General features: G+C 32.1%; 6 protein-coding genes and 2 long non-coding RNA genes across 8 annotated transcripts; 3 read left to right on the forward strand and 5 right to left on the reverse strand.

Moving 5' to 3' along the window:
• The first annotated feature begins 3,124 nt into the window (after window positions 1–3,124).
• Window positions 3,125–6,287, forward strand: LOC108464364 (glycerate dehydrogenase). The gene is made up of 13 exons (XM_017764643.2): window positions 3,125–3,440; window positions 3,550–3,633; window positions 3,743–3,883; window positions 4,159–4,280; window positions 4,388–4,469; window positions 4,726–4,798; window positions 4,878–4,969; window positions 5,069–5,143; window positions 5,227–5,334; window positions 5,425–5,502; window positions 5,580–5,624; window positions 5,766–5,880; window positions 5,992–6,287. Exons 1-13 carry the CDS (start codon window positions 3,318–3,320, stop codon window positions 6,012–6,014), a joined length of 1,161 nt encoding a protein of 386 aa, XP_017620132.1. The 5' UTR covers window positions 3,125–3,317; the 3' UTR covers window positions 6,015–6,287.
• Window positions 6,288–11,736: 5,449 nt separating this feature from the next.
• LOC108460734 (SKP1-like protein 1A) lies at window positions 11,737–12,905 on the forward strand. The gene is made up of 2 exons (XM_017760356.2): window positions 11,737–12,157; window positions 12,527–12,905. The coding sequence occupies exons 1-2, from the start codon at window positions 11,861–11,863 to the stop codon at window positions 12,698–12,700; spliced, it is 471 nt and encodes a 156-aa protein (XP_017615845.1). The 5' UTR covers window positions 11,737–11,860; the 3' UTR covers window positions 12,701–12,905.
• Window positions 12,906–13,645: 740 nt separating this feature from the next.
• LOC108460730 (uncharacterized) lies at window positions 13,646–14,532 on the reverse strand. The gene is made up of 2 exons (XM_017760342.2): window positions 14,211–14,532; window positions 13,646–14,124 (listed from the first exon to the last, which is right to left on the reverse strand). Exons 1-2 carry the CDS (start codon window positions 14,430–14,432, stop codon window positions 13,798–13,800), a joined length of 549 nt encoding a protein of 182 aa, XP_017615831.1. The 5' UTR covers window positions 14,433–14,532; the 3' UTR covers window positions 13,646–13,797.
• A 15,002-nt stretch (window positions 14,533–29,534) lies between these two features.
• Window positions 29,535–39,400, reverse strand: LOC128283889 (uncharacterized). Its single transcript, XR_008274257.1, has 3 exons — window positions 39,015–39,400; window positions 31,470–31,521; window positions 29,535–29,591 (listed from the first exon to the last, which is right to left on the reverse strand). It is a non-coding gene; the product is annotated as an uncharacterized LOC128283889 (long non-coding RNA).
• An 18,212-nt stretch (window positions 39,401–57,612) lies between these two features.
• On the forward strand, window positions 57,613–59,292 carry LOC108467071 (probable aquaporin PIP2-8). The gene is made up of 4 exons (XM_017767557.2): window positions 57,613–58,185; window positions 58,304–58,599; window positions 58,688–58,828; window positions 58,911–59,292. The coding sequence occupies exons 1-4, from the start codon at window positions 57,906–57,908 to the stop codon at window positions 59,028–59,030; spliced, it is 837 nt and encodes a 278-aa protein (XP_017623046.1). The 5' UTR covers window positions 57,613–57,905; the 3' UTR covers window positions 59,031–59,292.
• Window positions 59,293–60,654: 1,362 nt separating this feature from the next.
• On the reverse strand, window positions 60,655–61,903 carry LOC108466584 (uncharacterized). The gene is made up of 2 exons (XR_008278974.1): window positions 61,602–61,903; window positions 60,655–60,924 (listed from the first exon to the last, which is right to left on the reverse strand). It is a non-coding gene; the product is annotated as an uncharacterized LOC108466584 (long non-coding RNA).
• Window positions 61,904–64,727: 2,824 nt separating this feature from the next.
• On the reverse strand, window positions 64,728–67,033 carry LOC108462170 (uncharacterized). The gene is made up of 6 exons (XM_017762155.2): window positions 66,883–67,033; window positions 66,345–66,489; window positions 66,034–66,227; window positions 65,704–65,944; window positions 65,262–65,398; window positions 64,728–65,162 (listed from the first exon to the last, which is right to left on the reverse strand). The coding sequence occupies exons 2-6, from the start codon at window positions 66,466–66,468 to the stop codon at window positions 64,935–64,937; spliced, it is 924 nt and encodes a 307-aa protein (XP_017617644.1). The 5' UTR covers window positions 66,469–66,489; window positions 66,883–67,033; the 3' UTR covers window positions 64,728–64,934.
• Window positions 67,034–68,596: 1,563 nt separating this feature from the next.
• On the reverse strand, window positions 68,597–70,438 carry LOC108466660 (basic blue protein-like). Its single transcript, XM_017767040.2, has 2 exons — window positions 70,089–70,438; window positions 68,597–69,049 (listed from the first exon to the last, which is right to left on the reverse strand). The coding sequence occupies exons 1-2, from the start codon at window positions 70,252–70,254 to the stop codon at window positions 68,721–68,723; spliced, it is 495 nt and encodes a 164-aa protein (XP_017622529.1). The 5' UTR covers window positions 70,255–70,438; the 3' UTR covers window positions 68,597–68,720.
• Window positions 70,439–72,089: the final 1,651 nt, after the last annotated feature.

Here is a 72,089-nt window from a genome sequence, read left to right on the forward strand (position 1 = left end):
TGAAAATTTTCAATTCATTGTCCCCTGTCTAATTGTCCTTTAAAGGCCCTCAATATTTATTCCCTAGCTATTTGACACATTTAGCTATCAATTCAGGACTTTTGCACTTTATGCGATTTAGTCCTTTTTCGCAATTGGGCTCACAAATGTTAAAATTACTTCACCAAATATTCCATGCATTCATATAATCATGCTATAACATCAAAATAATAATGGAATAATTTATTTGACTCCAGATTTGTGATCCCAAGACCACTATTTTGACTAGGCCCAAAATCGAGTTGTTACAATTTCATTGTTGTGATTTGGTGCCAAATGTGGCATATTGGTTTTGTGAATTGTTTAGATGAATATATGTTATGGTTTGGCATGGAATTGCTATGTTTTAAACAGGTTTAAATGAAGTCAAAAGAATTCTTTAGCCTATTTGATTGGTTGGTATAAATAAGTGTCAAATGGCCTTAATGTACAAAAAACAGGATTCACATTGCAACGTCATATAATGGTCGTCCCGACAAGAAAAAGCTTGTAATGTCACATTGAGACGAGGATTCCCGTCATCTCAACAAGGTCGAAATAGTGAGTGACATTGTGACGTCGAACGGACTGACATCGTGACACGACAAACTATTTTGGTGGCGTCATGAAAAGGAACTCCCTCACGCCACGACGTTGCTCTGAACTTTTGAAATCTTTGTAGTTTGGTCCTTATTCAATCTCGAGTCAACTTTTGAGCTTACAAAAGCTCGTATAAAGCTCGGGGAAAAGTTTAATTTGTACTAAATGACTTATATGATGGTAGTTAATGATTTTTGGATTCAAATTATTCATTAAATGTCTATAATTGTTCTATTTTGCATTGTAGCATTCTGTAGCTCAATCCCAACAATAGGGACAGGCAAGGGGTGTTACAACAATTGTCCTACGTCTACGAAGCATTACCTAATGAATGATATTCAACAATCATCTGGATCACCTATTGGCATTTACCCTTACACAAAAAAGTAATTGCAGCCCTAATATCGACCCCAATTGTCACAGATCACTCACCCAAATACATAACAATACAATCAATAAACTCGTCAAATAATATCTAAAAGAGTGTCACGAAATTACCACAAGAAAACACAATAAAGTTGCCGACAAAGACATTCCAAAATTGCTCTTGATGTATGACACAAAACAATCTATTTATAAGCCTCTTCAAGTAGTTAATCAACAGTGTTTTGATAGGCTTTAAACCCAAGCTTAAATTGCTTAAAATATTGGTTGGAAAATTTGGTCTCATTTTTTTATACCATCTCCCTTAACTTTACTTGCAATCACCTGCAAAGGAGTTTCAAATTTACTAACATGAATTACAAACCTTTGCCATTGTTTTCTCAAGGTTAAGTTATAACCCCTGTAGCTTTCAAAAGTAAACTAGAAACCTCTAAAAAAAAAACTTGTTTTAAAGTGTAATAAAAAAGGCCTCTCCAAAATAAAGGTATGGTGTTTACAAAGTTTAAGCACAAGATAACCTTAAAACTTGTAAAAGATTTTCAATAAAAAACAAATATATGTGTACAAGAAAAGATAAAAAAAATAAAGCTCTTTTATAATTACTTGTTAATTTACTTCATATGTTGCTTGGATATGCATCTCTTGTCCTTGAAGTATTGTTGATACATATTTATATTAAAGAAGTAAATTTTAACCATTTAGAGTTGTTGGAGGTGAAAAACTTGTATTTGGCAAGTGCAAAAAAATGTTTGTTAGACAAAAGGGACACAACCTTTAGATTGGAGATCAATCAGAAGTTCAATGATTGGTGATCAATCAGAAGTTCAATCCTCTATAGGGGTAGATATTTGGTTAAAATCCATGAAATACAAATTTAAAAAGAAAATTAAAAAAATGGATTTTGATCCACTTAAAAACGTTAGAAACTTATTGTACTATTTTACGCAAGTGCTTTTAAGATTTTGAAAGCTTGAAAATATTTTATGAGATTTTCAATTAATTTTCATAGAATTATTTAGAATTTTATTCTTAAATGTTGTTATATTAAAATATTACAAAATCAAAGTTAATGATTTGGAATCAAAATAAAAGAATTCTTAAATGTTGTTATATCAAAATGTTACAAAATCAAAGTTAATGATTTGGAATTGAAAATAAAAGAAAGAAAAAAGTGAAAAAAGAGAAGGAAAAAAAAAAGGAGAGAGAGAGGCATCAAGGCAAAAGATAGGCAATGAAAGTGGGTGGTGAGCAGTGATCAGCTCGAAAGCAAGCCTTACTACCACAACTATTAGAATTAGATCGGATTAGTTTATCGGATCGATTGAACCGATATCAATTGGTAGAACTAATTTAATCGGCGTCAAATATTTTTTTCTTTATTTTTATTTTTTTAAATAATTTATTTAATTAAATTGGATGAACCATTAGACTCGAGAATTGATGATCTAACCGATTTAATCATCAATCCGAATCTGAAAATCTTAATTATAGCCAAATTTTGTTAATGTTTCAGCATTAATTTTAGAGAAAAATATAGAAGATTCTTTTAACAATTATAGTCATTAAGAAATTTTAAAGAGATAAAATTATTAAATTGAGTAAAAGTTTAAATGTATAAATGAATAAAATTATTAAATTGAGTGAAAGTTTAAATGTATAAATGAACATTTCAATCGTAAAATAAATTTAAATATTCAAATTATTTCAGCCAAAATAAAAATAAATTTTTATATCAAATTTCCAGAAAAAATCTAAAATTATTAAAAATAACACCAAAATACATTGAAATCCAACGAAGTTTCTTAGATTCATCCTAGTATCTTTTGTCATCTCAAATTTTGTCCACTAAATTAAAGGATATTTCCGTAATTTGAGAAAAAGGATAAATGCTTCTCTTACGTGTCATCTATGAACAAAAGACATGTCATCAGTTAACTTATACCACAAAACCCAAGCATCATCCCAGACTCACCACAGCCCTCAACCCTCTCCATCCCTCTATCCAAATGGGTCAAAATCACATGTTCTACGGAACAGACACTGCTATCCTATTCCTCATCATTCTCAACCAACATCAACCATATACAATGATTTTATCAAAATTTTCAATTTTAATATTCGATAATCATAAGGTCAAAACTTTACTAAAAAGCACATCGAACTACTTACAACTCGAGTCTTTGGTAGCGATATTACAGACCGCTGTGAAGCAGTGTTCTTTACCACACCAAAGCATTGCTATAAAAAGCAAGAAACAGAGTAACTGAATTTTAAAAAGCTCAGTTTTCTGCTCTGTTTTTCAGTGACAAGTTTCAATGGCAAAACCAGTTTCAATTGAAGTGTGGAACCCAAATGGGAAATACAGAGTTATTAGCACCAAACCTATGCCTGGAACTCGATGGATCAACCTCTTAATCGAGCAAGATTGCCGTGTCGAAGTAAATTATATGTTTTTTTTCACTTCTCTAAACCCTCTGTTTTCGTTCTCCTCTTCTTCTATTAAATCCCAGTTTTTAAAGAAGTTTTTTTTTTCATCATCCTGTTCAGATATGTACTGAGAAGAAAACAATTTTGTCCGTTGAGGATATCATTTCTTTGATTGGCAATAAGTGCGATGGGGTGATTGGACAGGTGATTTTCTTCTTGGGATTATTTGTTTCAGTTAGAAAATAAAAATATGAGTTCTTTTTTGTTTCCCTTTTTTTTTGTGAGTTTTTTATGTTATGAATTTGTGTTACAGTTGACTGAAGACTGGGGGGAGACTTTATTTGCAGCTTTAAGCAGAGCAGGAGGCAAAGCATTTAGTAACATGGCTGTTGGTTACAACAATGTTGATGTTAATGCTGCCAACAAGTATGGTGTTGCTGTTGGTAACACTCCTGTAAGTTTCACTTTCCCACTTAGTTACAAATAGTTTTACCCTCTAACCTTTGAAGCTTTTTAATAGGGTAGTTTAATCATATTTGGGTATGTTTCCATAACATGGATAAGTGCCAAGCTCCATGTGTTCGATTATATGTCTTCTACAATGGATTGTAATGATAAAACAATAAATAAACTTGCAAAGATTTGAGTAGTGATAAAATGGTTACGATGTTGGTTCAGTAATTTTGGGGTAGAAACAGTAGAGCTAATGTTGGTGATAATTTGGTGTAGGGTGTACTCACAGAAACAACGGCAGAGCTAGCGGCTTCTCTTTCTTTGGCAGCTGCTAGAAGAATTGTTGAAGCAGATGAGTTCATGAGGGCTGGCTTATATGATGGATGGCTCCCTCATCTGTATGTCCACGAAATATTACTTATATTTCATTTTTTGTTTATGTCGATGATAAACTCGAAAACTCACTTACATCATGCTTGTACAATTCCACTTGTCTCTCTTACAGGTTTGTGGGAAACTTGCTTAAAGGACAAACAGTTGGTGTAATTGGAGCTGGTCGTATTGGATCTGCATACGCCAGAATGATGGTAATCTCTTACTAGCTAATTTATTCGACATTGTTTGAGGACACTTGATCATAGTAACCTTCAATATAAATAGAAATTGTCTGGGTTGGTGAGGTTTTTGAAGTAGATTTTAAAGTTGTGTAAAATCCTGGCTCCTGAGATATGAAACATACCATATAATATTGCTGCAAAGAGCATATTTTCCAAGGCTTATTCTACTTTTGGTCCTACTTTGCTGCATTAATGGGAGTCATTTCGTTTTCCTATCTTATAACAGGTTGAAGGGTTCAAAATGAACTTAATTTACTATGATCTTTACCAATCAACACGGCTAGAGAAGTTTGTCACAGGTATGTCTTGAGACATTTTCTGCAAGTTAACGAGTTGTCAATTCTTATTTTATGGTGCTTTTATGTTTCCTCATCCCAGCTTATGGTGAGTTCTTGAAAAGCAATGGAGAGCAACCTGTTCACTGGAAAAGAGCATCAAGTATGGATGAGGTGCTCCGGGAGGCAGATGTGGTAGGATTTTCTTTGCTCAGAACTTTTAGTGTAATTTCTAGATCCAAGTTTTGAATTATAATGCCGATTGAGAGGGATTGCTACCTGTTCTTTTTGTAGATAAGTCTTCACCCGGTCTTGGATAAAACCACCTATCATCTGATCAACAAAGAAAGCCTTGCAACAATGAAGAAGGTGATTGAGAACTTCTCTTTGTCTTTAACATTTGGAAAGTATGTCTTGCTCAAGGAAATATGAAGTGGATTTTATTTTTGCAGGAAGCAATACTTGTAAACTGTAGCAGGGGCCCGGTGATTGATGAAGTAGCTCTTGTTGAGCATCTGAAGCAAAATCCTATGTTCCGAGTTGGTCTTGATGTCTTTGAGGTGACTTTACGAACTTTCAAATCTCGAGTCAACCACATGAAAACCATCCTCAATTTAGTACATAATTGTTGATTAATGGTGTTGCTTTAGGATGAACCTTTCATGAAACCTGGGCTTGCTGAGATGAAGAATGCTGTCATCGTACCACACATTGCTTCTGCTTCCAAGGTAAGGTTTACTAGGATTCACATATCATGTTGAAGTGACTTACCGGAGTGTAATTTTTTTTCCTCGTGCTTATGCAGTGGACTCGTGAGGGAATGGCAACGTTAGCTGCTCTAAACGTCTTGGTACTAGTTTTGCTTCTCGCTTTCTTTAAGTTCAGATATGTTTGGCATTAATTCGGGGAAAGGATCGAAAATATATCTTGTTTTTCGTCTGTGATAGCCAATGTTCTAAGCATTGCTACACTTTCTCAATCCGCATTACAGGGCAAGATCAAAGGATATCCAATTTGGGGTGATTCAAATCGCGTCGAACCATTCTTGAATGAGAGTGTTCCACCTCCTGCTGCATGTCCAAGCATCGTTAATGCGAAAGCGTTAGGTAATATTCATGTATCGAAACATTATTCACTCCCTTTCTCAAAATTGCAGGAGCCATGATATATGTGTCTATAACTTCACATTCATCAATCAATCATGTTTTCTCCCTCAGGTTTACCTGTTTCAAAGCTATAAGCACCAACGGTCAGTCCGGGTTGCGGTCCGAGTAGTTTCTCCTATGAATGTGAAGTTTGGGGTTGTGCTGAGTTTAGTTTATGCTAGACTGAAAATGGCAATTACCATGTATATGTTGCATGGGGAAAGTACTCCTTTTATTTACTTACATTTTGCTGTCTTGTATGTAATAGAGAACAGCTTTATAATTTCATCAAACAAATGAATTTGCACTCATGGATTCATCGATCACTGTTCAATGTTCATCATACTATTTAAATTTGTATACATAAATCAGCAGTTGCATTGACCATCCTATAGATATTTCTATAGACCGGTGAAATAGTTGACTTTTTACTTTTATTCAAATAATTTTGCTGTGTTATTTTTTCCAAACCTCCTTAAATTGTAATTTTTTTAAACACTTTGTACGTCCGTTTTACGGTTTATGTTCAAGGTTCATAATTGTCCCTCCTAATAATGTTGTCTCCAAAATTCGAACTTCTTGAGAGTACAATATGTCTTATCAAGATACCGTACACCCAAACATCGATATTTTCTTAAATTGTAAATTGATAAAAGTTGTTATAGTAAAATGTTTTGTTTATGATTAAAATTAAAATTTTTACCTCAATCATATCAAATTAAGTTGATTATTATTATTTATCAAATTAAATTTTAATTAAATTATTAAAGAAAATTATCAATTATTGAATTTAATTCAAATCATTGTAGAAATTCTAGATTAAAAGTGTACTTCTATTAGAGAAAACTACTAACAATTTTATGATTATTTCGGTTTGAAATCAATTTATTTATACTATATATTAAATAAATTAGTATCATGAATCAACAAAGCACTAACTGAATTGAGTAATGATTAAAATACTCTTTATAAAATAAATCATATTATTTGAGAGTACTTTTATCATTTTATATATTTTATATTAAAATAAAAAATACTAATATAATAATATCTAAACCCAGGCTTTTATTGTTTCCAAACTTAATACTTGAATCAAAGCTTCATTTGCTACTCTTACTTATATAATTTTATTTTTTTATAAATATATTTGTTATATAATTTTGAATTTCACCTATATAGTGGATGGGTGCAACTAGAATATCAAGCAATGGTTTGAGTAAGGGTGTAATCGAGTCCAATTATTGTTAAGTTTGAGTGCGACTCAAAATTCGAAACTCAATATTTGGCTTCAACTCGATCGAAAATCTATTTTCAAGCTCGAGCTCGTTTATACTCTTCTACTAATTTTGTATTAAAGCTCAAACTTAAACTCAAGTTTGGCTCTATAATTAAGCTTAGGGTTAATAACATATATTAAGGGTAATAATATAATTTAATAATATAAAAATATAAAAAAAATTCAATAAAGCTAACGGGTCATTCGAGTTGAGTATTATTAAAGTTGAGATCAACTCAATCAATAACTCGAATTGCTTGAGCTCAAACTTGACTTAATAATTACTAAATCTAATGTAAATCTTTTCAAATGAAAAGTAAAGTAAGTTATAAGTGTTAATTTTTTATTTACTTTTGAGTCAAAAGTTAAAAATAAAAATAAAACATGTTTGAATGATGTTTTATTTTGAAATTGACTATTGCTTAAGTGAGTGCAATAGACACCCAAAAGTACGGTCATCATAACTATCTTGTCTACAATTATGGAATCAGCAATTTGCTCTACTGCCTCATTGACCATTCCCTTTCATTTGACCTCAATTTGCGTACACGTTAAACAACGAATTATATAACAATTTTTAAAGTTCGGTTTTACTACAAGCATACAGTATCAGTTGTAATATTTATAGTTTCAATGGAACACGAAGTATTTCAAGGGATTAAACCCAAAAAAAAAGGTGATTAAGCAATAACTAGCATACACAATAGAGTCTAAGTGGCTACTAATACGATTTTATAGTACGACAATTCATAACAAGATAAGTTTGCAAGAAAATTAAATATTCTATTCTAGGGACTAAATTGCAAAAAGTGTAAAACTAAAGAGCTATCAAGCAAATAACTAATGGGGGTTGGTTGACTTCAATGTGGTTCACCGAACCTCAAACAATGGACATAAATCGCGTAAATTACCAAGTGACTCCATTTTATCTTTCGATCTCAATTTCACTAACTTAGACAAATTAGATCCGATTTATCTTTCGATCTCACTGGTTAATCCGGGACTAATGAATAGGTGCACAAAAAGATTACCTTTCGGTCTCACTTTATCTTGATATTTTCCTTAGGGGTGTCACTATCTAAGTTCTTAGTTCTATTTGATTTAGTCCAATTTATTACGATTTAGTCCTTTGTCCAAAAGTTTTAGTTTACCCACATCTCCATCAACCAACCTCCTTAAAGGTTTAGTTACACATGCTCAAGGTAAAAGAAATAAATATGAAAATGTAAAATAAGGTAGCCATAAAAGTAAAAGCTAAGAAAAATGTAAAAGTTGAGATTTTTGTGCAAGAAAACTTAAATAGCATGAAACCAAAAGCATTTAACAGGAAAATCTAAAGCAAGAAACATAAAATGAACAAGCTTTAACAAATTGAAAGTAAAATAAACTAAAACGCATTAAAGTAAAGCTTAAAAGGTCTTGAAATCAAGGTACATGGACTATAAATGCACATAAACCTTAGCTACAATACTAACTAACTTAACTAACACTAAGAATAACAAGAATAAGAAGTAAATGCAGAAAAATAAACTTTAATCTAAGGTAGAAAAAGAGAAAAATAAAAACCCTGGAAAAATGCAGAGGAAAACTAAAAAAAACCTAAAGAAAACTAAACCTAAATCTAAGCTAATGTGTGTCTCTCTCCTCTTCAGCAATTTTTAGCTATTTTAAAGTGTATTCTAATGACTTTTCATTTCCAAAAATGCCCTTGCACGGGCCTTGTGTGGTTGGTGAACCAGGTAGACAAAGACTGCCCTTTTTGTCTAAGTTTGTCCCCCTAACGAAGGTGGATATCGCGATACCACTGAAATGAGTCTTCACTCTCCTATACTATTGGAGGTATCGCGATTCCAAGGTGTGGATATCACGATACCCTTTGCCTTACTATCGTTCTCACTCATTTGCGACCTCCAACACGTCCTTACATCATTCAAACACACGTTAGGCCTCCCAATAGCACTATCGGCCAATTTGGGTTACAAAATAGAAAAAAATGAGACATTTTCACTTATTAACCAAAAATAGAAAAATAACAAAAAAAACTATGCTAAAAATGCTATTTTGCTTGAAAAAAAAGCTCCTTAAATGCATTAGAGAAGCCTAATTTCCCATATCCTTTTTGTGGCAGATCACCACCCCATCAACTCTGTATGCATAATAACTCGATACGCCTCTTCTTTGGCGTAGTCCTGGCTTTGTCCCTCCAAGCACAGTTTATTAACATTGAAACCTGAAACATATATGCAACAAAAATAAATACAATAGTACTTAATGAGCTTTATTACTAAAATGTACTGACGGATACTTTATATTCTTAAAAGAACATCTTTGCATCAACCATCTTTCTAAACCACTTATATTTGGCGAATATCACTATAGTTGTAATACATGCATATATGCCAATTGTATACTCTTCAAGTACACATTCTTTCTTTTTTAATTAACTGAAGATTTTTTTCAGGCATTTCTTAATTCTCTCGTTCACATATGCACTTCTGAACAAAACATACCTTCAAAATCCAACTAATACAACGTATTTTCTAATACTTGTTCTTGACTTAAAACAGTTGTTCATTATCATTATTCGAAGGTAAACACATACACATATGGAAAATACTTACGTAGGTTTGAGTACCATCAAACCATTAAGTAAATCATACCCTGATTCGATACCACACAACCCATACTAACAATAAACTTCATAGATCAATCTATTAACATTCACAACATTATTCCAGACGCTCAAAATAATTGATATTCAGTTTTCATAAGATTTCAGGCGAAGTCATTATGCAACTTAGATATGACAGGTTCCAAATAACTTTGATTCAATTATATCACCATGGCGAATACCTTATTAACATCCAGATACACGGTTCTTTTCAAAATTACCCTTTAAACTTATTTATTTCACAGGTCGTACTCAACTCTTAATCCTAAGCATATCAATACCCTAAACTTATTACAGAGCTAACAGAATTTATCCATATCTTACCATAAAGACAAAACTTACAAGGCATACATGACAGACCATGCCATAAGGGCCAAACAGAATGTGCCATAAAGGCATCATACAACTTACCATCATCCCAAGCACTTACAACCCCCATGTAAAGCCTGTACTTAAAGCTTTATTGTTCATAGAACTCTTATAGTCTTACCATTTCAGAACTTAACAAGCAAAGCTAAAACACTTACCCGAAGATGGAATAACCAATGATTAAACCTAGAATTGAAGCTTCTAGCTTAATAAGAAAGAGATACATATATATATTTAAAGAAAGAATTAGAGAATAATATTTTTAAGGAGGAAAAAGAACTTTCTTCAAAACCTTTATCTCATATATATAATCCATTCCCCCTTATAGACATTCAACAAGTGCCATTTAAATTCAGAGCTTGTCTCTCTTATTGGCCTACAGGTTTCAAAAGAAACATAAATGAAAATCCTGTATAATAAATATTAAGACAATCATTTCAGTTGGTTCCTGACCAAGCACTTTACAACCCAATGAGAGCAATATTAAGACAAACTGGACGTATTATACATTTGGCGATAAATCATATTATAATTTGCCTTTTTGCCAACTAAAACCTTTACTCTTTGGCTAATCAGAATAATATAAAATAAAATTTCTACTTAATTACTTGGTGTATACTATGCATCCACAAGTATACGTCAAAAGAAACAAATGGGCGAATTACAACCTACCAAACACATATTCTTTCACTACTATACGCTTTATCCTTGAACCCGCTCGAACTGGGATGTGACACTAAGTACAAAAGATGACTTAGAAATTAATTTATTTTTTCAAATTATTATTTAATTTATTGTAATTAAATAATTGAGTTTCAAGTGAGAATTAAATTAATTAGTCATCATAGATTTGTTGAATAAGGCAATTAAATTAATTTCCTCATACATTCTACTACAATAAAGTTGACATAACTTTAATAAAGATTAGAATTGAGTTTGGAAAATAATTTAATTGAGAAATTACTTTAGTTGAGTTAAGTTAATTAATTAATATTTATTTTTTAGTTTAGTTAATTAATAAATTAATTACTTTAGTTAAGTGTATTCTTGAATTAATATAATGAGTCAATCAAACACCAATTCAATTATGAATCCACTAAAATAATTTATATTTTATGAAAGTGTTATTATCTATTTCTATGTAATAAAAGAATAAAAATTAACTATTACTTCAAACATCATACATAATAAACATTTAACTTTACAATCATCATTTAGATTTTATATGGATTTTTAATAAATGCATTTCTCACATAAATCTAATTATTTATGATTGTTTTAATATTTATACCTAAAAAGTAAAATGTGTAATTGTAATTTCATAAAATAAAAATAAATAAATAAAAAGAAAAAGAAAAAAGTTTGATTTGAAAAGTAAAAAGCTAGAAAGGGGTGGCGACGGTAAAAAGGTAAACGGACAGAAACATCCAGAACCATTTCCAATAGATATAATAAACGACAGCGTATAGCTCCAAACATGAATTTTTCTATAAATACCTACAGTTACAATCAGAGTTAAATTATTATTATATTTAGTTTTTTCTCGGTTGGCTCTTTCTTTTTTGTTTCTGTTTCCTCTCTTTTTATTGAAAAATTAGGGTTTCCGTCTGCGGTGGTGAGAATCAATGGCGTCGACTTCGAGGAAGATAATGTTGAGGAGCTCCGACGGAGAGACTTTTGAGGTGGAGGAAGCGGTGGCGGTTGAGTCGCAGACGATCAAGCACATGATCGAGGACGATTGCGCCGACAACGAGATCCCTCTCCCAAACGTCACCAGCAAGATCTTGTCCAAGGTCCTTGAGTACTGCAAGAAGCATGTCGATGCTGCTGCCGACAAGGAAAAGACTCCTGATGACGAACTCAAGGTTTGGGATGCTGATTTTGTCAAGGTTGACCAAAATACCCTCTTTGATCTCATCCTGGTCAGTTTCCCCTCTTTTTCCCTAATTCCTTTTCCGTTCACAATGCTGTTACTTTTAGAGCTGTTTGGGTTAATTGAAATCGTCTGCTCATCTGTTTATTGCTCTACTGTTACCGGACATCGTTTTTTTTCCCTAGCGTTTTTTGAATCAGTTCGCACGATCCCAATCAGGAGGCGTATGGTGAATAAATTCCCCTTGATTCATTAAGACACATAATTTACAAGCTTCAAATTTTTTTCATTACCTGGAAATACCGTTGTATTGGTCTTGATAATGGGAATTGAAGTATTAAACGTATAGATTGTTGCTTATTTTGTTCGTGCTTATTTTCTATTCGTATGGTAAACCTTTTGATATTGGGATTTGCAGGCAGCGAACTATCTGAATATCAAGAGCTTGCTGGACTTGACCTGCCAAACTGTGGCTGATATGATAAAGGGAAAGACACCCGAGGAGATTCGCAAGACCTTCAACATCAAGAACGATTTCACCCCCGAGGAAGAAGAGGAGGTTAGGAGGGAGAATCAATGGGCATTCGAGTGATAGGAAAGCCTTTAAATTTAATGTTGATATTATTATAGTTTATATGCTTTTCTGGTTAGGTTTTCAAGTTGGGGAAAAAAAATTAAGAACATTGGCTTTCTTTTGGCTTATTTTGTTATATGCATTAGTGTCTTCTATTCTAGAGGATATTTAATATGAACCTCTCCCCTCCTCTATTATCATAATATAAATTAGAATTTCTTAATATGCATTGCTATTCTTTAGTAAATTTTGTTGTTTCTGTTCTTCTCACTTTTATTTAACTTCTACTTGGCTAAGTGATGTGCAATGCATACATACATATTTACGATATATAATTGAACCAGATGCTTATTTACATACATTATACAATCCGAGTTCTATGAATCTTGTGTGCTCAAGTTTTTTTTTATTATTTTTGGACAATCCTTTACCACCTTTAATGGAAGCATAGAAATCCAATTTTAGGGGGATTCAGTTTAAGGGTATATTTAGCCTGACTATCCAAAAGCCCTTTGACAGCAAAAGCAGCTTTAGAATGTGCTTTTCAACCAAGAAAATGACTGATCGGTGTTTTCCAAAAGGACTTTGCAATGCTAAACTAGCTCCAGATTGAAATATAAAGAATTTTTGTGGTTAGCTCATTGGATTTTAGATGTACTTCTCATGGGACCTACTGGCCCTAATCTGTAACTTCACATGGTAACACTGTTTCATTGGTTGGATTTACAATATTGTACTTGCATGTATAAAAAGTTATGAAATTAATAGCAGCTAAATCGAATCCTCCCCATGTTCTCAAGTGTCTTGGTTTTAATGTAAACTTGATGAACAAGTCTTGCAAACATGCCTGATGGAGATTTCATTTGATGATATGATTTTGCAGTTCTGAGTAATCCTCTCTTGAGTAAAGCTTTGAAGAGTGCTTAAGATTATCCTCTCTCAAGTAAACATTAAACTTGAATGTTTTTCTTCAACAGGAATAAACATTGATATATCAATATACCCATAAATTTAAAAAGCATCAGAACTAGTAGTATTCGTTAATATGCCCTCTTAAGGCGTCATCTATCAATATAACATTAATAACTAAGTAATTAAAGGGTTTTTTGTTTGGTTTATGTCCATCGCATCTCTTCATACTTTATCTTGAGCAACTTTCCCTCTTCTTCCCACTTGTCTCTATCTTCATTATATTTATCTTTCAAAGTGCTTTTAACTCTATCAAAATTCTCCTCCTTTTGCAGCAACTTTTTCTTGTACTTATCCTTGTATTTCCCTTTGGCTTTCTTTGCTTCTTCCTCTTTGAACATCCCGCAAGTCTCACATGCAACTTGCACCTGCATGCTTCCCTCTTCACCTTCTTTTTCATTCTTCACTGTTGTCCTTATTTCTACTTCCTCCTTTTCTCTCATGCTGTTGTAATTTCCTCCCTTAATGGTATCCTGAAACAATACATTCATGAATGTCAGATCATGCATGCAAATTCAATCCACCATAATGATAACAATAATAATAATAAGGCACTTACGCTTTTGTTTAAAGATCTTAACTTCAAGTTGTGTAACAGAGTGGAGAAAAGAGCATAAATATCCTGGAGAAGGAGCTTGACCATGTAAACTACGAAATCATGCAATATCAATGCGACGAGCGTGGCAATAAAGTGCTGTTTATTACCATCGACAGCAAAGTAAAGCAAACACATTAACAAGGTTCGGTCGAGCCAAAACCAAGTCTTCTTTTCTGCATCCATCACTGAGATATCACTCTCCAAAGAACCCTCTATTCAAAGAATAAACACAGAAGGGAATATCACAGCGTTTCGAATTGGACAGTGCGTTTGTTATTTCTTATATATATGTGAATAAAGTTAAAAGGGAATAAAAAGTTAACCCTAAACCTAGCTTGGAACTTACGATATTCTTTACAAGGTGACCTCAATTGAAGAGAAGCCAGAGGCTAACACCTAATGGTGGATTGGACCTTCGTGAAATAATGGGTTTTCTAATTACATACTTATGTCCAACTTCATTACTTTTTCTTTCGCCTTTTAGGCCCAAATGTTCTCTCACTCCATTTCTTTAACAAAAAGGTTTAGGCAGACACCATGAACAAATTTAAAGGTTACAATAAAATTAGGGATTTAGTATTTACAATAAAATAAAATTTAAGTGAAATAATTAATACCATTAGTGTTTCTTAACATGATAATTAAGCTACTCTCATTTAATAGAAAAATTTTGATAAAAAATACTAATAAAATCTTTAAATAAAAAATTAAAAATCCAAGTAGATAAATTAGTAGCAAAATTTGGCCATATTTAAATCTTATCTTTTAAAGCTTTCAATTGCCGTGTTCTAGTGTAACACCAAAATTGAGTTCAAACCCAAGATAACCTCTACTTCCTGCCGCTGTGAAAAAATAATTGAAGCAAATGTGAGTTCATAATATTTATGAAAAACAGTGAAATATATAATTAAAAATTTGATGTCAATAAAGCTATCACTATAATAGAGTTTAAAAACTTCAAAAGTGATAATTGAAAATCTAACATGCGATAGAGATATGATAAAATTTTTAATCTATGCACAGCATGGTTAAAACAAAATCTATACATTTCAATCACCCAAAAGAATGCCAAATATATTCTTATTGTTCAAGATTTGTCAAATCCCTAAAGCTAAAATTTAAAAAAAAAATCATAAATTCAATTTAAAAATCAACCGAAGATAATAAACTAACGACTCATAATTTTATTAAAAAAAAAAAAAAGTAAACGAAGAAGACAAAACACATGAAAAACACAGAGCTTTTGGCTTATATCACCTTTTATTTTTTTTTTCTTTTTTCTTTTTTCATCAATAAAACAAAAATGGCAGCTTCCATCAGAAAAATTTATACAATAAAACAAGATATCAGTATTCAGTAGTCATGTTCTGAAAACGAATAAATTAGAACTCATTGCCAAAACAGAGTATTTGGGTCAGATTTTCACAAGCCTTTTTAAAATTATTATTAATTTTATGATTATGATTATATATGTTATATGTTGTATACATTCAATTATCAGAGAATTGCTTTTGTAATTTAATATGTAGAGTATGGTATTCGGTTTGCCATTTGCCAAGACAACTGTTGCCATCATTTTTGTTACTTTTTTTTTTCTTTTTAGTCTTTAATGAATGATTTAAGGGACCACTAACTTCATTTCCACCATCTTTTTTTTTTTTAAGGGAAAGGGAACATTCCTGGTTTATATATATATATATATATATATATATATATATATTATTTAATTGCATTAAGCTTTTTAAATTTATCAGTTATTTTTTATTTTTGGTATGTAAACTTTTCTAACTAAGTACTCAAAATTAATGTTATATCAGTGAAGTTGGTTTGTCAATCCAATAAGTCAATTAGATGTAAAACATAATTTAAATATATATTTGTTGTATGAATAATTTGGATATAATGTGATAATGAAAATAAATCATGTCGATAAGATTTATGAAAGCTATATATATACATATATATTAACATGATATGTTCAAACTCTTTATGTAATAGATACACATGTTTATAATATGATTGACATGTAAATATGATTCATGTTAGATTTAAGTTGATATTTAGTGTCTAAACTAAACAAAATGAGCTAAGTGGTATAATTCTTATACTTTTAGAATTCAATTGGAGGATAGATAATATTTTCTGAATTAACCCTATGTATATATTTTAAACTCACTTCAGCTACACAAGTTTAAAAAGAAATTTGAATACGAAATTATATTGATCATTTGGGAGATAAAATTAATTTTATTAAGAGAAAATGAAAGACAATTTTTTTGGAGTCAAAATGAAAAAAAAATCGAGTTTGAAGAGGAAAAGGTTTGTTATGATATTTAGTAATATTAACCTACAACTCGAATGGATTCGAGTCAGACTTTACACAGTTCGTATATTGAGCTCGAGAATGGCAAAGATGATGATTGCAACTTTTTACATTAAGATTAAATTTCTTACAATAGCAGGGATAGGCTTTATGTAGTATGATCAACGAATAGTAAGACAATGTCCCATGTTATCGATCAAACATACACACGAACAGGTATAGCAAGGACAATGCTCATTGCAGACAGGAATGGATGGTCAAGTTTTGGATTTGGACGTGAGGGATGAAGACAGAATTAAAAAGACAAAAGAGACAGAAGTCACGAAAACCTTGCAGTTGTTCTATGATGATGTGAATAAAGTGGTGAAAATTTCATAGGCATTGGCAGAGGAGGAAATAAAAGATTTGATCCACTATTTAAGGCTGAATTCTAATGTTTTTATATGGTCGGCTGCAGACATGCCTGGGGTGGATCCTTAAGTAATTGTTCACAGGTTAAATGTGTTCTATGAAGTTAAATCAAATAAGCAAAAGAAAAGAAAGCGTGCTCCGTAGGTCATAGAGGCAGTAAGGCAAGAAGTAGGGAAACTGTCGTCAGCAGGATTTATGAAGGAGATGGAGTACCCTTGTAACACCCCCTAACCTGTATCCGTCACCGAAATAGGGGTAGGAGGCATTACCAAACTTATACAGTATCATTTATACAAAACCAGATCATAAATTTGCATTCCAAACCAAAACTTTTCAAATTTCACCATAAAGTCCCTATTATGGGCCTACGGGGCCCATTTCATGCTTTAGAAATAATTTGGAACTAAAACAGCAACTTTGGAAGACTTTTGAAAATTTTTCTTGAAGTTAGGGGCACATGCCCGTATGGCCATCCCGTGGGCAATTCCGACTTGCAATTTCTTAAGCATCAAAGGGGCACACGCCCATGTGGCTGGGCCCTGTGGTAAACTGATTTTTCACCATTTTTAAGCCATTTTTACACCATTTTGACATACGACCATGCTTGAAACCCGTGTCCTTTACACGACCAAGACACACGGCCCAGTCTTTTGCCCGTGTACTATCCTGACTTCACATTTAAGGATGGAGGAGACACACGGCCTTACAACATGCCTGTGTGCAAGTCGTGTATCTCACACGGTCTTATCACACGCCCGTGTGACATGCCGTGTGGACTCAAATGAACCTTATAGTTCAAATTTACCAACTCTGCAAGCCTTGAATAACAAGCAAATTTAAAATCCAATCTTTCAATCAATCCAAACATGATTAAACACATCTAATACACACTAATTCTACTAGTATAATAATCTAACATATGTATTTTAACAACCATTAAACGAAAGAACTCCAAAATTTATACTTAAGAACCATTCGAATTAATTCAAAATGAACTATATTATATCATACACTTTACATTTATGAGCCAGCTATTAACATTCTTCACTAACATCTCTTATATATAAAAATAACATTAAAACAACCTAGGTACATGCCATTCCTTAAGATAAGATACATCACCAAGTTTTTGAGTTCGGGAGTTGGCTTGGATGCTGAGACGTTAGTTACGTTTGTACCTAACCTGTACACGAAAACAACCGTACGCTGAGTATACAGTCAGTGGTATTTCTATAAACCAATACTTAACATGCATTTAAAACATAACATAAATTTTGTCAATAAGAACTTTATAATCTTTCATTCAATTATCGTTATATTATAGTAGCATTTATCAATAGAATTATAATCAGTAAGAAAATGCAATTTCAGTCAATATCTTTTAGTGTTCAGTACAGTAGTTTACCCCTATTAACATAACTCAGACTTGAACGGATACGCGAATCTAACCTACACACCGGTAAAGCACATAGTGCTTCATCGGCCGAAGCCGAAAAATAACAGTAACAGTACGGTACACAGAGTACCTCATTAGAACAGATCTGGAATAGTAACAGTAACAGTAATAGTATCGCACACAAAGTGCTTTGTCGACACAAATTCGAATATCCCTGAACACTTCCAATCCTATAGCATGCCAATTATATCCGACTAGCTCAACACTGTTAATAGGGATTTCAGTTTCTTTTAAATTTAAACATTCACATTTCAAAACAGTATAGTAAGATAACAATACTTATCTCATTTTCATTTTTCACACAATTTAAATGATAAATACAATAAATAATTACTAAGTTCGGTTTATAAATATACAAATCGTAGTTCTCGAGTTTATTCGTTATTTTCGCTCACTTTCTCTTTTCCCTTCTTTGATGACGTTCCCGATGCTACGTTAGCTACGAAAAAATTAATATTTAAAATCATCAATACATATCATTTAATAACACACTCTTCTATTTTCCATGTAACTTTTACATAAATTCCAATTTAGTCCTTCCACCATAACCAATCTTTCTCTTTAAAACCAATCCCATATTTTCATTCTAATCCAGCTTTTACAAGTCTTAACACTTAACTTCCTCCATAAAACATCAATTTTAAAATTTAGTCAATTTAGTCCTTACTATAACAAAACTTATATCTGTTTTTACAATTCAATCATTCTCTCACTTCTAACTTGAAATTCTATCATTTTATCTCATAATTCATCTATTTGTTCAACTTAATTAACATCTAAAAATTCACTAACTTTCTAAATTTCAACATAATTCAAGTAGGGCTTTGTTTTAGGATTCCAAAAACATCAAAATTACAAGAAAAAGAGCTAAATTGACTTACCACTTAAACCTTTAAATCCTTAAACCTCAATTTCCATTTTTCTTTTTCTTTCCCATTCTTTCCTTTCTATTTCGTTTTCATTCTCTGTTCTTTTATTTAAATTTTGTTTCTTTTTTATTTTCTTTATTTACTTAATATATTATAATATTAATATAATTATAATATAATATTATTTACTTATTATATAAGTAAATACTAATAATTATCAATATATGTTTTATACATACTCACATGTATTTCACTATTACCATACACTTGGAACTCATTTTGGCTTATTTACTTATTTAGTCCCTTAAATTTTCTTTATTCTATAATTAAACTTTCACACTTTATTCAATCTAGTCTTTTCACTAAATTAGCCTTAATTCAAGCTAATTCATTTAACCAAAATCTAATTAACCACACTACTAACTTTGTAAATATTTCTAATAAATATTTATGAATTCATTTTGCGAAAATAATGACCCAAAAATTTAATTTTTTGATACCCGTAAACTTTGGGTCGTTACATTTCTCCCCCTTAATAAATTTCGTCCTCGAAATTTACTTGAAAAGAGATGGGGGTATTGTGATCTCATTGTATTCTCTGGTTCCCACGTTGCTTCTTCAATATTATGACTTATCCACAACACTTTTACTAAGGGAACTCGTTTATTCCATAACTCATTTACCTCACATGCCAGTATTTTAACCGGTTCTTCTTCAAATGACAAATCAGGTCGAATATCTATATCTTCAGTTGAAATCACATGAGAAGGATCAAATCGGTATCTTTTTAACATAAAAACATGGAAAACATCATGAATCTTCTGTAATTCAGGAGGCAAAGCTAAACGGTATGCTACATGTCCAATTCTTTCTATAATCTCATATGGTCCAATATATCATGGACTCAATTTACCCTTCCAACCAAATCTCAAGATTTTCTTCCAAGAAGAGACTTTAAGAAATACTTTGTCTCCAACTGAGTACTCAATATCCTGTCGTTTCAGATCTGCATGTGATTTCTACTTGTCAAAAGCTGCTTTCAATTTTTCTGGAATCTTTTTAATAGTACTTTTCGTTCCTTGAATTAACTCTGTACCAATAACTTTTCTTTCATTTAATTCCGTCCAACACACTAGTGATCGACATCTCCGACCATATAGAGCTTCATACGGTGCCATTTGAATATTTGATTGATAACTATTATTTTATACAAACTCAGTTAACGGTTAATAACATTCCCAACCTGATTCAAAATAAATGATACAAGCTCAGAGCATGTCTTCTAAAATCTGAATGACTCGTTCTGACTATCCATCAGTTTGTGGATGAAAAGCTGTACAAAAATGAAGTCGAGTACCAAGAGACTCATGCAACTGTTTTCAGAACCTCGATGTAAACCGTGGATCCCTGTCATAAATTATTGATACAAGAATACCATGTAGTCTCACAATTTCTCCGATATAAGTTTCTGCTAACTTTTGAAGTGACCAATCCGTTCTGACTGCTATAAAATGAACTGACTTTGTGACCGATCAACAATCACCCAAATAGTATTTTTCTTACTTGCTGACAATGGTAACCCGGTTACAAAGTCCATTGTGATACAGTCTCATTTCCATTCAGGAATATTAATAGACTGAAGTAATCCAGTCAGAACCTGATGCTCAATTTGATTCGCTGACATATCAAACATTTAGCTACGTATTCCACTATATCTTTCTTCATACCTAGCCACCAATACAGTTCCCGTTAATCACGGTACATCTTTATTTATCTGGGATGTAATGCAAAAGAACTATCATGTACTTCTCGGAGTATTAACTCTTTCAATTCTAAAGTAGTTAGAATGCAAAACCGATTCTGATATCTTAAATAATCGTGTTCATCAATGCTAAAATTTTCTATCATACCATCATGCATTATATACCTCTTCTTCATTAGCTTTTCATCTTCTAACTGTGCCATTATGATTTGATCAAGCATTACTAGTTTTACTCTCAATTCAGCCAAAAGACTTCCATCATTAACAATACTGAGCTGTGCAAACATTGCTCTCAATTTAGTTGCAGCCTTCCTACTTAATGCGTTCGCTACCACATTAGCTTTATCCGAATGATAGTCAATAACACAATCATAATCTTTTAAAAGCTCTATCCATCAACGTTGTCTCAAATTCAATTCTTTCTATGTCAGAAGATACTTGAGACTTTTATGATCAGTGTAGATATAACACTTCTCACCATACAGATAATATCTTCAAATCTTTAGAGCAAAAATCACCGTTGCTAATTCCAGATCATGAGTTAGATAGTTACGTTTATGTGGTTTTAATTATCTTGAAGCATAAGCAATTACCTTTCCACTTTGCATCAATACACATCCAAGACTATTTAAATAAGCATCGCTATACACAACGAAATCTTTTCTCGACTCCAGTAAAGTCAATACTGGTGCTTCTGTTAACATTTGCTTCAACATTTCAAAACTTTTTTGACATTGTCCACTCCAAATAAACAGAACATTCTTTTGTAGCAACTTTGTCATCGGTAAAGCTATCTTTGAAAATCCATTCACAAACCTTCGATAATATCTAGCCAACCCAAGGAAACTACGTACCTCTGACATATTTTTGGGAATTTTCCACTGAATTATAGCTTCAATATTCTTTGAATCTACTCTAATCCCATCTGCTAATACAGCATGACCAAGAAATACAACCTCTGTTAACCAAAACTCGCACTTACTCAATTTCGTATACAATTGCTTCTCTCGCAATATTTGCAAAACAATTCGAAGATGTTGTTCATTTTCAGTTTCAGACTTCAAATATACTAAAATATCATCTATAAAAACCACTACGAATTGATCCAAGTATGGCTAAAAAATTCAGTTCATAAGATCCATAAAAGCAGTCGGAGCATTTGTTAACCCAAATGGCATCACCAAAAATCCATGATGTCCATACTGTGTATGAAATGTTGTCTTCAGTACATCACTCTCATTTACCTTTAGTTGATAATATCCCGACCTCAAATCAATTTTTGAAAACACAGAAGCTTCCTTTAATTGATCAAATAAATTTTCAATACGAGGTAACGGGTATTTATTTTTAACAATCACATTGTTCAACTATCGATTATTAATACACAACCGTATCGAACCATCTTTCTTTTTAACGAAAAACATTAAAGCTCCCAACGGTGATGTACTAGGTCGTATAAAACCTCGGTCCAATAAATCTTGTAATTGTATCTTCAACTCCTTTAATTCAATAGGTGACATACGATATGAATGTATTGACACTGGATCTGTACCCGGGTATACTTCAATCACAAATTCAACTTCCCGATCAAGAGGTAATCCAGGCAATTCTTCAGGAAACACATCAGGAAATTCACGTCATTCAGATTTTCTTTGCCGGCTCTCAAGCGAATCGAATTAATAACATATGCTAAGAAAGCAGCACATTCTTGATTAAGAAGCTTACTAGCTTTAATTGCTGAAATAACACGAACTATCCCACTGGTCCGAATACCATTTACTTCAATCCGATCACCACCTTCATTCTGAACAGTGAATTTCTTTTTATAATAGCCTAAAATTACTTCATGTTCTGATAGTCAATCCATACCTAGTATAATATCAAAGTCGTCGAATGGCATAATCAACAGATCAACAGAAAAGATTTTATCCTGAATCATTAATAGACATCTTCGACATATCTGATTCACTAACATAGTTTACCCCACTGAACTAGACACTTCTATCGTTACTCTAGATAATTCAGGTTTTAAATTTCCCGTCTCAACCAGTTTTGTATTAACATAGGAATGTGACGATCCTGGATCTATTAAAACATAAACAGGTTCTGAATGTAATAAGAATATACCTGTCACTACATCATGAACATCTCCTTCATCTCGAGTTCTTACAACATATGCTCGGGCCGGAGCTCTTATTTCAGATTGTTGTATAGCATTTTCACTGGTTCTTCTCATACCTCCTCTAGCAATTGGACCACTTCTGCCTGACCTTTGACTTCTAGAAGCAGATTCAGATCTTTGTGATACTGTTGGTGCTGCCTTACTAATCTTCGGACAATCTTTTACAAAATGATCAGTGGATCCACATTGGACATAACCTCTAGTTAATCTTCTACACTCATCTCTATGTCTGTTCCTATAGTGTTCACATTATGGAATTTCAGTATTCTGATTTGGACTTTTAACACTAACAATGGATCCAGTTATCTGTTTTCTTCGACTTCTATCACCTCCTTCTGATCTAGTGCTCAATCTCCAATTACCTCGAGATTCCTTTGACTGTTTAGGTTGTAGACTTGAACTAGTAGTTCTAGGACATTTTTCAGTTGAATGAGTAGCTTCAGACTTCTTATTTTTCCCCCAGCACCTGTTCAATCATCTTAGCTCTTTCTATTAGAACTGCAAATTCAATAATTCGAAATGGCATCAACTGTAGTCTAAATTCATCATGCAACCCTCTTAAAAATCGCTTGCATCTGTCAGCTTCAGTTGGTACAAATTCAATTGCATATCGGTTTAGTTTCAAAAATTCACGTTCATAATCTACTACAAACATTTCACCTTGCTTCAGTGTTAAAAACTCCTGTTTTCTATCTTCCATGTACATTTCCCCCAAATACTTTTTCTGAAATTCTCTTTGAAAGAATTCCCAACTTATTTGTTTTTCTGATACACTTTGAATTACTATCTCCCACCATACATATGCTTCTTCTTGCAGTAAAGAAATGACACACGTTAGACTTTCCTGTGGGGTATATTCGAGTTGTTTCAAAATTCTCTTTGTAGTTTCCAACCAGTTTTTAGCTTTTGACGGATCATCTCCCTTCGAACCCAAAAATTCAGTAGCTCCATATTTTCGCAATTCATTAATTCGGGGCTCGTCGGGCAGTAGAAGTAGTAGTTGTTGCAGGTATATTTCCCACTGTTCTTTGAAGAGCATCAGCTATTACTTTGAGTAATTTTGTATTATGTCTTTCTATAATACCACCCCTTCCAGTATTTGACAGTTGATTACTTACTGAGTTTGCACTTGGAGTTACAAACTCTGATTCATTCATATCGTACAGTTCATTATCTTCACTATAAATTTCTTGATCAGTTTCTTCAATCCTTTCGTCAGACATCCTTAACACTATAAAACAGAAACAATTCAATCAATATATAATTCAGCATCCAATCCTGACTCAAATTTAATTCAATAATGGCATGTACCTCTAGACTCAATTCCGAGCTCGATTTAGTCCTAGAATCGACTAAACCTGAGTAGTTTTGATACCACTAATTATAACACCCCTTAACCCGTATCTGTCACCGAAATAGGGTTACGAGGTATTACCGAACTTATACAGTATCATTTGTACAAAATCGAATTATAAATTTGCATTCCAAATTAAAAATTTTCAAATTTTACCATAAAGTCCCTATTATGGGCCTACAGGGCCCATTTCATACTTTAGAAATGATTTGGAACTAAACCAGTAACTTTGGAAGACTTTTGAAAATTTTTCTTGAAGTAAGGGGCACATGCCCGTGTGGCCAGCCCATGTGGCTCCCATGGCCGTGTGGCCAGCCTGTGGGGAATTCTGACTTGCAATTTTTTAAGCATCAAAGGGGCACACTACCTGGGCACACGCCCATGTGGCTAGGTCGTGTGGTAAACAATTTTTCACCATTTTTAAGCCATTTTCACACGATTTTCACACACGACCATACTTGAAACCCGTGTCCTTCACACGACCAAGAACACAACCGTGTTTTTTACCCGTGTACTATCCTGACTTCACGTTTAAGGATGCAGGAGACACACGGCCTAACAACATACCCGTATGCAAGCTGTGTATCTCACACGGTCTGATCACATGCCCGTGTGACATGCCGTGTGGACTCAAAATGAACCTTATAGTTCAAATTTACCAACCCTACAAGCCTTGAATAACAAGCAAATTTAAAGTCCTATCTTTCAATCAATCCAAACATGATTAAACACATCTAATACACATTAATTCTACTATTATAATAATCTAACAAATGTATTTTAACAACCATTAAACGAAACAACTCCAAAATTTATACTTAAGAACCATTCAAATTAGTTCAAAATGAACTATATTATATCATACACTTTACATTTATGAGCCAGCTATTAACATTCTTCACTAACATCTCTTATATATAAAAATAACATCAAAACAACCTAGGTACATGTCATTCCTTAAGATAAGATACATCACCAAGTTTTTGAGTTCGGGAGTTGGTTTGGATGCTGAGACGTTAGTTACATTTGTACCTAATTTGTGCACGGAAACAACCGTACACTGAGTATACACTCAGTGGTATTGCTATAAATCAATACTTAACATGCATTTAAAACATAACATAAATTCTATCAATAAGAACTTTATAATCTTTCATTCAATTATCTTTATATTATAGTAGCATTTATCAATAGAATCATAATAAGTAAGAAAATGCAATTTCAGTCAGTATCTTTCAGTGTTCATGTAACAACCTAAATTTTACTGTTACCGAAAAAGTGTGTTTTCGGGTCTCCATTTTTGAAAAATAGATTCGTAAATATTTATTAAAAAATATTTACGAAGTTAATCGAGTGGTTGATTAGGCTTTAATTATGTGAATTTAGTTTAATTAAGGATAATTGGATAAAAGGATTAAATTGAATATAATGTAAAAGTTTAATTATAGAATAAATAAAATTAAAAGGGACTAAATAAGTGAATAAGCCAAAATGAGTGCCAAGTGTGTGATAAAAATAAAATAATGTGTAATAAATATTGTACATATATTTGTAATACATGTATGTACTTACTTATTATTTAAGTAAATATTAATGTTATTATTATTAAATTGATATTATATTATTAAATAAATTAAATAAAACAAGTGTATAGTAATGATTTGGTACAAATATATTATTAAAATACATATATTTGTAATACATATATTTGATATTAAATAGATATTTATTATTTAGTAAAAGATATTTATTAATTAAATAATTATATTATAAGATATTTATATGATAAATAAATTATAGAAATACAAGTGTAAGGTGATGATATAGTAAATGTGTAAATATAAGTAATATTACACTTGTAATAAAGATATTGATTATTAAATAGATATTTATTAAGTTATTATACAATATATATAAAGTAAATAAAAAAGAAAAACAAAGAAAAGAAACAGAATGCTCAAACGAAAATGGGGGAAAGAAAGGAGAAAAAAAGAAAAAGGGAAAAATTGAAGTTTTGAAGTTTTAAACTTTAATAGGTAAGTCAATTTAGCCCTTTTTACTTAATTTTGATGTTTTAGAAGCCTTGGAATAAGGTTTTGATGGAATTAAGTTGATATAAAAGTGATTAGATTTCTAGATAATGTTCATGTTGAATAAATTAAAGAATTAAGGGTTAAATTGATAGAATTTCAAGTTAGAAGTGAAATAAGGATTGATTTGTAAAGTAAATCATAAATTTTGAATAGTAGGGACTAAATTGAAAGAATTTTGAAATTATGGTCCTATGGTGAAATTAGAGAATTGAAATTAGTTTAAAGTGAAAATTTAACGAAAATAATGAGTTAAATGTGAAGAATAAAAGCTAGTCTCGGTTTAGGGACTAAATTGGAATCTAGGCAAAAGTTGAATAAAAATTGAAATATTCAATGTGAAATTGAATGGTAGTGTATTGATAATATTTAATTGATTTCTGTAGCTAACATTGTGCCGAAAAACCTCAACTAAGAAAGGACAAGGCAAAGTCGACAAGGGATAGCTCGGAAATTACGTTTTGTGTTTCTATAATCCGAACTTAATATTTAATTGTTGAATTTATTATTTAATGTGTAGGGTAATGCATTGAAAGGTGAAATTGATTGTTAATTATTGTATTTTCATTGAATATTATGGTAAGTAATTAAAGTATGAATTATTGTACTTTATAATTGAAATGGATTGATTTGGAATGTGTTAAATTTATTGAATTGATGATGAATAATGTGAAAGTGGTGTTGAATTAAGAAAGTGAACCGAAAACCCTATTAACAGTATCGGGCTAAGTCAGATATAGTTGGCATGCTATAGGATTGGAAGTGTTCAGCGATATTCCGACTGTGTGTCGATAAGACATTATAAGTGTCGCTTTACTGTTACTGTTCCAGATTCGTTCCTAAGAGGTACTTTGTACCTTCTTTATTCTTATTCTTGTCGGATTTATGCTTGTGAGGTACTCTGTGTACCGTCTCGCTATCATTATTCTTATTACTATTACCATTACTAACACAGTGTATTCCAGCTTTGGTCGATGAAACACTGTGTGCTATCCCGGTGTGTGGGTTGGATCCGTGTATCCGTCCAGGTTTGAGTCATGTTAATAGGGGTAAATAAAGGTACTGAATAATTGGTGCTCTTGAATAATTAAGCATTCTTGAATAAATGACATTCTTGAATAAATGATTATTCTTGATTAAGCGATTATTCTTTTGACTAAGCGATCTTGAACAATAAAGATTAACTGATTGTTACTGAATATTGGACTACTACTGAATGTTTGGATAATACTGAATATTGGTTATTACTGTATGATAATGAAAAATCGACTGATATTGAATCAACACTGAAACTGTATATATATATTTCATTGAAATTGATTAACAAGATCTTAGTATTATAAAATGAAAATAAATGATTGAACTATTAAGATTATTAGATTGAAATCTCAAAGTTCATTGTTATATGATTTACTATTTATTTAGGTATCGGTTTATAGAAATACCACTGAGTTCATACTCAGCGTACGGTTTGTTTCCGTGCGCAGGTTAAATAAAGCTAGACCGTTGAATCAGCATCCCAGGCCGATCCCGAATTCAATGAGGTAATGCATGTATATTACTCGTAATGGCATGTACCTAGGATGTCAAAAGTGGTCATTTTGGAATGTTATTGTAAATGTTGTTATAAATGGTAATGGTTGAGCATATAACTTAATTAAGTCTAATATGAAGATGTAAATTTAAATATAAATATAAATAAGCTTGGTTTAGTATTGGTATTTGTATTGGTTGTGGTTTGAAATTTACAGGGTTGGCTAGTAAAGTGTGAAGGGTTCATTATTGAGTCCACACGACTTGGTACACTGGCGTTTGACCAGACCGTGTGAGACACACGGCTTGCATACGAGCATGTTGTTAAGCCGTGTGTCCTCTGCATCTTGAGTTTTAGCTTCAAATTAAGCACACGGGCAGAGACAATGCCATGTGTCTCAGCCATGTGGAAAAAACGGTATTGAACACGGGCGTGAGGTACGGCCGTGTAAAAACTGCACCTAAAATGCTACAAAATAAATCCACATGAGCTAAAGACACGGGCATGTGACTTGGCCGTGTGAAATTAATTTGTTCATAAGTTACAAGTCAAAAAGCCCCACGGATAGAGGACACGGGCATGTCCCATATGCAACACGGGCGTGTGGTACTGTTCATTTAAGGAAAATTTGAAATTTTACAAAATATTTTATAAGTTTCCGATTAAGTCCCGAATTGATTTTACTGTTCATATTGGACTTCGAGGGCCCATAAAGGGACAATATGACTAATTTCTGATTTGTTTAATAAAATGTTTTTGCATTACTCGTAACTAAACTGTACTGACTGGTAATGTCTCGTAATCCTGATCCGGGGACGGATAAGGGTTAAGGGACGTTACAGTTCAGTACAGTAGTTTACCCCTATTAACATAACTTAACCTAAACGGATACGCAGATCCAACCCACACACCAGTAAAGCACATAGTGCTTCATCGGCCGAAGCCGAAAAATAACAGTAACAATATTAGTAACAGTACGGTACACAGAGTATCTCATCGGAATAAATTCGGAACAGTAACAGTAACAGTAATAGTATGGCACACAAAGTGCTTTGTCGACACAAATTCGAATATCTTTGAACACTTCCAATCCTATGGCATGCCAATTATATCTAACTAGCCCGGCACTATTAATAGGGATTTCAGTTTCTTTTAAATTTAAACTTTCACATTTCAAAACAGTACAGTAAGATAACAATACTTACCTCATTTTCATTTTTCATACAATTTAAATAATAAATACAATAAACAATTACTAAGTTCAGTTTATAGAAATACAAATCATAGTTCTCGAGTTTATTCGTTATCTTCGCTCACTTCCTCTTTTCCGTTCTTTGATGACGTTTCTGGTGCTACGTTAGCTACGAAAAAATTAATATTTAAAATCATCAATACATATCATTTAATAACACACTCTTCTATTTTCCATGTAACTTTTACATAAATTCCAATTTAGTCCTTCCATTATAACCAATCTTTCTCTTTAAAACCAATCCCATATTTTCATTCTAATCCAGCTTTTACAAGTCTTAACATTTAACTTCCTCCATAAAACATCAATTCTACAATTCATTCAATTTAGTCCTTACTATAACAAAACTTATCTCTTTTTACAATTCAATCCTTCTCCCACTTCTAACTTGAAATTCTATCATTTTATCTCATAATTCATCTATTTGTTCAACTTAATTAACATCTAAAAATTCACTAACTTTCTAAATTTCAACATAATTCAAGTAGGGCTTTGTTCTAGGATTCCAAAAACATCAAAATTACAAGAAAATGAGCTAAATTGACTTACCACTTAAAGCTTTAAATCCTTAAACCTCAATTTCCCCTTTTCTTTTTCTTTCCCTTTCTTTCCTTTCTATTTCGTTTTCATTCTTTGTTCTTTCTTTTAAAATTTTTCTTTTTATTTTCTTTATTTACTTAATATATTATAATATTAATATAATTATAATATAATATTATTTACTTATTATATAAGTAAATACTAATAATTATCAATATATGTTTTATACAAACTCCACATGTATTTCACTATTACCATACACTTGGCACTTATTTTGTCTTATTTACTTATTTAGTCCCTTAATTTTTCTTTATTCTATAATTAAACTTTCACACTTTATTCAATCTAGCCTTTTCACTAAATTAGCCTTAATTCAAGCTAATTCACTTAACCAAAATCTAATTAAGCACACTACTAACTTCGTAAATATTTCTAATAAATATTTACGAATTCATTTTGTAAAAATAATGACTCAAAAATTGAATTTTTTGATACCCGTAAACTTTGGGTCGTTACAACCCTGATTGGGTTTTGAATGTTGTAATAGTGAAGAAGGCTAGTGGAAAGTGGAGAATGTGTATTGATTTCACCAACCTCAATAAAGCATGCCCTAAAGACAGCTTTCATTTGCCCTCGATTGATAGATTGGTGGATGCGTGCTCGGGGCATAGATTCTTGAGTTTTATGGATGCATTTTCTAGTTACAACCAGATATCAATGGCTCCAGAAGATCAGGATAATAAAGCCTTTATTAAAGACGATGGTTTATTCTACTATCGAGTTATGCCCTTTGGTTTGAATAACGAGGGTACAACTTACCAGAGGATGGTTAACAAAATTTTTAAAAAGTAAATTGAGCATAGTGTCAAAATTTTTGTTGGTGAAGAGTTCTACTTTAGTGAAGAGTTCTACTCTACGGGGGTATGTTCAAGATTTTTTGGAGGCTTTCGCCATTCTGTGAGCTCACAATATGTAGTTGAATTCAGAGAAGTGTGTTTTGGTGTAAGAGCAAGCAAAGTTCTAGGCTTCCTAGTTTCAGAGAGGGGAATAGAGGTACACTCAAGGAAGATTTAAGTTCTTTTGGATATGCCTCCCCCAAGGACTATCAAGGATATCTAGAGTCTAATGGGGAGGGTGGCTGCACTTAACAGGTTAGTCTCTAGAATGGTAAAAAAATGTTTACCCTTCTTTAAAGCTTTGAGAACTTCTTTTACTTGGATTGAAGAATGTCAGGTTGCTTTCGAGAAGTTTAAGTTGTATATTACGTCTTCACCACTTTTGATGCCGCCTCGCATGGAAAAATTATGTATCTTTATTTACCAACCTCAGATAAGACAGTAGTAGCAGTTTTAATCAGGGTAGAAGGAGTTCGCCAGTTCCCAGTGTATTATGTCAGCAAAGTGATGCAGAATGGTAAGTAAAGGTATTCAAAAACAGAAAAACTCACTTTTTCTCTAATTGTGGCAGCTCGCAAGTTGCATCCTTATTTTAAGCTCATCCTGTAAGGGTCATGATGAATCAACTTATTAAGGATATTCTGTCTAGAGTAGATACTTTAGAAAGAATGACGAAATGAAGAATTGAATTAGCTGAATTTAGTATAGAATATGTTCCAAGGACGACAATAAAAGGGTTAGATCCTAGTTGATTTTATAGTAGAGTGATCTTTTGGTAAGTCATCAAATCTTTCAAATGCAGTAGTTAACTCGTCACAAGATGAAACAAGGTTAGTTATGAAGTCAAAGTGTTGGGCAGTCTATGTCAATAGCTCCACAGCAAGGACAGGGTCAGGATTAGGAGTTCTTCTAATTGATCTCGATAAAAATAAATGGCATTATAGACTATCTTTTGGCTTTCAAATGTCTAACAATGCTGCGGAGTACAACCTATTAATATCGGGATTACAATTAGCTTAGTAACTAGGAACAAAAGAACTAACCATACTTATAGATTCTTAGCTTGTAGCAGAACAGATGAGTGGGGAATATAAAGTGAAAGAACCATTATTGAAGAAATACCATTCCATGTCTACTTAGTTACTCACAAAGTTTGAAAAAGAGCAAGTCAAAAGCTATTAAGAAGGGACAACACAAAGGCAAATTTTTTATCAAAATTGGCATCATATGTTATTATTGAGCAAAGATAAAATATCTTGGAAGAATATAGAGATGTCCCAAGCTATGATATTTAACAAATCTTTAATTTGAGCTAAGAAGAAACATAGATGACCTCCATCATCTAAGCCTTGCAAGGAGACGAACGCCACCTTAATAAAAGGGAGCTCGCCAAGTTGCAATATAAAGCTGCAAGGTATGACATCATTGTTTATATTTCAAATACCAATTCATTTGAAAATTATTCATTTTTTGGTCAATTAAAACCATTTATTTTATTATACATTTGTTAGGTATACCTTTCTAGAGGGTGTACTCTATAAAAAGGGGTATTTTTAGCCACTATTGCAATGTCTTGCACCCTTGGAAGCTGAGTATGTGATGAGAGAAATTCATGAGGGAATTTGCGACGATCACTTGGGTGGAAGGCTACTAGCACAAAAAGTTCTTAGACAAATGTACTATTGGCTAATTGTGCAAAAGGACATATACCATATGATTCATACTTGCGATGCTTAACAAAGATATGTTCAAATGCAACAATCACCAGTAGAGCCTTTGCAAATAATGTCAAGCCCTTGGTCATTTACAACTTGAGGAATAGATATTTTGGATCCCTTTTAGATAGCTACAACACATAAGAAATTTATAATGGTTATTGTAGATTACTTCACTAAATGGATGAAAGTTGAAGCTTTAGCCACAATTATGGAGAATCAAAAGGAATCCTTTCTTTAGAAGTCCATTGTTTATAGGTTTGGCATCCTACACCTAATTGTAATAGTTAATGGAATCCAATTTCGAGGAAAATTTAATTTTTTTACAAAGATTTACAGATTACTCTAGCCTAAAGTTCTGTCAAGACACCCCAAGCGAATGGTCAAACAGAGACAATGAACAAAAAGATTTTAATAGCTTTGAAGAAAAATGTTGATAAGGCTAGATGTGTATGGTTAGAGGAATTACCAAGAATTATTTAGGTCCTGCGAACCTCACATCACACAACAACTGGAGAAATTACATTCTCACTTATGTATGGAATAGAAGTAGTGATCCCTGCTAAAATAAGTATGCGATCCCATAGAACAATCCATTTTGATAAGAATGCTAATCAAGAGGCCATATGACTCAACCTCGATCTCGTTGATGAAATTAGAGAGGTAACAAAAGTCAGGAACGTAGTATGAGCTCAACAAGTTGCCCAGTATTATAATACCAAAGTTAGGAACAATCAATTTCAGGTATGTGATCTTGCTTTAAGAAATACCGAGGCTAGTTTTACGGCGTCGCAGTAAGGAAAAGTGGCTTCAAACTGGGAATGACTTTACAAAGTAGTAAAAAAGATAGGCTATGGAGCATACAGAATAGCAAAGATGGAAGGTCCTATTCTGTCACGAACATGGAATGCACGCCACTTGAAAAAGTATTATGAATGAATGATTTATTTGTCTTTCAATAAAGAAGTATTATTTACAAATGATATTTATTTTATTTTATGAATAATTTTATTTGAGTTAGATCGCAACTCTGAATAGCTTGTTGATTTAAGATCGCAACTGATATTGTCAAGGTTTGCTGATTTAAGATCGTAACCTAAGTTCATTCGATTTAGAATCATGAACAAATTTTATTTGAGTTAGCTAATCTCAAATTGCAACTCTGAACAACTAATTGATTTAATATCGCAGTTGATATTGTTAAACTTCACTAGTTTAAGATCGCAACCTAAGTTCATTTGGTTTAAGATCGTGAACAAATTTTATTTGAGTTAGCTGATCTCATATCACAACTCCAAATAGCTCGCTGATTTAAGATTGCAAATGATATTGTTAACGTTCACTGATTTAATATAGCAACCTAAGTTCATTCAATTTAAAATCGTGAAAAAATTTTATTTGAGTTAGCTGATCTCGGATAGCAACTTCAAACAGCTCACTGATTTAAGATTGCAATTGATATTATTAAGGCTCGTTGATTTAAGACCGTAACCTAATTTCATTTTATTTAATATCATGAATAAATTTTATTTGAGTTAGCTGATCTCAGATTGCAACTATGAACAACTGTTTGGTTTAAAATTACAGCTGATATTGTTAAAGTTAGCTAATTTAAGGTCGCAACCTAACTCTAGTTAATTGAAAATTAAGGACAATTTTGTTAGAGCTAATGGATTTCACAAACTTTGCTTCTTAGTTCATTTAGGTTAATAACTCAAATATATTGTTCACCATTTAAAACAACTATGAATTTTTTCATTTCAATTTCAAAATACTAAGTACAACAAAAGTAAATAAATTATGAATTAACATTGCTTTCTTGAGGATTGGTGGGTGTTTCATCTTCTTCTTTATTCTCTCATTCATTCTTATTACCTTTACATCCAGCTGTGAGAGCTACGCTAGTCTCAATAGGAGCTTCAACGAAGTACAGATTATTTTTCCATTTCTCCACAAATGCTTCTTAAGCTGCTTCAGAAGAAGATTTGACGTCAAAATCCAACTGAGCACCAATAAGCTCATTCATAACATCAAAGTTGACTCCGCGAGCATCAAAAGGTCTACCAGCCACTTGAGTATGTAACAGGAAGTTATATTTCAAATCGAGTAAATAATCTTAGAAGCTTTGTATAGTATCCCTTTTATACTTCTCCAAAGCTTCCTCATGACTTTTAACTAAGTTAGCTATAGCAAATTTGTGTTGTTCATCCATACTTTTTAAGGCAACCTCCAACACACTCTTATCAGCTCATTCACTTGCGGTCTCCCAATATAATTTTTCAACGTCTTTTTTGGCAGGGAAAGATACTCTTATAACCTCTTGATCTGCTCCAGTAATTTTCTATTATCTTCAACCATGTTCACATGAAGCTCGCAAGCTCTCTGTAAAGCTTCTAAGGTAGATTGGTGAACATTTTCAGTTTCTCTCTTTTTAATTTCCAATCTATTAATGCCTTCAGCAAGCATCATGCTGACTATACCAGCCTCGGCTAAAAGCACTCATAAAGAGAATGCTAACTCTTACAATGAAGGTTTACTTGTACCGTTGGATGACTCAGATGGGCAGATGCGTTTCTTGACTTCTTAAGACATACAATTGTTCCATTATTTTATCACCTCATTGGAACTAAAGGGAAACTTCTACATACTGATATGCTCTCACCATGGAAATAAAGTCCCTTTTTCACCATTAGAAATAGTAAACTTCATAAAACCACTAGGGGGCCATGATCACCAACAACTCCAAAGATGTGAGTTGTCGACCTTGGTGCTAGTGAAGAGTTAACATGAGAGATTGGGGGAGATGGGCTTTTAGCAGAAACTGTAGTGATAAAGCTACGTTACTAGATATTTCAATACGACCATTTCCTTTCTTTCGACGAAGATCCTTCATTGGGCTACCTTCATTTTTGCTGCTTAGTACAATGTTAGTTTCTCTTATAGTAGTCTTTTGTTTTTTTTTAATTCTTGCACTACCTTCCTCAACAACAGTATTAGAAGGACCTCCTCACACACTCTACATAAAATATGGCACATCCATGTATTCGTTGATTTCTCTGGATAAACTGGTGGATTTCTTAAGATTTTCTTCAACACCACGAGTTATGCCTATACCACCAATAAGTCTAATATCAACACCAACAGTTAACATAAGAGGGTTCGCACCATTCTCTATATTCATTGAAGATTTGGAAGACCATTGAAGAGGCCTTAGTTTATAAAAACTATAAAAAAAATTCTAGGCTCATCTCTGTTTCTCAACAGTATAAGCCTTAATTCATCAGTAGCTCCATGTGGCCATACGAACTGTGTTGGTAGTTCTATCATCAACAACAACTTGCCTCCATCCATTAGGGCTCAAATTTAATAGGCAATACTAAAAAACATTTATCACTGTTAGAATTTCCTCCAAGTTTAGCACGCAACCCCAACGAAGTCTATAATATTGTCCCCAGCCTATTTTTGTCATAATATATCATTTTCTTGAACACATATTTTTGATAGGTATTGACCACTTGGTTGGAAAGTCAAAACCACTGTTAAGCTTGTATTTAACTCGTATATACTTGCGGCAGTTTAGATGAAGGTTAGAACAGCAATTCGTAATAATAAATTCCACTCTTTTTCGGAAAGTGAAGTAAAATACACCTACCGAACCCCTTCGGTTGTAGGCCTTTAGTTGATACAAGTTTTGAAAAATGGCAATCAACGACACTTCATCACGCCGACTACATTCAATAAAGTATATCATCGTGATCCACTAAGAAAAATCAGACAATTGTCCGGAAGCTATTCCATATTCATCGAGAAGATGCCAAAAAAAAGGGTGAAGTGGTAAATGAAACCTTACTTCTATCACGTGCAAAGGGAGTAAAAAGTTACCATCGCTGGTGTCGTTCAAATGATGTAGTCCCTCGAGGATTGAAAAATCTTAAGCGAAGTTTAGTACTTGAATTCTTTATATAACCAAGGCTCGATTCATTTCTTCCACCTTCGTAGAACAAACGTAAGCCTTAACTTCTATTAGACTTCTCACTTTATGGTGTTGCAAAGGGTTATTTGGAACCATGTGACTACTTCCTCTAGTTCTGGCAATGGATCACTAACAAAACTAGAAAGAAGAATGGAAAATACGATGGGAATTTTAGGGAGATTACCTTTAAAAATGCTCTTCTTGATAATGGTTTTTTTTCTTCAAAGTCTCATATTCGAATAGTGAGATTTTCTAGGGTTTTTTCACAATTTAACGATACATATAACCAAAAATGAGGACACAATCAACTACACACAACTATATTCTTTCTTCACACGTGGCGAAGTATATGTTGCAAATTAAGAATGTAAAACGTACTCAACAAGTTTTTCAACAATTTTTTCTTTATATTATTTTTTGACTTATAGAACTAAGTATCAAGAAGAGTCACTTTATAACTCTTCTTCGAACTACGCAGGGAATAAATTGTTATGATATTTACTATACTGACCCACAACCCGAATGGATCTGGGTCAGACTTTATGCGGTTCACATATCGAGCTTGCCTGATATTAAGTGTTCGTAGAAAGGGAACTTACACCCTCTTGCGAGATCACATATGAGATCGTACATGGGACCGCATAAACACATGTTAAGTCTAAAGTAAGATACGTGTTAGCATGCATGAAGCCTACCTAGATATCACATTAATAGACATTAATTATATCATATAAATACACGGCTCCACCTTTCTAAAGGATATATAGAAATAATCAACAAGGCTGAATGGAATCAAAGTAGAAACTATGAAAAGGTACATTAATCCATCCTATGAGAACTTTCAATATCCTAATAATTAAATATAAAAGAATAGGTTAAAAGGAATGCCAATTTTTGAGGTAGCGCTTTGAGTTTTCAACTCAAGGTTAAATTCTAAGAATTGAAATATCTTTTAAATAAAATTTTAATTTTGAATTTCGTGAATAAAGAATATAGTAGTGGAAAATTTGTGTCTCCTATTTAAATGTTGGATCCAATTTAACATCAAATTTAATTAAAATCCAATATAATTAATAACAACCTTACAATCTCTTAAAAGAATAAAAATAACCTTTATATACCCACAAACTCTTAACAGATAATTATATTTGTTTTATAGTTAGCCACTTGCATTGAGAAAAAAATTGTCCCAAACCCACACTTGAGGTTGGTCCCTCTAATACTTTATTTACTAATATATGGTTGGAGTTAGATAAGATCATGCAATCTCCTAAACCATTATATTCTTGCATTAATAAAATATTTATTTACCCCCACAAAAAAAAAAAGCACTTAAATTCCTATGTTTTGTAAAATTGTTCATATACTGTATACGACAAATCCCAAAAAGTAAAAAATAAATGCATTTAGGAAAAGGCTTTCATCTCTCTTTTTTTACCTACTAAAGTACAATCCACTTAGTTTCTTTAATCATATTTGGTCTGTTGATTATTTTCAGTTAATCCCAGTTTTTTCAACGTATGTAAAAACAAACACTTTGATTCTCTGTCAAATTTTCAGACATCTTTATTTTTTTATTTTTTTCTTTTTCTGGCAGATGATTCCCAGACTATGATTTCAACTAACAAAGATCCCTATTCCCTATTCCCTTGCCCTCTGATTCTCGGTTGAATTTACAAAGATTCCACTTTCCACTCAAATTATTTCACATTACTTTATTTTTTAAATTATCATAAAAATGTATCAATAATAGAAAATATTAGGTCTAATTTAGAAGTTAGTCCCTCATTTTACTTTGTCAGAAATTGATCATTATTAAAAAAAAAAACTGAAAAGTTAACCTAGTTATTGACGAATAGGTGAAACTAATTTTTTACATGTAAATTGCCGATATTTTTCTAATTCAAGTCAGTGGTTTAACAAAGAGGTTGAATAGTATCAATCAATTAGAGCAACTAAATGGATTAAATTCTTATAAATTAATATTGATGGACCAATTTGTAATTTTTACAAAGTAAAAGGATGAAATTCAATATTAAACCAGAAGTTTAAATTCTTTTGGGGCTGAACTAAAGACTTAAAGTTCAACGTCTAGATAATCAAATTAAATTCGAATTTACGGCGGTGATTAGCGTTACTGTTTTCTCCATTAACGCAAAAGTTTTTAAGTAACTTTAACCCTATTCCGTAACTTGGTGGGTTGGTGATAGAAAAGTTTGGCTTTGGCCAATGACGGCTGTGATGACAGACAGTGGCAAAAATCAGGAAGTGTGTCGTCAACGCAAGTTCGTAAAATGGAAATGGCCGAGTGTTTGGCATTATCTACTAGATATACGCTACATTTTTTTTATTTTCCCAAGAACCAAACAGGAAATTACAAATATTAAAAAAAAAAAAAACAGCCTTACCGCTTGAGGGTTTGCGGCAAATGGGAGTGAGCTGAGGTCATTTTCGTGACCTGCAAAAGAAAGGAAAGGATATTTAAAAATCGATGTAAACTAAATAATTAGGATTAAAAATCGTCACATCTCAATGAAAGCAACCATAAAAATGAAATATAAAAAAATTCAGAAATTTTGAAAAAGCAGGGGAATTGAAATCTCTTCGGGAAAATAAAAGTAGGAAGGAGGAAGTTTTCAAAAGCAAAATGGAGCCCACGCTTTAAGGTGCTTTAGGGGATTTCAAATTTCAGGGTTCAAAGCGTTAATCATAACCACGAAATAAAGAAAGAGAATATTGAAAACTAAAAATCAATGTGACCGTTTGATGGGGGAAAGGGTGGCGGGTGGTCCACCTCTTCCTTACCGTTCGTTCAACGGCTTGCTGTAGAAAAATCTGGAAACATCTAGCCATTTTCATGACGTTGCACACGTGGCAACTCTCTTTAATTTTTCCGGCGACAAAGCTATCTTATTGAATGTTCTGGATTTTTATTTCATTCCTATTAAGGGGTATAAAGTTGTGTTTAAATTGAATTAATTTACTTGAGCAATTGGCACCATCAGAAGCAAATATTGAGATGCTTTTTTGGAAGGAGAAATAAGCTGGAGAGAATAAAACATGAAAATAAATTATATTAGAATCATCTTGTAAAATATAACTTTTAAGTACCAATAAAATAATATCATATTATTAAATTTTAAATATAATAAAATATTATTATATATTTATTTATATCTTATATCTTCTCTAACTTAATTTAATTTTAATTAAATTAATTAAAATAATTAATTTTTAAATTCTTTTACAAATTTTAATTATTTTGTTTTTTCGTAAGTTAAATTTTTTATTGTTGTGCAACCAATTTAAAAATAATAGTAATTTTAGTGTACTTTTTTTCATGTTATTGACACATAATTTTAATTTTTTTTTTATTTTGAATCTTGAACATTGAACCTTAAACCTCAGGGTTTAGGTTTGGGTTTGAGATTAAGGTTTAATGTTTGAGTTTGGGTTTTGTACTCGATGTTATAAAGAGGGGTTCGAGTTTAAGGTTTAGAGTTTAAGGTTTAAAATGTTAGATTCTCAAGGTTTTGGGTTTGGGGTTCAAGATAAAAAAAATTATCAAAATTTTGTGTCGATGATATGAAAAATTATTGGAATATTATGAAATAATTGGAAAGGAATCATGAATAATATATGGAGAAGAGTTTATATAATAATTTCGCTATAGATGAGTATATACTAATTATTTCACATCTTTAAAATTTAATGATGTAACAAAATTTTATTAGTGTCTAAAATTTTAATTTTAAAATAATCATAATGTAAATTATTCCCATAAAACAAACCATAAATATTCTAAGTCGAATATTAAATTTATCGAGGAATTTATCAATCTTTAAAGGATAATATTTCGCAATTTCTTACTAAACGATCAAAATTCCACTCCTCAACAATTTTTAAGTGTATTTATTTTTAAAAATATTTTTATATATTGTTTTTGAAGAAAAAATTGACATGTAAATAATACATGTTAGAAATCATAAAATACATGTCAAAATCATGTTTTTTTTTGTACTTTTAATCTATATTAGTCGCTTATTTTGAATTTCTTTCAGTACGTTGATAGTAATAATACAAAATGGAGATTTTATTTTTAAAAACGTTTTTTATAGTTTTTTAACGAATAAATAGTTCACATAGTGATTTTTAAATATGAAAAATAGGTAAATTTATTTAAAAACTAAATTAATTATTAAAACCTATTAATATATTATTTTATTTATTTTTTAATTGAATTGATATTTAATTAATTAAGATTTAACAATGTTTGATAAAAGCTACTTATCTATTAGAACATTAAACTTTCATGGATTATTTTTTGTATCTGTGAAAGATAAATATAACTTTTTTTTGGCAAAAAAAGAGAGAGAAATAGGTGGAAAATGAAATAAAGAGAGAAAGGGAAGCGAAACATGGAATTCTAGTGGGTGGGACCCGTGACGTGGATAGGTTTGAGATTTAAAAAAAAGAAAAAGAAAATGAAAGATAAGCATGGTGGTGGTGGGACCGTTGCCGAATGTGCCGCAGAATCATCCGTGATACTGTTAGCCAGCTGTTACCACGTGATGCTTGATTAATCCCCTATTAGTAGCATTACTCCATTTTATAATCCAATATCAACCTACTTCTATTACCAAAATACTGGAATCATTGAGAGTTAATTACGTTATTTTTGGGAAGGAATCCACACTTTATCCATTCAACATTTCCCCATTTTTTAAAAATGGATTTTATTATTAACGGCTGTTTTTAGATTTTTTTTTAAAGAGTTAGTTAATATAGAATTATTTTATTTATAATTATCGGAGTTTAAAATGTTCCTAATCTGGATGTCCTCGTATTGCATTTTATTGTAACACAAATGTTATGGTGAGGGGAAATGGTTTACATCGTCAGATTGTAAAACTAATAATGTAAAGAGGCATTGGAATGGTGGTTTTGAAAGTGTTGAGGTTAAGTTCAGTAGAGTATATACAATGTGAGTTGCTTGCGTCTTTTTCTTACCCTGGTCCGTAACAAATTGATAGATGTTGTTAAAATTGTTTCCTATATATATATATATATATATATATATATATTTTAAGGTACATGTGAGCTTGCTAGATGTGATAAAATGTTTGTGCAAAGCATGTTGTTATTTTAACAAGGCCATAAGAATAAGTTTTGTCATGTTCTCGTAGATGTTAGGTACACTACAAGAAAACAGACTTTTAGTGGCGCTTTTTTTAGCCTTTAGCGGCGCTTTCTAAAACGCGGCAAAAAGCGCTGCTATATGTAACGCCACAAAAATTTGTGGCGTTTATTGGAAAAAAACGCCGCTAAAGGTCAAGGCTTTTAGCGGCGTTTGTGGGAAAAGCGCCGCTAAAGGTCAAGGCTTTTAGCGGCGTTTGTGGTAGAAGGGCCGCTAAAGGTCAAGCCTTTTAGCGGCGCTTTTCCCACAAACGACGCTAAAGGTCAAGGCTTTTAGCGGCGTTTGTGTGGAGAAGCGCCGCTAAAGGTCAATGCTTTTAGCGGCGCTTGTAGTGAAAGCGCCGCTAAAGGTCAATGCTTTTAGCGGCGCTTTTTTTACAAACGCCGCTAAATTTGGCATATTTGTAGTGTTTTTTTTCACCAATATCTAGCCCTTCCTGCATACCAAATACAACAAATATAATATAAAATGCAGCCAAAAATAGCAAATTTAACATAAAAAATACAACCAAAAATATTAATTCTAAATGATACTTCAAATTTAACTAAAGATATATGATATAATTAATAATAAAGTATAATTTAAAATATTTGTACAATAATGTTAAACGTGACAAAACTTAAAAACATTCTTACAATAAGAAAACTAATGTCTAAGACGGCGACTTTTGCGATTGTTGAAACATATGCATCATCCGTCAAGTCAGAATGGAGGTCATCGTACTTTTTGCTCGTTCGCTACCATCGCCGTGCCTCTCTCTCTCTCGCAGCATTGCCTCCTCTCTCTCTGCCTCTGCTCTAAGTTGTTCTTGGAGTTCTTCATATTTTCGTTGAACCTCGGCAATTTGCTCAACCGTGTTCGCTTGCATCCGAGCTATCTGGTCTCTTAACCTCTGAACTTGACTTGAGCTTGACTTAGGAAGGCATGTATTCTTGGGAGCCGGATCCAAAATATTGGGTCTGGGTAACACGGATCCTTGAAATCGAACCCGACCGTACCTTTCAGGACCCAAAACTTCAAAGTGATAATTACATTATCAATGTTCTCAAGATTAACAACTATCACTCGAAGCAATCGCTTCATATTCCGCCTTCTTCTCCTTTAGTTTCTCCTAAAAATCAATTAAAGAGTTAGAAACGAAATATATAATAAAAAGAAATGCAACATAACTTAACATTTTTAAAACTACTAATGATGAATTGAATTAAACAATTATAATTAAAGATTATAAATATTTAGAATAAATCAAATATTATTAAGTGAATATACCATAATTTCTCCGACTTGGATGTCATAGGAGATCCATCTTTCTTCCTATCGTAATCTCAAAAAGTCAAGGCGTCCAACTTTTGTCAGATTTGACTTCCTACAATATAGTAGTAAGAATATTATTTAATAATAGAAAGTTATTAATATTTGAAAGAATTAATAAATTCATAATACCTCGGCCTCATTCTGAAGCAAAACTTCTCGACCTGCTGGTAATGCGTGAATTTTTGTTTTTGCTCTCTTGCTTGTTCCAACTCGCTCACGGTCCTACATAATAAAATTATTATTACGTATATAGTAAACACTATATATAAGAGTTTGGAAATACGCAATACCTCTTCTTTCTTTGAATTCCAAAATCTAACCGCATCTTCCCATTGATACCTCAGCATTCCTGGCGGAACATTTCTCAATTTTTCCTCGAGGCTTATGTCTTTCTTAAAATATTGTTTCTTTAAAGTGCTTTTATTGTCTCTCCATCTTTTACCTAATGCCTTCTTGATATAATTATCGGAGACTTCTAAAGCAAATCTCTCCTAAAAAAACATAAGTTTAGAATGTAAATATAAATGAAACTTAAACCAAAGTATTATAAATTGCATTCACATTTTGTTACCTTAATATTAACGAGAGCCTGGTTTTTGTTGCTATCGGGCATGTGATGCCATGATTCGTAGTTGATGGGCAACATATTTGCATTTCGTGCTAAAATGCCCAAATAGCTGCTAAAACTCGAGCTTCAGATCCAACAGTGACCATGAGTATTTCTACTTACTTTAACACGCTCGACAGGATCTAAGTCGTATAAATCTCTAAGTAGCGTCGTCCTCGAACTCTGCGGCGTCCCACCACTTTCAAATTTGAAAAATGATATACTATTATTATAGTAAAATTGACAAATAATTCAATAATAAAAGTCAACACATGTAAAATGAACATAATATTACTTTGAAATTCTTCAGCTCATCAAGTGTCTCCGCACATTCAAGATCCAACAACTGTCTGCATTGTTCACTATTTCTTTCTTCCGAATTTGGAGTATTCGGGCGATTACTTAAATCTCGTACTCTTCTTCTACGCATTTTTCCCGCAATACACATAAAATAATTAAAGTTTTAGTAACAAATTACAACAATAGTAGTACATATAAAATAGTTAAATTATATAACATGACAAAGATTAAAATTATAATATTACATATAATTAAAAATTGTAAAATCTTACTACATTATTATTCAGTAAATATCTTCATCCACATCATGTCGAACCCATTGATGTTGTGTATTAGTACTAGGGATATTTTCATCTAAGTTTTGTTCGAAAAGGTAATGTTTCGATCTTTCGACGATGTCATCTCTACTTCCATTACCCATGTCAAACAAGTCTCTAGGGTGTTCGGAGTACAACATACCAACCCTCATCGTTGGATCTTTCGAATAAAAACTTGTTTCACTTAAGAGGAAAATACATATGGCTCGTCCATCAATTGTTGTCCAGTGTGAATCAAGCGAGAGAAATTCACCATTGTAAAACCAAATTGATCTTTTTTAATTCCTCGACCAGTATTAACATCTGCCCAATCACACCGAAATAAGATAACTTTCCATCTGCCATAGTAATCCAACTCAATAATGTCGGTAAGAAGTCCGTAATACTCCACATTACCCTCAACCGGATTACTATCCCTAGCACTAGCATAACTTGTAATTGAAGAATTAACAACAACTCCACAATTTTGAGTTCTCCTCATTCTTTCGTGATACTTTGTATAAAATCTATATCCATTGATGAGGAAGGCACTATATCTTTTTATTACTCTGTTCGGACCTTGAGAAAGCCATTTAACTTCGTCATTGACGTCCTTCCCACTCCAAACCTATTGAATCGAAAGTAAATTAAATAATTAAAAATTTATTATGTAAAAACATTCTTATTTGATTAACTAAATTTCGCGATTATATGTAACTTATTAACTTTAGTTACATACCGTTTGACTTAACCATTCATGAAAAGATTCTGTGAATAACTTATTAATCTCTCGATGTTGTAATCTTGAGGCGTGCAGATCTCAAAATTTGTTTGTACTCACTATATTAAAAACAAGTTTGTTTAATTGGTTAGAAGATAAACAAATCAAAACGACGAATATGTAAGACAATTTTATAACTTACTTGCGCAACGGTTCAATTGAATCGTGGTTAAAAAGTACATATCGATGTGCCTGTATCCACGATATATCATCTAATTCTACAATTTCAACTTTTCCGATTGGTTCTCCATAACTTTGAAATAAATAAGTTTCGACCAAGTCATTATCATTGAGCCCAGCATTTCTACTTGGTCTATTCAATCGTGTTTCAGTATCTTCTAAATATCTAGAACAGAAGGTCATGCACTCTTCTGCCAAGTAGCCTTCAGCGAATTGATCCTTCGGATAACGCTTATTGCGACAATATGACTTCAATTTGCTTAGGAACCTAAACACGATATACAATATTTATCAAAAGCTGTAACTAAATGTATAGAGGTTTAGGGTTGAATACTTGAGAAATAAATTAGCACCTTTCTATAGGATACATCCATCGATAAAAACCGGTCCACCAAGGATTGCTTCGTGAGGAGATGGATTACCAAGTGCACCATAATAGTGAAGAAGGAAGGTGGAAAGATCTTCTAAATTGCATAAAGTCAAAGCCGCCGATCTTGTACTTTCTCAAGTTCTTCGACATTCAAAACTTTGCCACGATAGCTTTCATTATATTGGATAGTTCAATTATACAGACGTTACATTTTTGACATACAAACCCGTAAAGCAATTGGGAGTAAATCTTGCATCAAGATGTGGTAATCATGTGATTTTAATGAATATAATCTTCTATCTTTGAAACTCACACATCGAGATATATTTGACGCATACGCATCTGGGACCTTTATATCCTTCACACACTTCTTTCTCTTCTTTGACATTGAAAAAATAGAAGGCGGCAACCGATATTTCCCATTCGGAAGTACTTGAGGATGAAGATCACGCCGGATTCTCATGTCAACTAAATCAAGTCGGCTCTGAAGATTGTCTTTTGATTTTCCATCGACATTTAAAATTGTCCCAATTATGTTCTCGCAAACATTCTTCTCAATATGCATGACATCAAGATTGTGGCGTAAAATGTTGTGCTCCCAATAAGGCAACTCAAAAAAAATACTCCTTTTCTTCCACAACTCCGCCTCATTAGGATCATCCTCTTCGTCGATTCATCATCGATTCATCCTCGATCTTCTCCTTGTTTGCGTGATAGGTGGTTGATTCATCTTCCGTAACTAAAGTTGATATCTTTTAACATAAACAAGATTTCAGATCCAACGGTCTGCTTCAAGAGCTCCTCCAGTACTCTTCAAGATCGTCAAATAGAGTCCTCTCAAATCTAAATTTATGATTTTCATCTAACCACCGACGATGGCCCATGTAAGAGAACTTCTTTCCATTATACAACCACTTGAACAAGTTTATGCGACAACAAGGACAGCATAATGTCCTTTAGTACTCCAACCGATAAATTAGCATAAGCGGAAATCATTAATTGTCCACAATAAAGTCGCACGTAAATTAAAGTTCTCCTTTCTCAATACATCATATGTCTCAACACCCGACCATAATTGTTTTAACTCTTCAATAAGTGGCTACAAATAGATGTCAATATCATTTCGGGACCTTTCTCTCGTGGATAATCATTGATAAAATAAATGAAGATTGCTTCATGCAAATCCATGGAGGCAAATTGTAAGGAACAAGCACTACTGAGCCAAGTCTTCGTCTGAAGTACTCATGATTTTAAATGGATTAAAGCCATCACCGCTAGCCCGAGCCTCACATTCCGAGGATCGCTTGCAAAGCTTGGAAATTCTTGTCAAATGATTTCCAAGCTAAAGAATCCGCAGGATGTCTTAATAATCCATCATCGGTCCATTGATCATTATGCCACGTCATAGATTCTACTGTCTTTGAGGACATGAAAAGCCTTTGAAGTCTTGGTATCGGGGAAAATATCGCAAGACCTTGACCGCTTCTTTCTTAACTGTGCCCCACCTTCATCCCTATTCACATCTTCTCAGATTACTATTCATCCAACGAGACTTACCGCAAACATGACAAGATTGTTGGTTTTTTATCACCCCAAGACAACATGCGTCATTTGGGCAACTATGAATTTTATCGTACCCAAGGCCCAAATCTTTTATTAGTCTCTTCATGTCTTGACAAGACTGGGAATTTTGCAAACGGAAACATCTCTCTCGAAACTCTAGCAGCATTGTAAAAGAGTTTCCGGTCCACCTCCCAAACATTTTAAATGAAATAGACGAATGCGAAGGACAATTTGAATATTTTGATCCTCGTAAAGTTCTTCATTCATTTCATTAAGTAAATTATAGAACTTAGCCGCTTCTTCATTTGGCTCGTCATTAGGTGCACTTGTTCCGTTTTAAAAAAACATTTCCACCAATATTACAATCCTCGATATAATAAAGTCGGTGGAAACGATTGCTCACCATGACTACGCATATTAAATGCATCCCGCAACATATCTTCCATGTCATCTTGTCTAACATACGATGGTAATCGATGATCGGGATAAGTCGGATTAATCGTTGAAGAAGTTCCACTAGATGTACACTCTCCATGGAAAATCCATTTTTATACCCCGAATAAAGCCATCAACAATTAGATGTTCAGTAGACAACTTCACGAAAATGCCAGAGATGTTGCCACACTTCTTACACGGCAAAGAATCATATTCTCTTGGCTTGCATTTTGAAATGCAAAATTTAGAAAAGTTTGTACTCTATTTTGATAGGCATTGCTTACCCTTGACAATTTCATCCAACTCCTATCCATTTTGTAGTTCTTGAAATCTAAAGTTGACAACATATTACAGTTACTTAAATGTTCTCAATTGATTTAAATCATATCATTATACTAAATATCAAGTCTCTAATGGGTATAAACTAATTTAGGCAAGTTGCGAGATTTTCGACTATAGATTTATGTATTATGTAAGTTAAGTAAATTTTGTAAACTAGTTATGTATGATATGATATATATTTAAGTATTATGTAAGTAATGTAAGTTATATATTTATCTAAGTTATATAAGTTATATAAGTTATGTATGTTATATAAGTTATGTAAGTTATATATGTTATATAAGTTATGTAAGTTATATAAGTTATATAAGTTATGTACGTTTTGTAAGTTATATAAATTATGATATCAAATATATTTATGTATTATGTAAGTTTTTATTTCACGATGTGGAAAATCACATGGATAATACATATCAAGTATCAAGTATCTACAGGTAAGTAGCGGGATTAAATAATATTTATAAAAATTATTTTAATTAAGTAATATACATGTCGTTCGTTTTATTTGACAAATCACATGTGCAGTTAAAATAGTCCACACTTAATTTAATTTATGGTTTACAAGTCATCAAACATTATTAATATAAAGAAATAGTATTTTGAATATAATAATATCAAAAAGAATCGTAGTTTAATTTTTATAAGTAAATTGGAAATAAATTAAGGTTATATAAATATTCAATAGTAAATGAGCTCGATAGAACTTTTTTCAAGTCTTTTGAATTTTTAAGATTCATCATACGTGGCGTTGTTACACCTAGGAGGATCCATTATATCTTGCACTCAATATAAGGCAACCCGTCAAAGTTTCCAACCTATATACTTTGAATCTTTAAAATATTTAAATATTAAAATCAAACATTATTAATATAAAGAAATAGTATTTTGAATATAATAATATCAAAAAGAATCGTAGTTTAATTTTTATAAGTAAATTGGAAATAAATTAAGGTTATATAAATATTCAATAGTAAATGAGCTCGATAGAACTTTTTCAAGTCTTTTGAATTTTTAAGATTCATCATACGTGGCGTTGTTACACCTAGGAGGATCCATTATATCTTGCAACTCGATATAAGGCAACCCGTCGTTTCCAACCTATATACTTTGAATCTTTAAAATATTTAAATATTAAAATCAAACATTATTAATATAAAGAAATAGTATTTTGAATATAATAATATCAAAAAGAATCGTAGTTTAATTTTTATAAGTAAATTGGAAATAAATTAAGGTTATATAAATATTCAATAGTAAATGAGCTCGATAGAACTTTTTCAAGTCTTTTGAATTTTTTAAGATTCATCATACGTGGCGTTGTTACACCTAGGGAGGATCCATTATATCTTGCAGCTCGATATAAGGCAACCCGTCAGGTTTCCAGCCTATATACTTTGAATCTTTAAAATATTTAAATATTAAAATCAAACATTATTAATATAAAGAAATAGTATTTTGAATATAATAATATCAAAAAAGAATCGTAGTTTAATTTTTATAAGTAAATTGGAAATAAATTAAGGTTATATAAATATTCAATAGTAAATGAGCTCGATAGAACTTTTTTCAAGTCTTTTTGAATTTTTTAAGATTCATCATACGTGGCGTTGTTACACCTAGGGAGGATCCATTATATCTTGCAGCTCGATATAAGGCAACCCGTCAGGTTTCCAGCCTATATACTTTGAATCTTTAAAATATTTAAAACAAGGTTGGAGAGAAGGTCAACTATTGTTCTAATTTTAATGGACAAGCAAGCTACACGGTATTAAAATTAATTCATACCTATTCATACTTAAGTTGAATCAAATAATAATTAAGTTGAACCAAATATTTAAAATTAACTTGGAAACAAAATAGTTCTACTCCAAACAGAACCAGCAATTAAATCTTTACAATATCGCAACCCCAAAATATTAATTTTTCCAAAATCATCATGATAAAACTATTATTGATTAGAATTTTGAAATAAAGCCTACCTTAATAAAACGTACCTGGTCTACTCCACTCTCACCAGCAAACAGAGGCTGGAGTCAAAAAAGTAATATTTGTTAAGTAATTTAAAGTGAAAATGCATAGAAATAATGAAAAAAATTTAGCAACCAAACTTGTACGTACCTAGAACAAATGCCAATGGCTGTGGTGTATTTAGTTGCACCAAATATTAATTCAGGAGCTCGATAGTACCTAGAACAGACGTAAGATTATAAGAGTAGCACAAATATATTTCAGTTTAAGCAAATATAAAAACTTTATCTATATCAGTTTTGCAAGTGCCCACTTGTACCAGGATCAAAGACACTGCCAATGAAGCTGTACACCTCAGCAAAATTTGGCAAAACTGCACAGTAAACACATAAGTTGGATAGAAACATGAAAACAGACCAAAAGAACATCTAAAAAACCAAAATGGAATCACCATTATTATGTAAACATGAAAATGCACAGCTTTAAACAAACCAACTTTGCATGTGCAGAATCATACTCCACAAAACTCATAAACATTAACTTCTCCTAACCAGAATACCAACTTTATGTTTACAGAGGCCTTGATGAAAACTAACATAACTATCGTCCAACTAAATTCAAATTAAACTCTAGCTGAGAGGTTAAACCTGGTACACCCAAGTCCTAAACTCCTTTTGCGGTGATTACATTGTCAGAAACAAGATAGCATGAGGACAAAGGAATAAAGAGGATTAAAATGAGAAACACAAATAACTATCGTTTGAATCGAACACTAAGGCACTTTCCTGTCTTAAAAGAATAAACAAATGCTGTGATATTTTTATTTTTCTGAATTCTGATACACATCACACATAACGTTGTACATAAGTTTCCGAATGTTTAAATCATTGTCATAATCTAAAGACTTAATGTCTTTTAAATTTTAATTAAGATTTATGATAATATATTAAATTAAACATAAATCTGCGTCGTTAATATCAAATCCAACTCTTTCCGGCCCACAAAACAAGTCTCAAGAATATTACACCCTATTACCAAATTAATGATGTAAATGTACATTATTCGGACAAAAAACATCATATTTGATAGAAATATAATAAATTTTAGGTTAAATTCATAAAAACCATCTTAATGGGACCCTTGAAAAAATTATAATAATGAAATGCAATTGTTTAAGAAACATTGGATAATAATGATTTGAATTTGTTTAAGGGAATTAATCATGGAGAGTGTTGAAGATTAAATAATGGTGGTGGCTAGCTAAAGCTTGAAAGCTAAAGAGAAAACATAACATGTGAGAATGGGAATCTACTTTTTCACTTTCTTCGTTTTTGTTCCTTACATTTCCAGCAATTAGGTTGGAAAAGTAAGAAATTAAAGTCCAGTCTAAAAGTTTCCCACTCTTTTTTATCCTAAATTAAAAAAAAGTACTTAAATGGGGTTATCAACATAAAAGTAAAAACATGTTGAAAGAAACATAAATGTTAGGGAAGACAATGTTTACCTTGATTGAATTGGAAATGTTTTCTTGAGGGTTTACTTGGAGATGCTTGGGATTGATCTCTAATAATGTCGAGACTTCCTACTCATTGCATTTGAAGAACGTAAGTCATTTTCGGTCGACAAAACAATCAAATGAGTTCTAAAAATAAACAACATTTAATGGTACAAAATGCAATCCGACTCCTAGTATAGAGGCTTTCATGGTACTTTTACCAATTAACGGCATATGACAAGGCTGAGAGTAACTTGTACATTTTGCTAACGAGCCAATGGTTTCAAGAAATTAAGTTTACAAAGAACTAAAACTACTGGACGAAAAATTAAAATTTAAAACATACCGACAGTTTTTGGTACAACTTCGCTATACAATCCAATAACTATTCTACCTGTAAAACACAAATTACACAAAAAAGAAAATGTAAGCTAAAAAAAGGATAAGATTTCTTCTCATCACTTATCCTATCCTGTAGGAATAGGTGAAGGCGTTGTATCTACACGCTGGCCATCAATATTCACATCCAAGTATACTCTGTGAGTGATTTCATGCTCTTCTTCTGCAATCTTCTCTTCCTCCTAAGAAGCACAAAATACGAACTATTATTGCATTAATCTATCAAGATCAATAAACATTAAAGGAAATTGCAGCCTCGAGCTTGTCTCAACCAAGCACATTCAGTTATAAAGTTCAAATTTCGAACAAGCGAATGCTCAGATTATAAGAGTATTGCATCTTTCATGAAGGGTATCACAGAAACAAGCTTTAAACTAAGCCTATATTACTTAGATGTTAGTGTCAGATACAGATACTTATCTAACATAGATGTACTCAATTTTATTTTTTCTAGATTCTTTTCATGTATTTAAAAGGGTTCGAACATGAGTACTTGAAGTAAAACTAGGCTTATGATATGAATATATATATATGTGTGTATGTATGTATAACATAAATATATTCATTTTTTTCTAATTTTTTCCATGTACTTAAGTACTTCAAGTAAACTAATACTTAAAGCAACATAAAACTAGACTATTCAATGCAATCTGAGATATACAATATCAAAAAATGAAAAAAATCCAATAAATTCAAGAAAATTCCACACGATCAACAAAATCAAATCAAAACGAAACACAACCAACCAAATTCATGAAACTAAAATTTAAATAAAAACCCAAATCTGTTCTATAGTACCAAAAACAAGAAATAAACAAAAAAAATCCAAATCAGATCCAAAGGGCAACATATTTACACATAATCCAAGAAATGGGTATATAAAATGAACAAGAAAAGTTCTAAAAACGCACTGCTTTTGCTCTCGAGAAAGCGAAAATGAGGAGAATTGAGAGAGAAATGAAGCATATGACAGCCGACGGGAGGAAAGGGAAATTCGTTAGGGATTTCGGGGATGGGGGAACAGATTAAGGGAAAATCGTTAGGGATTAGGGATTTGGGGAAGGAAGACAAGATGGGGAAAATGACTTAGTAAAAAATGAAATCGATTTGGGTAAAGGGCATAAACCTCGGAGAGAAAAAACGCCGCTTTCAAATAAGGGAAATTTGTATGCGTTTTCAAGAACGCTACCGCTAATAAGACATTTTGCGCGTTTTCAAGAAAGCGCCACTAACACCTATTTTATCTACACTATAAAATTATGCCGTTCTAATATGCGTTGTATGTTTATTATAGAAACGCCGCTAAAGCCACTACTATTCGGAGGAAACACGCTGCTTTTACTCTAATGTATAATGAATTTTGTGGCTTTTTATAAAAAGCGCTATTTTCTATCTTTTATGCATTTTATGTATAAACGCCGCTAATACTGAATATTTTATAGAAATTGATTAAAATTTAAAACTATATATTTAGAATTTCTTTTAAATTATATATAAACCCTAAAACCCTAACTATAGTTGAAACTTTAATTTTGATTTAATACACATTTTAAAATACATATTATGTATGCATATAAATTAATTAAATAAAAACATGATGCTATTTATAATTATATCAAGAATGTAAATATTTTACAAGATATCTAAATCAAATCACAGTTCATGTACACAATTGCACACTAAACCACTTTTCATATATATATATTTATATATATTTTAAAATAATATTTTATATATATTTATCTTATATACATTTATCTTCTAAATTAAAATCCAAAATTATACTCTAAATTTGAAACCCTAAAGTTGATACTCTGAAACCCTAAACCTTAGACCACAAACACAAAACCCCTAACCCCAAACTTTAAACCCCAAAACCATTCGGTAACCCCTAAACCAACCATAACTCCTAGACTATAAAGCCCAAACAGTAAAGTACTCTAAAAATTGTTAACCCTAAACCATAATAAACATATTTTTGGGAATTGTGTGCCAATGTTAGTGTAGTACAAATTAAAACACATATATATATATGTTTATATTCTTATATTAAATAATATGAGTACGTATATACAAAATAACATGAATCTTAGTAAAATCCAAATGTTCTTCGCTTAATTTCTAGCTAATAGTATCATTTCCTTAAACCCTAACCTAAACTTAATTTTTAACATATTTTATTTCAGACATTCTATTTAATCTAAATATATTTAAACAAAAAATAGATAATTAAAAATACACAATAGCATTATTATTTATACAAAGTTACATAACTTTAATAAAACAATTAATTCTCAATTGGAACACTCTAGTTATAATGTCCACTCTGTAAGATATTTCTATGTTATATAAGAAATTATACATAGTTCAACAAATGTTAATTCCACATTCAAAATCACCCTTTCTTAATAGCATCCCAGGTAAGAATCTGGAAAGGAAATTATCTCTTAAGAAGTTAATTAATAATTGTCCCATTGTAAACTTTAACCCTAACCTTTAAACCCTAAATCATAATCCTTAAACCCCGAATTCATCATAAACCTTCAAATACTAGTTAACTCCTAAACCTTAAACCATAGTTAACCTTAATTAAATCTACTTAAACCATAAACCTTAAACTATAATGATAATTAATTCAATATTTTAAATTCAATGCTATCTCTTTTACGATTATATAAGAAAATATTTAATATATTGTATAATCATAAATTTTAATAATTATTGTTTTAGGGGTTATAGATTAGTGCTTATGATTCTAGGGGTTATGAGATTTTTAGCGGCGTTTTACCGAAAGCGCCGCTAATGCTCTGGCTTTTAGCGGCGTTTTACAGAAAGCGCCGCTAATGCTCTGTTTTTAGCGGCATTTTAGTAAAAAAGGCCGCTGTTGCTCTGTTTTTAGCGGCGTTTTGTTTAGAACACCGCTATTGCTCTGAATTTTAAAATTTTGGCGGCATTTTTTTAAAAAACGCCGCTAAAAACGCCGCTAAAGCCCTATTTTCCTGTAGTGGTATATTGATGAGGTGTAGAGTGATAAGGAAATAACAATTTTTCTTTACACAAAAGATAAATTACGAAGTGACCTGACTTGAGTTGACTTGTTAGCGAGGCTAATGGGGAGTGGCTTTACCTCCCATTACATTTGTTAGAATCTCCCCGACCATCATTGGGTTGTAAGGGCCATGTTGCCATTAGACAATTATCAAGGATTTCTTGATATTTATCAGTGTTGTAGTTTTTAGGCTGGAAGAAGGGTTGAGAACAGCTTAGGAATCGATTTACTCTCACTTTTATAAGGGTCCTCCAGGCATGGGTAAATTTTAACTTAAGGGACAGTGATGTCTATTAGGTGTATAGATTCCCCTAAACACATCTTAGTACAAAAAATAGTTAACTTTTCCAAAAACCAATTAAATGTCTTCCTTAAAACAAATACACCCTTAAATTCTATCATTTAGAAATATACGAAGACGCTTCTGGAATTTTGTAACAAATAAGTATCCATTATAATGCTGATGCTGTGAGTTGGTAATTTTGGATATTCTGAATCCAAAATATTATCATACATTACACCTTAAAGAATTAAGTATAGCAGACTAATTATTTGTGGAAACGGAAAGGTTTCTTTTTATTTTCTTTTTCTGCAATGGATAATCATTCCACAATAACTTTTTCTTTTTCTAAAAGAAAAGTTGTTTTGGGTGAAACATCATCGCAAGACTTCACGAAGCGATCTTAAGCCATAATCTCAACATTTTGCTTTCATTAGCAATAACAAATATTAAATACCATTACGATTTCAAACAACTAACATCTTTTAATAATATTTTATAAATTAATAATCTTGTTATGATGCTCGTCATCATTCGTCTTAATCCAACCCGCTATCCGATTAAAACTAATCCGACCACTTTTGCTTCAATGATTATAGCTTGCTACTTAATAACTCGTTTATTATACTATAGGCTTCTTTAACATGCAATTCGCCGGTATGCTGGTAAACTTATGCTAGGAGGATATATGTTGATCTTAAGAGAAGGTACACATTAACATGCATGTGATCTATTTGAATTTAAAACGTCACATCAAATTATAAAAAAATAATCTTTTTAAAGGGAAGGATGTAATTTTTTTGAAATTAAATGAGAAGGGTAGAGTTAATAAAGTAGAAAGGAAAAAGAAATTGAGAAAGGTGTAGTTATAGTTTATTACTTTATTTATATGATTAGTAAATGCTATTGTTTAATGATTAAGAAAAGAAAAACTAGAAATAGTGGTTTTGTGCAATTTTGAGGTTGCTTCAAGTAATGTCTTTGATTTTCTATCTAACACTCAATTTCTCTGTTCCAAAGAAAGGAAGAAAAAGGGTTAAAATGGAAGATAGTTAAAAGTTTTATAGTGTTTTATTTTCTTCACACACCTTTAATAATTAATTATAATATTTACAATGGTAATAATATTTTATCAAATTATTGATTTTATATACAAATATTTTAAAGAGATAAAATATACCTCATATTATTATTATTATTATTATAAAATAATAGAATTTTAATTGTTTTTCAATTAAATTGACGTATGATTGATTCTTTGAATAATAATAATATAGTTATGTACTTACTTTAATTAATAATATGGTATCTAAATATGTTGTAGCCTCATTTTAGTATCTAAGCTGTCATTCCATTATAATTTTTGGTAAAAACAATTAGCAGCGTAAAAAAAAATTGGTATACCCAATCAATGACAACATGTCACATGACTTTCTTTTACACATGAAAATTGGTAAGGCAGCTTCCATTAACAATATTCGGAATTAAAATATATAGTTTGTGGGTCAAATTGTCATATAAGCCTAAAATAGTATATTGGACTAAGTATAAATATTTTATTTTTGAGTTAATTGTATTTAAATTTTATAAATTATCGTTTAGATTCTAAATTGATTTTAAACTTGAAATACTAAGATCACCTCAATCAAATCATTTAGTTAATTTCGACATTAAATGCTAGCTTACATTTAATGCAAAGTATATTTAAAATAAATAAATTATGGACCGTATATTATGGTCTATAAGTAGCTTGACATAGAGGTTATTCTAAGATTATTTTGGAGAGTGATAGCAAGGAAGGATGTTATGATGGCTTTGTTTATCTAGAGAATTAAAGTAGAAAGAAGATAGTTTTTGATTGTTAAAATTTAACATGTATTTAGAGAATCTTTGATTAATATTAGGAAGATGTTATTAGATGATAAAGTTAGGAATTCATATGTAAGGAGTAATAGGTCCTAAAAGGAAAATAAGTGAAATAAAATATGAACACTCGTATACCTACTAAATTTATTAACAATATCATATTTAAAATGTTTAAGCGGTAAGTTAGCTCCAGATTAAAATATTTAAAATAAATAAATGAATAATTTAGAAATTCATTTGGAGAGTTAACCATTTAAAAATAGTTAAAAGTTTAGGTTAATTCATAAACCAAAAAATTGGGAAGAGTTTGATACTAAAGGCAGTAAATAACTGGAGAGAACGGAAATGGTATGAGATGACGTGGCAAAACAAAGGGAAGGGGACATGAAACGGATATTGTAGGAAATTCAAGTAAAATTATGGAGAAAAAAAAAAAAAAAAAAAAAGAGAGAGGGAAAAAAGACAAGATATAACCGTTGTTGTAAGCGTGGCTTAGGTTGGATGCCAGGCTGACCCCTTTGAAACCCTACTTTTGAGATGATGATTACTTTTAGCCCTCACAGTCACATGGTCTCGCTGTACACTCTTTGGTCCCACCCTGACTGTCCCCTACCCCTTCTCAAATCCACCAAATTATATATTATTATTTAAGGAAAATGATTTCCCATAATCCAAATTATATTCCAACACTACCCTTGGCTTATCCAAAAATGCACCATTTGTGTTGCCCCTTGACACCAGTTTAAAAGGGTGTGATTTGAAGCTGCATTTAGTTCCACAAAGAAACAACATATAGATTATAAGCACCTCCCCATAAGCAAACCACAAAGGAAAGCTTGGAGAGAGACCCAAAAACAATGTCTAAGGAAGTGAGTGAAGAAGGACAGGGTCGTAAGGACTATGTGGACCCTCCACCGGCACCTCTGATTGACATGGCTGAACTCAAGTCATGGTCTTTTTACAGAGCCCTCATAGCTGAGTTCATAGCCACTCTCCTCTTCCTCTATGTCACTGTTGCTACCGTAATTGGTCACAAGAAACAACAAGATGCATGTGATGGTGTTGGTCTCTTGGGTATTGCATGGGCTTTCGGTGGCATGATCTTTATCCTTGTTTACTGCACTGCCGGTATCTCAGGTAACACCGACACCGACACCGACACCAACACCAACACCACACCAAAACAAAACCCCATACCCTAAAAACTAAATTACCCTTTTGTTTGCTTTAAGTGTTTTGGTTGTTTTGGTTACAGGTGGACACATTAACCCTGCGGTGACTTTTGGGTTGTTTTTGGCCCGTAAAGTATCTCTCATCAGGGCTGTGGCTTACATGGTGTCACAGTGCTTGGGTGCTATATGTGGAGTTGGGTTGGTTAAAGCTTTCATGAAGCATCCATACAACTCCCTTGGCGGTGGTGCAAACACGGTGGCTTCTGGCTACAACAACGGAACTGCTTTGGGAGCTGAGATTATTGGAACTTTCGTACTTGTCTACACTGTTTTCTCAGCCACCGACCCCAAGAGAAGTGCTCGTGACTCCCACGTCCCTGTATGTAACTTCTATATATACGGATTGACTCCATGTTTTTAAGCTATTACAGTGTCTGATGGGATTTAAACTGTTGTTTTGGTTGTAGGTATTGGCTCCCCTTCCAATAGGGTTCGCAGTGTTCATGGTTCACTTGGCTACCATCCCCATCACCGGTACTGGTATTAACCCTGCAAGGAGTTTCGGTGCTGCTGTAATCTACAACAACGACAAAGCCTGGGATGACCACGTAAGTGTTCATATACTATAACATTTCATTGTCCTTTTTTGATCTTTGAAACTAAGACATGGTTTATATTTGTGATGGACAGTGGATTTTCTGGGTTGGTCCATTTGTTGGAGCACTTGCAGCAGCTATATATCATCAGTACATCCTTAGAGCAGCAGCTATCAAAGCTTTGGGATCCTTCCGCAGCAACCCCACCAACTAAAAAAAAATCAACCCAAATAGCTTTGTCTCCACTTCACTCTTTTTCTATTTTCTCCATTTGTTCGTTTGTGTGTATGAGAAGATTATTATTATGAATGATGATGATGACCCTCTCCTTTTTATCATTTTTCTCTATTTATAAATATTTAATCCTTTGTTGTTAGCTTTTGCTTCTCCCATGTATCACTGTTTTTTCACATTGTGTGCAGTGTAAATCTCTTTTAAGAATTTAGATAATTGATTCCTTAGTGTCGTTTCTTAAAGGTAATACGTCTCATTCAAGACCTAACTTACTGTAAAAAACCTAAAATGACAAAATGGGTAAACAAAATTTTCCCCATAATGGCCATTTGGAGTGAGTGGGGATCATTCATTTCCCATAACTTAAGGGCCTTGTTTTGGAATCATGTGAGGTACACATGAGTTAACTTTTTGTAACAACATATGATAGATAGACACGTATAAAGGAGAAGGGTAACAAGAAAGAACCAAAGATGCCCCCTTCCCAAGGAAAGATAAAAAAGGGATTAAAAAGTTAAAATTCTGACCCTCTTTCTCCTTTTTTCACCTCTCTGGAAAGGTCAGTTGGTTGCCAAAAGCAGAAAACGAGAGGGCAAGGAATCCGAGGACCCTACAAACGAAGCCACGCGTCATGGCTGCACATGGGTTACCACTCAGTCTTATCCTATGAGAAATCGGCTAAAACCACAAAGGCAAAGAAAGATAAAGCGAAAAAACAAAGTAGTAGGCTGGTAGCAGTGCAGTACAAAAGAGAAGGGAAATAGTATTAATACACTTTCCCCAAACTAAACAGTTTGTATAATAAATTTATAAGTAATAATGTTTTTATGGGGTGGTGTAAAAGAGAATCATAGTCCCGTCTTTTTACGAAAGGTACGTGGCCTGATATGATGATGAAAACTTCAAGAGTATTTAACCAATGGCCTACGGCATGCATGCAACCATAGTGGTGAGGGTTCAGCGCTTCATTTCCATTTTCTTTTCTTAATTGCAAGGGTTACTGTTGGATATAATTTAATTTTAAATTTAAACCACTTCGAATAAATTTAATCGAATTAAATTAAAATAAAAAAATTAATAACTTTTATCGGAGTTCTTAAAATTATTATTTTAGAAAATTTTAGAATTTAAATTTTTTATAGAATCTTTTTGATATTTAGAGAACATTTTATTTATTTTTTGACCAAAAAAATACGAAATATTTATATCAATTTATTATTCGAATTCAATTCCCATTTCAAAAATCAAATTTTCCAATTAATAGACTGCTCAGCCTATCATGGTCCCTAAGTCTTGGATTCCTGTAAAGTAAATATTCTGGTTTAAGGTCTTTTTAACTTCCCTGATTATCCCCCCCATTGTTTCGTAGCCACCAAACAACGGAAAGTTACCCTTCAATTATGGGGGCCAAACCCACAAGTTTACTATATGAACAGGGAATTGGGATGATGACAAACTTAATTATCATTTCAGCTTTCCTCAAGTCTAATCAGATAGCCCCTATAGCACCACAAAATGACGATATCTCTCATCTAGCATAACCATAACTATCATACGCTATTTACTTGAACTACCTTTAATAAATTTAAGTCAAGCACAATAACTTTTTATCTCAATCCTTCAAATATCATGATATATAATCATATGCATTTAAGAAGCTGCAATAATATGTGTAAGGCCCAAATTTTACCCGAGCTTAATAAAATTAAACCCAAATTAAACCTAGCCCATTACTCAGTTACAAGTCTAAATCATTTTGGCCCAACCTAATCCCATTACACTAGCTCAACCCGAACACACACAAAAAAAAAAAAATTTTAGCCACCTAGTGCCACCCCTATTGTCTGCCACCAGCACACCTGCTCCACTTACACCTGCAAAAGCCAAAAGAAGAAAAAAAACAAAAAGGGGCAGAAAAGAAGCAAGAAAACAAGGAAATAGACAATAGCAAATCCATTGTATTTCGGTTATAAAGCCTGAAATCCCAGATTTTTTTAAAAAAAAAACACGAATATGGAAATAAAAGAGAGGGAAGAGATGGTACTAAAAAAAAAAAGAAAAAAGAGGGAGGAGATCCAAAAATTGTATCACACGCATATTTTTCAAGGAATCAAACAGAAAAAACACACCGAAGGTTGATCTCCGATTTTATTCTCCTTATTTTCGTTTTTCGTTTTCTTGCTTCTTTAATATTTCTTTTATTTTTTATACAAATCTAATTAAACAAAGATACACAAAAAAAACGCAAATAAAAGGAAAGAGGAGGGATTCTCACCAGATCTGGCCCCGTCGCCGCATCGTCGAAGCCCTCCCCTCCGTTCGGCGTGGTTGACTAAAAAAGGGGGGATCGATTGTATTTTGAAAAAAAACGTTTGTAAATAGGGGGCATTTTCTTTTGAAAAAAGAAAAAAAATAGAGAAAAAAAAAGCTTCAAAGTTTTCGACTTTTGTTTTAAGTTCTTGTTCATTTTACTTTTATTATTATTATTTTTTTACTCTTATTTTATATTTATATACATATGCGACAAAGGAAAAGAAAGAAAAAGACTCACCGGAGTCGTTTGGCCTTCTCGTTGTCGGAAGAGCTCCTCCCCAATGTTACAACCGTTCTAAGGAGAGGACAAAGTTTTTTTTTAAAACATTTTTGGGCTAGGAGTATTTGATCCTCAAATCCATCTGAAAACGGGTAAGAAATGGGCCTTTTCGCATTCTCCGGCCACCGTGGATTGCAGCGCAGTCTCCGGCGACCGACGGCCGCTACGGTGGTCTGGTGACCGGACCTTGGCCGGATGTTTAGAGGGTGAGAGAGTTGAGAGCCTTCTCTCTATTTTAAAAAATGAATGTAGGATGATAGAGTGGTGTTTTAACTTTTTTTTTTGTTTTTAAAAAAAAGGGTTTTTTTTTATATTATAAAAGAGAAATAAAATATGGTTTTAATTAATAATAAAACAAAGTGGCATGGGGGAGTGTGATTAATTAATAATAAAACAAAGTAGCATGGGGGAGTGGGATCAGTTTTTTTGCTTGGGACCATGCGCATGTTACCTTTAATTGGGTAATTTGCGCAATTGGTCCCTTCCTTTGTGCTAGCTTTCAATCGAGTCATATTTAAGTTTTTTATATTATTTTAAATTGGCCATGCAGTCTATGTGCTATTACAATTTGCCCCATTTGCGCGGTATTTTAAGATTTGGGGCATTTTCAATTTTAGACCTCAGACATTTATACGCAATTAATTTTAGCCCAAAATTCTGTTTCAATAATTTGTTTTACTTGTAAGTTATCTCTTGGATTTTGTTACTTCTCTCAATTAAGTTTCAGTTATTCTTTTTAGAATAAACATATTTCTACATATTATTTTGATTTCATACTTTTGTGATTATTATTTTTTTCTTTTCTTTTTCACGTGCATTTATGTTTATATGAAATACCTTTATATTATTATTACTATTATATGTATATATTTATATAATATTACTAATAGTTTATTTTTACATTATTATGTATATACCATGTAAATATTTTAATATTATATTATGTATACATTTTATATATATATATATCTTTTAATATTGTATTTTTATTGTTTTGTATATGCCCTAATACTATATCGTTTATATATTTTTATTTCCCATATTATCTTACGTTTATATATTTTTAACTATATCATGTATATAATACTACTATATATCTATTTATGTAGTATTATTAATAGTTGTTTTAATATTATGATTATTTCTAACATGTATATATTATGTATTTAACTTCAATATTATATATCGTATATTTCTAATACTATTACGTTATTACTACTATTATATTATTATTATATTTTTACCCATTACTCTTTAAATACACTTATTTTACCTTTTACTCTTCACACATTATATATATTGTTTACTTATCTATATGTTCACATACATATATATAATTTCACACATCATTCCAAAATTATTACTTGTATTATTACTATTAATATTATTATTATCTTCATTGTACTATCATTTTAGTCTTACATAATGATTGTTTATTTATTATTAGTTCTTTTTAATCTCGAATATTTCCTAGCTTATTCATTATTGTCTTTTTATTCGTTTTATTCATTTATTTGTTACCTCAAAATAAGATTTTTCGCAAATAAAGGCAATATTAGGTGTTTGGCAATTCGGGGAATCGTGCCCTATCGTGTTGGGTTGCAATTTCCCATTTGTTCAAAACAATTGAATATTCCTTCGGTGTTCCACTCATGTCTTTTAAAAAATTTCATTAAAATGAAAGAGATGTTCGATATTTAGCAATTCATGGAATCGTGCCCTAACGTGTTGGGTTGCAATTTCTCGTTTTCTCAAAATAATCGAATGTCTCTTTAGAATTTCATTCATGTTTTCTAAGAAAAAACTTATAAAGGAAATGTTCGGTATTTAACAGTTTAGGAAATAGTACCCTATCGTGTTGGGTTGCAATTTCCTATTTGCTCAAAATAATCGAATATTTCTTCGGAATTTCACTTGTATCTTCCAAAGTGAGGCAATGGTCAATGTTTGAAAATTCGAGGAATCGTGCCCTACTGTGCTGGGTATCGATTTTTCGTTAGACCAAATAGTTGGGCATCCTTTTGTTATTTTCGAATTACAAATTTTCGAACGTCAAAACAAGAAGATTTTTGGCAATGGACTCAGGTTATTCAAATGTTATCAACAAAAACCACATTTTAAAAACATTTTTAATTTTAAACAAAAGGACAGTATTTAATCGATTTGATACTAATTTTGGGCGTAATGAAGGTGCTAATCCTTCTTCGTACGTAACCGACTCCCGAGCCTATTTTTTCATATTTTCGTAGACCAAAATCATTGTTTTAGTAAACCAAAATGTTTTATTAAAACAACTCAAATTTCTAGGTGATCCGATCACACCTAAACAAGAAAAGATTGGTGGCGACTCCATTTTCGCTTTCCAAAGAGTCAATCCATCATTTTTAAATCGAAGAAATAAAAAAATAATTTCGACAATATGAGTGAACCAACATGTAAAGCATAACATAAAGTATAAATTTCAACGAATGATACAAAGTAATTGACCTGTTTTTATTTATATGTATCATCACATTAAATGGTGTTAGGTTTAGGTACATAGGTACCAAATCCAGAAAATTGCAAAATAAACTCTTACAAGCAACCTTATAAAAGATTTAATTTAACGAAAATGACACCAAGTCACCAAGGCATTTTCGCTCCCTAGTCCTAGCAATCCAGTCAGCAGCTAAATTAGCCTCTCTATAACTGTCCTCCAAATGAATCTCCCTACAACTTGGTAACATTTGCAGGATTTCATTATTGCAAGGTGGTTATAACTAGTTAAGACAGTCGTACATTTTTTTAGCAACCTAGTGAATCAATAAGAAAATACTGAGATAGAGACAGTGGGAAAAGTGTGAAGCCCCACAATCTGTTCTGGACTAGTCTAAGTGGTGCTCAAGTGAAAAATAAAACAAGGTTTAATGACAGGTTACTCAAAAAGATCAGCAGCAAAGATATTCCCAGGAATACTAGTAGCAGGATCAGATTCACTTCAATCCAATCTAAGTCAAACCATAAGGCCGAGTTGAAGATCTCAGACATACTGCTCTTACAAATAGATTCATGGAGGCAAGCAATCCAGTAAAAGATAAAGGTTAATTAGTACTCAAAAGATGAAGATCAGATACACTTGCAGGGAGGTATACGTATAACAGCATTGGATTCACTATAGTCCAGTCAAACCATTAGGTTAGGTTGAATATATCTGAAAATACATTCCATACATATTCATTGATTTATGAAGGCAAGCAAGCCTGGCTTGATGCTTGCTGAGCTGGACAAAAGCATAGCAATGGACAATATACCTTAATCAGGCAATGCAGTTCCACGTTCAAGATTATTTTTTATTTCCAGAGTGTATTTTCCAAATGCCCTTTCAATCTTCTTGTTGAAATGCTCATTACGATCATTGATTGAATCAATATCCTTCTCTTCATGAAACTTCCTCCTCCGGCTAAATGACTTGCGCTTTTCTTCACGGTCTTTAAGTTCCTTCACCATCTTCTCAATCTTATCTTCTGAAGTTTTAGGTGCCTGTTCACCATAAGGAACACATGGTGAATACTTACACAAATGGGCAGGATAATAAGAAAGAAACTAGCAACCCTTTCCCCCTACTTTTTCCGATCATACCTTCCCATATTGGAGGCTTGAAGCTTCACGATAGAACTCTGGATCTGCTTCTTTCATTCTGTTATATTCTTCTAGGTCAATATCAATGTTCTTTGTCCGCTTCTTGTATGCATTGTACAATGTCTTCTGATTGAAGACTGTTAAGTCCCTCCAAGAAAAAACACAGACTGAGCTCATTGACATGGTACAATTTTCTATCCTACAGAATGGATAAGAGCTCTTCTTTTTTCATCCACACACACACACACAAAAGATGAGAATGCATTGGACAAGTTTCACGGGCCTATAATATTTACGCCTTAGAAATATGCATGCACAAGCAGCTGGTACAACATAAAAATTAGAACAAGGAGTATCATTAAAAACCAGGAAACATAACAATCATGTAACCAGGATAATTGAAGAGAAAAGTAAAAATAATAAGTAGTAGATAGAAGCATACCATCCCAACCAAATGGAGCAGGATCCTTTTCCCATTTCTTATATTTTGCCTCAGCTGCTTCTTGGGTATCTAGCATATACGCATTTTGCAAATCCAAACCATTAGCATCTAGTAATTTTCCTATCTTTTTCTTCCTTTCCTCCAGCCATTTTTGCTTAGAAATTCCTCTAGATTCTGGCAGAGCTTCCATTCTTTTCTTTTCAGCCACCATTGCTGTTTGATTGGCTTTTCTCGCTTCATTCTGGAACAGATAATCATTCTTAATAATCAGTACATATATAAAGATGACAAAACAGATCATCTTGTTTTTGAAAGATCAATCAAACTAACCATCTTTAGTCTCAACTCAAATAGTTTTTTCTGCCTTCCTGTAAGATTTGTAATGTCTCCTTCAATGTTCTCCTCAACAGGGCCGTCACTATCAGCATCAGGGCTTTCTTCTGGTTCCGGAATGCCAGGTTGCTCATCTTGTTCTTGATAAGCAGCAGGCGTAACAGGCTGGCCATGCTCAGGTTGCGGAGTTTCTATAACAACATAAATTGCAATTAAGCCGATAAAGATAAACTGTCTAATGAGTTCTCAAGGAAAAGGCAGGGTAAACAAAAACATTAATTTAAGAATTACAAGTATAACAGTTAAACCTGTCACTGAATTATCCTTTCTAGCTTTGGCCTCAGCAATCTTCCGGAAGCAATATTCAACGCATTCATGATACGGATTTGAGGCATTTATACAATCCGGGTGCACTCTTCGCTCTTCTTCCATTTTTTCTCTGCTAGGTTTTATCTGAAAAATTAACTTAGGAAATTAAGCAAATCCAGGACTCTTTTTTAATAGATTATAAAATAAATAAAACAAAATCCTAAACTATCACCAATATTCATTTTTCCAGCAAGAATATACACAGAACTTCCATTGATGTGTATCTTTCAACCGTTGTTTACGAAATTAAGGAGCAATTGAAATAGATAAACAAAATTATTGTTCAAAAGAATCAAACTTGATCGTTAATTCTATTATAAAATTAAACTAAATCGAATAACAAGGAGCCGAATTTTCGTCCAACGTGATTTCTCAGAAACCGTAAAAGACTTAAGTAAAACCTCAAAAACCCTAAAATATGTGGAGCAGGGAAAATTTGAAAACATAAAGAAAGGTTTAAACAAGCGTGTAACGAACCTGATTGATGAAATTCCTAAGATCGCTTCTATATTTTTTTCCCCTTTGGCTAGGGTTTTATTTGGATAATTTTTATTTATTTAATGGGCAAACTACATAGATATCGTCCAGCTATAGAAATATTTTCATTTTAGACACTTAAAATAAAAAATTTATAATTTAAGCATCTAAATTACATAGTTTGGTCACTATCAGTTAAAACACAAATGTTGACGTGGTAGTTAAAAATATTGATATAGTAATAAATTTAGTCATCATCTTTTACATATTATATTATTTTAAAAAATAACCTTCAAAATTTATAAATTATCTTAATTTGATCCTAAAATTAAAAAAATATATTCTTAATTCTAAAAATTTAAAGAAATATAAAATATAAAAAATATTTTATAAAAAATATAATTTATTATTATGCTTAATTTTAATTGCCACATCAGTATTTATATTTTTAAAAAAATTATCAAAATAACTATACTATATAATGAAAGTACTTAAATTATATACTTTTTATTTTGAATGCCAAAATGAAAATATTTTATGTGTTTTAACCTGAGCAAAGTAGAAACTCAACTCAACTTCCCAAGCCTCATAGTTATCTTTATTATTTAAAACTTGGGTAAATTGTAAAAATAATTACCTAATTATAAGAGTATTTTATTTTTATCACTCAATTAAAAATTCAATTTAATTATTAAAGTTTTTGAAATTTGTTTTTCCACATCACTATTAATTTCATAATGAAAGTATGACAATTTTTTTATTGGTATAATAATAAATTTAGTTATCTAATATTTACATTTTTATTATTTTTGGTCTTAATTTTAAAATTTTAATAAATTTAATTTTCAATATTTTCAAATCTTATCAATTTGGTCCTAATTTTAAATGATTAAAAAATAAAAATAAAATAAAAATAATTTTCTCGATAAAAAAATTATATGTAGCACCTAGTAGTAGACTTATTAAAAAAGAATTTAAGTTTATTTTTATTATTTTAATCAATTAAGTATTTCAAAATAATTTTTATTGTTTTAAGCTGAGAGTTATTATAGGGCACATGGGCAATTGGGCTTTCTCAAACATTAGATGAACTCTCCAGTTTCGTAATTTTTTTTTTATTATAGTGGGTATTTTTAGTGGACTCTCGAGTCTCATAATTTTTACTCTTTATTTTTTCATGTAAAAAATGTCTTATTTTATTTTCTATGCTTTTGGCGTTGTAGTTGATTTGTGTTGAATGTTGATACATATCGTGTTAATGAGTTTGCCATAATAACCAAATCATATTTAACGATTCTTCCACAATGTTGGATGGGTTCAGTTTCATCCCATCAAAGAGAAGGTTTAGACCATAAAAGATTGAATATTTTAGAAGGAAACGGTGTCCGTCGGCCCGGTGGCGATACAAGGGGGCAGTCTGTCTCAAATTCTTGATGTGGACAATGTGAACCACTTGTTGGTAGTTTAACTGAGTGAGAGAACACAACAGAGGCATTGAATATAATTATTACAATCATTAGCAGCTCCACAATCTCCATTCCAGTTCCCAAAGCAACATTTGGGATGACCTTCTTCAAGCTCAGCATGATAAAAAAGGGACTTTGGACCTTGTATGATTGTATCCCTTTGTAAACATAACATGTATGCTTATTCATCAGGACATTTCTTTAAATTAATATGCCTGCCCGCTGTTAGAATTTCAGTAAGACACTGGTTTAAAAGTTACTAAATCGGTGAAAGCAGGTGCATAAAATTCCCAATAATTCAGGGTCAGACCCTGGCACATAAAATGGTTAAAAGAACACAAAAATGGGTCCCTAAACAGCAATTACTACAAATCAACAAAATAAACGGAGAAGAAATTGAAATGCAAAAATGCAGAGACCCAAACTCCATGTATCAAAGGCATTGCCAGAGTTGGCTGATGGAGTTGGGTCCAAATTAGTACTGCTAGTATTCCCTGCTTTAACATCAACACCAAACCTCATTCCCCCAAGGCAATGCCCATTTACATTGCAGATGAACCAATACTTCTTTGATTCAGTGAGCTCAACTTTATCATCTCCGCTCTCATACTTGGCTAATACTCCACTGCTCGCATCACATGTCCTATATGTAGACTCTGTCACTTCAAACACATTGTGTTGCCCCTTGTTATATGTAAACTCTACAAAAATATAGTGTCTGCTGAGTAATTTATATTTGAAAACCTTCATAAATAGCATGGTTATGAGGAAGAATCATGAATATATGTTCACAATCAGGACCCAAAACAGGCTTTTTCCTAGTGCTAAAGATGAAGGCAGAATAGTTTTCTAATGAAAATAAGATTAGGTTGATTCTCCATTTGGTGACAAGGTTATTTACAAATTGGCTTATTTTTTTAAACATGGTGATGTTGTCATATATCTGTCATTTTTAGGTTAAAATATGCCTATAGTCCTTGTACTTTTCAAAAATTGAGAATTTAGTCCCTAGATTTGCATTTTTAGGAATTTAGTTTTTCTACTTTTTGGATTTCAAAATTTAGGTCCCACTGTTAGCATTGTCAATTTTTTTTGATTAAATTGATTGCTGTGACATTTTGAAATAAAAAAAAATTACTCATTTGGTAGCCCTGTAATTAAAAAAATGTTATAATTAGCTTTGGATTTAACAAAAAAAAAAAAATTAACAGTATTGACATTGGATCTAAATTTTAAAATTTAAAAATAAAAAAACTAAACTACTGAAAATACAAGTAAAAGTAAATTCCTAATTTTGAAATAAATAAGGACTATACCCATATTTTAACTTTTTATAATTGGATGAATATTATACATTATTTTTTTTGTCTTTTGAATATGTAGAATAGTCTATCTATACAAAAATACCACAATGAATATGTCTTATAATAATATGTTTAAAAATAAGGGTCAAATTCTATGGATGGTTATTGTGATATGGGTTTTGACGAAATTAATCCCTTTATTATAATTAGATCATTTATTTTTCAAAATGTGTAATTTCAATTTGAAGATTAAAGGTTTTTTTTTTTTGCTAATTCTATTGAATCATTTGATATGATTTAAAATTTTTTCGATGAAATTAATGAAAAATTTACTAATTAAAAAAATAAAAAAGATGAAATTATAGGAAGCAACTAAATCCGCTATACATAACCAAACTTAATGAAATCAAATGGGAAGGAAGCAGTAAAGACGTACCTAGAACATCGCCGACGGTGAAATTGTATTTCTCCGACCAGGAACCATAGTCAACCTCGGAGCTCCATCCGTTTTCATCACCAACACTGTAAACTTGAGATACGGCTCCTTTCAGTATTGAACAACACATGATAAGAATGATTAGCCTGCCAATCTTGTCTTCCATGGCTTTTCAAAGCAACCAAAAACGATGAAATTTTGTTGCCTATCTTAGCTTTTATCGTCAACTGGTTAGGGATGTCATCATCATTTGTTATTAATTAATAAAATACAACTGGCACTGAATCATTTAATTTGAATGGGTATTCTTGGTTCTTAGGTACTGTTTTATATTAAAGTGAGGGGTAACTCAAAGCTCCAAGTAAAATGGCAGCCGGCCAGTTAAATGAATATACGCTGTCTATAATGATGGATGCTAGAAGATGCTTCAAATAAAAGATACATATGTAAAGTCTTGATGCCTTTACGTAACAATAGCATTAACTATAAATTGTTTACTTTCTTTTTTGATAAATGAATAAAATATATTTTATATAAAAAGGTTGGTAGTGTGTTTTTCTTAAATAAATCTATTTATTAAAGAAAATAAAGTATATATATATATATATATATATATATATATATATATATATATATATATATATATAAAAAGGAGGAGGTTATTAGATGGAAAGTGAAAAGTGCAAACAAATTATGTAAGCACAAGGCGTTAGCCACAAGCTCAATTTCCCGATCCGTGAGGCTTTAGGCCATCCATTAGTCCAAATTTGCCTAAGTCAGCCTTTACGCCCAAAAGTGAGGATTCTTTTAGAATTCCTCTAAGGCACCAATTTGTAAAGTGGAAACGGTTGTACCAAAAGAAGCTACAAATGAACAATAGAAAGCCAAAGAAAGAATGCATACAAAGTGTTTGAGTAAATGCTCAAAGAATTCTATTACTCTTAAGAATTCAACATACAATGGATGATATACAAATGAGGGGGAGGCTCTCTATTTATAGTTGAGCTCCCCCAAAATCGACAGTCAAGATCAAATTACATTGACGGACGAGATTAGCCTATCTATTGATTTTAGGGATTTACAAGATTACATCATATCAAATCAAATCTAGAAGATATGATTCCCCTACTTACTAAAATTAGCCTAAGTTGTCATATCTTAATTATCGGGCCAACTAGGCTTTAATCTGACAGGCTTCTCCAATAGTTCTTTGAATCAGGCCAGTTCTTATGGGCTAAATATTTCTCATCAATCGATAGAACTCCATGGGAAAATCCTTGTGCCATGGTCACGGGCTTTCCACTTTGGTCCGTGACATTCTCCCCCACCCATTCTCACAACACCCTTGTTGCGACTTCTGAATGACATTGACTTGATTCACCTTGGAACTTTCTCGTTGCCTTGGCTTCTTCCCAACTTGTCTTGCGATCGGGTTGTCCCTTCCTTCGGAACCTTTGCCTCGGCTTTCGTCGCCTTTTAACTTGAACCATTGCACTCATTGTTACATTTCGTTGGCAAGAAGTCTCCGCTCTAACTTTCCCCAATTTTGACTTATTCCTATTGGAATCCCTTGGATTCTCACATCTTGGCTTCGTACTGCTCCCAGTCCCTCGGCCTCCTTACTTAAGAACTTTGAAAGGGCCCTTATGACTTTGCCAAGCCAACAAGTTAGAATTCAAAACACTATTAGAGTGTTTGCAATGTACCTTACTCGCAGTATTTACTCGTTTTGACTACTTTTGCATCTCTCCTTTCCCCTTGAAGTCTGATACACAATCCACCTTTCCCAAAGGTGACGGCTTCATAGTCAACTCCACAGGTCTCGTATCGGTCTCATGCTCCACTAACTTTTCCAAAGGGGCTTTCGTAGCATTCCGTTCTATTGAGTTAATGTTTCTCCCGTACAAAACATCTTCGACTAGTTGGATTGACAACAACACCTTGGTCTCAACCTTCATATCCCGATGCACTGGCACAACAATATTTGATAATGGACCAGTG

This window comes from Gossypium arboreum, chromosome 2 (genome assembly GCF_025698485.1).
Source record: "Gossypium arboreum isolate Shixiya-1 chromosome 2, ASM2569848v2, whole genome shotgun sequence".
Taxonomy (NCBI): Eukaryota; Viridiplantae; Streptophyta; class Magnoliopsida; order Malvales; family Malvaceae; genus Gossypium; species Gossypium arboreum.

What these genes read in the sequence shown, in the direction of transcription:
- LOC108466660 (XM_017767040.2), bottom strand. Translation starts at nt 70,254, where the DNA reads ATGGAAGACAAGATTGGCAGGCTAATCATTCTTATCATGTGTTGTTCA. An exon ending in CACCGTCGGCGATGTTCTAG is followed by an intron (nt 69,050 to 70,088) that starts GTACGTCTTTAC and finishes ATATTTTTGTAG; the next exon opens with AGTTTACATATAACAAGGGG.
- LOC108467071 (XM_017767557.2), top strand. Translation starts at nt 57,906, where the DNA reads ATGTCTAAGGAAGTGAGTGAAGAAGGACAGGGTCGTAAGGACTATGTG. An exon ending in CTCGTGACTCCCACGTCCCT is followed by an intron (nt 58,600 to 58,687) that starts GTATGTAACTTC and finishes TTTTGGTTGTAG; the next exon opens with GTATTGGCTCCCCTTCCAAT. An exon ending in ACAAAGCCTGGGATGACCAC is followed by an intron (nt 58,829 to 58,910) that starts GTAAGTGTTCAT and finishes TGTGATGGACAG; the next exon opens with TGGATTTTCTGGGTTGGTCC.
- LOC108460734 (XM_017760356.2), top strand. Translation starts at nt 11,861, where the DNA reads ATGGCGTCGACTTCGAGGAAGATAATGTTGAGGAGCTCCGACGGAGAG. An exon ending in CCCTCTTTGATCTCATCCTG is followed by an intron (nt 12,158 to 12,526) that starts GTCAGTTTCCCC and finishes TGGGATTTGCAG; the next exon opens with GCAGCGAACTATCTGAATAT.
- LOC108462170 (XM_017762155.2), bottom strand. Translation starts at nt 66,468, where the DNA reads ATGGAAGAAGAGCGAAGAGTGCACCCGGATTGTATAAATGCCTCAAAT. An exon ending in AAAGGATAATTCAGTGACAG is followed by an intron (nt 66,228 to 66,344) that starts GTTTAACTGTTA and finishes ATGTTGTTATAG; the next exon opens with AAACTCCGCAACCTGAGCAT. An exon ending in TTGAGTTGAGACTAAAGATG is followed by an intron (nt 65,945 to 66,033) that starts GTTAGTTTGATT and finishes TATCTGTTCCAG; the next exon opens with AATGAAGCGAGAAAAGCCAA.
- LOC108460730 (XM_017760342.2), bottom strand. Translation starts at nt 14,432, where the DNA reads ATGGATGCAGAAAAGAAGACTTGGTTTTGGCTCGACCGAACCTTGTTA. An exon ending in TAAGATCTTTAAACAAAAGC is followed by an intron (nt 14,125 to 14,210) that starts GTAAGTGCCTTA and finishes GTATTGTTTCAG; the next exon opens with GATACCATTAAGGGAGGAAA.
- LOC108464364 (XM_017764643.2), top strand. Translation starts at nt 3,318, where the DNA reads ATGGCAAAACCAGTTTCAATTGAAGTGTGGAACCCAAATGGGAAATAC. An exon ending in GCGATGGGGTGATTGGACAG is followed by an intron (nt 3,634 to 3,742) that starts GTGATTTTCTTC and finishes TTTGTGTTACAG; the next exon opens with TTGACTGAAGACTGGGGGGA. An exon ending in GATGGATGGCTCCCTCATCT is followed by an intron (nt 4,281 to 4,387) that starts GTATGTCCACGA and finishes TCTCTCTTACAG; the next exon opens with GTTTGTGGGAAACTTGCTTA.